The following is a 72089-nucleotide window of genomic DNA, read 5'->3' as shown; positions in this document are numbered from 1 at the left end:
TCAATCAGAGCCATCTTATTAACACATAAATTAACGATTCCCTGAACTATTTAAAATAAAGACTTCCCCAAATAGGAGCACTAAGGCAAAAGGAAAACCACAAGTGTTTCAATTTGAGGGGTCTCTACTTGAGATGTTCTGTAAGTGAACCATGTTAACTAAAGTTTGCTTCAAAGTGTCTAATTGCTGTAAACTCACATTCAAGGTAACTTTGTATGGGTGCACTTAGGAATACAACCACCATCAGTGTCTCCATTCAAAGTGATCTTGATATGAAACATAGAACTCAATTCGAAAGACCTAACATGGAGGGTCAGGTAGAATTTGTAGCAGTCAATGAGTGTGTCTATTTGAGATGTTCTTTAAGTGAAACATATAATGTAAAATTTGCTTCAAAGTGTCTAATTGTTGTAAACTTGTATGCAAGGTCACTTTGAGTGGGTGCACTTAGGAATACAACCACCATCAGTGTCTCCATTCAAAGTGATCTTTATATGAAACATAGAACTCCATTTGATAGACATAACTTGAAGGGTCAGGTAGAATTTGTAGCAGTTGTTGTGTACAACTGGTACAAGCAGATGCACTTACTGAATTCAAGAGACAAGTTCTTGCATGAGTTGGACCAATAATACAGACTTGTAATGAACACTCTTCCTTACCAGTGAGTCCGGAAGATCTTTTGGAATATCCTGTGTTGTCTGTGTTTCCAAATCCATGAGGGTTACCTAGACATGAGTCTCCTTTTATATGAACTCAATACTCCTCTTGCAGTCCCACCCACATTTAAATTATTGACATTCAGTCATGAAACTAATGGATGGCTAACGACTGTTGTAGCACCCCATTGTGTTTTGTTGTCATCTTTTGTCTCCAGTCGCTGTTGAAGGTTTCGTGCGGTTTTAATCAGAGGCATCTTATTAACACATAAATTAATGATTCCCTGAACTATTCAAAATAAAGACTTTCCCAAATAGGAGCACTAAGGCAAAAGGAAAACCACAAGTGTTTCCATTTGAGGGGTCTCTACTTGAGATGTTCTGTAAGTGAACCATGTTAACTAAAGTTTGCTTCAAAGTGTCTAATTGCTGTAAACTCACATTCAAGGTAACTTTGAATGGGTGCACTTAGGAATACAACCGCCATCAGTGTCTCCATTCAAACTGATCTTGATATGAAACATAGAACTCAATTCGAAAGACTTAACATGGAGGGTCAGGTAGAATTTGTAGCAGTCGATGAGTGTGTCTATTTGAGATGTTCTTTAAGTGAAACATATAATGTAAAATTTGCTTCAAAGTGTCTAATTGTTGTAAACTTGTATGCAAGGTCACTTTGAGTGGGTGCACTTAGGAATAAAACCACCATCAGTGTCTCCATTCAAAGTGATCTTGATATGAAACATAGAACTCAATTTGATAGACATAACTTGAAGGATCAGGTAGAATTTGTAGCAGTTGTTGTGTACAACTGGTCCAAGCAGATGCACTTACAGAATTCAAGAGACAAGTTCTTGCATGAGTTGGACCAATAATACAGACTTATAATGAATGCTCTTTCTTACCAGTGAGTCCCGAAGCTCTTTTGGAATATCCTGTGTTGTCTGTGTTTACAAATCCATGAGAGATGCTTGAACATGAGTCTCCTTTTATATGAACTCAAGACTCCTCTTGCAGTCCCACCCACATTTAAGTCAATGACATTCAGTCATGAAACCAATGGTTGGCTAACGACTGTAGTAGCAGCCCATTGTATTTTGGTTTCCTCTTTTGTCTCCAGTAGCTGTTGAAGGATTTGTGCGATTTCAATCAGAGGCATCTTATTAACACATAAATCAACGATTCCCTGAACTATTCAAAATAGAGAATTCCCAAAATAGGAGCACTAAGGCAAAAGGAAAACCACAAGTGTTTCAATTTTAGGGGTCTCTATTTTAGATGTTCTGTAAGTGAACCGTGTTATCTAACGTTTGCTTCAAAGTGTCTAATTGTTGTAAACTCATATGCAAGGTCACTTTGAGTGGGTGCACTTAGAAATAAAAACACATCAGTGTCTCCATTCAAAGTGATCTTGATATGAAACATAGAACTCAATTTGATAGACCTAGCATGGAGGGTCAGGTAGAATTTGTAGCAGTCGATGAGCGTGTCTATTTGAGATGTTCTTTAAGTGAAACATATAATCTAAAGTTTGCTCCAAAGTGTCTAATTGTTGAAAACTCATATGGAAGGTCACTTTGAGTGGGTGCACTTAGGAATACAACCACCATCAGTGTCTCCATTCAAAGTGATCTTGATATGAAACATAGAACTCAATTTTTTAAATGTAATCAGGTAGAATTTGTAGCAGTTGTTGTGTACAACTGGTCCAAGCAGATGCACTTACTGAATTCAAGAGAGAAGTTCTTGCATGAGTTGAACCAATAATACAGACTTGTAATGAATGCTCTTCCTTACCAGTGAGTCCGGAAGATCTTTTGGAATATCCTGTGTTGTCTGTGTTTCCAAATCCATGAGGGTTACCTAGACATGAGTCTCCTTTTATATGAGCTCAATACTCCTCTTGCAGTCCCACCCACATTTAAATTATTGACATTCAGTCATGAAACTAATGGATGGCTAACGACTGTTGTAGCACCCCATTGTATTTTGTTGTCGTCTTTTGTCTCCAGTCGCTGTTGAAGGTTTCGTGCGGTTTTAATCAGAGGCATCTTATTACATAAATTAATGATTCCCTGAACTATTCAAAATAAAGACTTCCCCAAATAGGAGCACTAAGGCAAAAGGAAAACCACAAGTGTTTCCATTTGAGGGGTCTCTACTTGAGATGTTCTGTAAGTGAACCATGTTAACTAAAGTTTGCTTCAAAGTGTCTAATTGCTGTAAACTCACATTCAAGGTAACTTTGAATGGGTGCACTTAGGAATACAACCACCATCAGTGTCTCCATTCAAACTGATCTTGATATGAAACATAGAACTCATTTCGAAAGACTTAACATGGAGGGTCAGGTAGAATTAGTAGCAGTCGATGAGTGTGTCTATTTGAGATGTTCTTTAAGTGAAACATATAATGTAAAATTTGCTTCAAAGTGTCTAATTGTTGTAAACTTGTATGCAAGGTCACTTTGAGTGGGTGCACTTAGGAATAAAACCACCATCAGTGTCTCCATTCAAAGTGATCTTGATATGAAACATAGAACTCAATTTGATAGACATAACTTGATGGATCAGGTAGAATTTGTAGCAATTGTTGTGTACAACTGGTCCAAGCAGATGCACTTACTGAATTCAAGAGACAAGTTCTTGCATGAGTTGGACCAATAATACAGACTTATAATGAATGCTCTTCCTTACCAGTGAGTCCCGAAGCTCTTTTGGAATATCCTCTGTTGTCTGTGTTTCCAAATCCATGAGAGATGCTTGAACATGAGTCTCCTTTTATATGAACTCAAGACTCCTCTTACAGTCCCACCCACATTTAAGTCAATGACATTCAGTCATGAAACCAATGGTTGGCTAACGACTGTAGTAGCGGCCCATTGTATTTTGGTTTCCTCTTTTGTCTCCAGTAGCTGTTGAAGGATTTGTGCGATTTCAATCAGAGGCATCTTATTAACACATAAATCAACGATTCCCCGAACTATTCAAAATAAAGAATTCCCAAAATTGGAGCACTAAGTAAAGAGGAAAACCACAAGTGTTTCCATTTAAAGGGTCTCTAATTGAAATGTTCTGTAAGTGAACCATGTTAACTAACGTTTGCTTCAAAGTGTCTAATTGTTGTAAACTCATATGCAAGGTCACTTTGAGTGGGTGCACTTAGGAATAAAACCACCATCAGTGTCTCCATTCAAAGTGATCTTGATATGAAACATAGAACTCAATTTGATAGACATAACTTGAAGGGTCAGGTAGAATTTGTAGCAGTTGTTGTGTACAACTGGTCCAAGCAGATGCACTTACTGAATTCAAGAGACAAGTTCTTGCATGAGTTGGACCAATAATACAGACTTGTAATGAATGCTCTTCCTTACCAGTGAGTCCCGAAGCTCTTTTGGAATATCCTGTGTTGTCTGTGTTTCCAAATCCATGAGAGATGCTTGAACATGAGTCTCCTTTTATATGAACTCAAGACTCCTCTTTCAGTCCCACCCACATTTAAGTCAATCACATTCAGTCATGAAACAAATGGTTGGCTAACGACTGTAGTAGCGGCCCATTGTATTTTGGTTTCCTCTTTTGTCTCCAGTAGCTGTTGAAGGTTTTGTGCGGCTTCAATCAGAGCCATCTTATTAACACATAAATTAACGATTCCCTGAACTATTTAAAATAAAGACTTCCCCAAATAGGAGCACTAAGGCAAAAGGAAAACCACAAGTGTTTCAATTTGAGGGGTCTCTACTTGAGATGTTTTGTAAGTGAACCATGTTAACTAAAGTTTGCTTCAAAGTGTCTAATTGCTGTAAACTCACATTCAAGGTAACTTTGTATGGGTGCACTTAGGAATACAACCACCATCAGTGTCTCCATTCAAAGTGATCTTGATATGAAACATAGAACTCAATTCGAAAGACCTAACATGGAGGGTCAGGTAGAATTTGTAGCAGTCAATGAGTGTGTCTATTTGAGATGTTCTTTAAGTGAAACATATAATGTAAAATTTGCTTCAAAGTGTCTAATTGTTGTAAACTTGTATGCAAGGTCACTTTGAGTGGGTGCACGTAGGAATACAACCACCATCAGTGTCTCCATTCAAAGTAATCTTGATATGAAACATAGAACTCAATTTGATAGACATAACTTGAAGGATCAGGTAGAATTTGTAGCAGTTGTTGTGTACAACTGGTCCAAGCAGATGCACTTACTGAATTCAAGAGACAAGTTCTTGCATGAGTTGGACCAAAAATACAGACTTATAATGAATGCTCTTCCTTACCAGTGAGTCCCGAAGCTCTTTTGGAATATCCTGTGTTGTCTGTGTTTCCAAATCCATGAGAGATGCTTGAACATGAGTCTCCTTTTATATGAACTCAAGACTCCTCTTGCAGTCCCACCCACATTTAAGTCAATGACATTCAGTCATGAAACCAATGGTTGGCTAACGACTGTAGTAGCGGCCCATTGTATTTTGGTTTCCTCTTTTGTCTCCAGTAGCTGTTGAAGGATTTGTGCGATTTCAATCAGAGGCATCTTATTAACACATAAATCAACGATTCCCCGAACTATTCAAAATAGAGAATTCCCAAAATTGGAGCACTAAGTAAAGAGGAAAACCACAAGTTTTTCCATTTGAAGGGTCTCTACTTGAAATGTTCTGTAAGTGAACCATGTTAACTAACGTTTGCTTCAAAGTGTCTAATTGCTGTAAACTCACATGCAAGGTCACTTTGAGTGGGTGCACTTTGGAATTCAACCACCATCAGTGTCTCCATTCAAAGTGATCTTGATATGAAACATAGAACTCAATTTGATAGACATAACTTGAAGGGTCAGGTAGAATTTGTAGCAGTTGTTGTGTACAACTGGTCCAAGCAGATGCACTTACTGAATTCAAGAGACAAGTTCTTGCATGAGTTGGACCAACAATACAGACTTGTAATGAATGCTCTTCCTTACCAGTGAGTCCGGAAGATGTTTTGGAATATCTTGTGTTGTCTGTGTTTCCAAATCCATGAGGGTTACCTAGACATGAGTCTCCTTTTATATGAACTGAATACTCCTTTTGCAGTCCCACCCACATTTAAATTAACAAGATTCAATCATGAAACTAATGGATCGCTAACGACTGTTGTAGCACCCCATTGTATTTTGTTGTCATGTTTTGTCTCCAGTCGCTGTTGACGGTTTCGTGCGGTTTTAATCAGAGGCATCTTATTAACACATAAATTAATGATTCCCTGAACTATTCAAAATAAAGACTTTCCCAAATAGGAGCACTAAGGCAAAATGAAAACCACAAGAATTTATACACCACCAAATCAAAACAACAGACCTTACAATAAAAAAAAAATTCAGAGAAAAACCCAACAATCATATGACCCCCTATGTTTTTAAAATATCCTTAATACAGAACATATATAAGTCATATTTGTCTGTGATAGCAAACTATGGTTTCCCATATGTCATTCATCAGTTAAATTCCTCACTTATAGCATTTAACTTGGGTTAAAAAATAATGACTTAACTCTATAATGATATTTTCATGACTACTGAGAAAAGGACCTTAACCTGAAAAATTAGCACTTACTTTAGTGTAAGTCAGTGAAAGTTAGATTAATTATGTTATGATTAAGTCATGAGTGTTAGTGGTAAATTTCAGACTTACGTAATAAATTATATAACATAAACTGTAATAGGATTTTATGATTTTTGTAGTTATCTTAACGTGAAAGCTGATATATTGTTTACTGATACTGTTGTATACCTGATAGGATTTATTATGAACCAAACTGTGTTTTAATGCAATCTTTGATTGTCTTTTTTTACTTGCTGAGTGGTTTCAAACTATAATGCCCTTCTTTCTCTTTTGACATGTTTCAGCGTTTTTTGATGCAGCTGAGACTCAGATTTATTTTAGAGTCTCCGAACAATTCACCTCAATTTCAATATACTAGTGCCTGCTGAGTTTCACACCTACAGTTTCACCTTCAAGTCTGTGTGTCTTCCACTTTCTTTCTCTTTGTCTCTTAAACTAATTTGCATACTCACGCACACACACACACACACACACACACACACACACAGATTCTTATCTGTGGGAATGTTACGTGGCAAAAAACGTGGTATTTTGGCCTTATATTCTTTGTGAAAACTCTTCTTTCAAAAAACCCCCAAAACTGTGCTATACACAATTTTCTCAACACCATGGACAAAACAAAAAACAAAAAAAACCAACTTAAGCAAATGCATAAATTAAAGCTATATTTTCTTGAATAGTCTTTTGAATGTAGGTTAGTCTTATGATTGTAAAGAGACCGTCAGCTTAGCTGCTTTGTAATTCTCTTGTTTGAATCCCTCAGCAGCACGCTTAAAAACTGTGAGGTTATGAATCTCTCCCTCTCTTTTGTTGTGTGTGTGTGTGTGTGTGTGTGTGTGACAGAGAGAAAGAGATAAATGGTGTTTAACAAATCAGATCACATCCAATACCACTTTGCAGGAATGGAGACCACAGAGGAAAGAAGGATCAAGAATGGTGAACGATGGAAAGCTCCATACTGTTCTCATGAAAATGTCTCAAAGAGAAAACTGACAGAGGTCATAAAACTGGTTTCACAAGGCGCAATGTTAGCCGGAGACAACAAACTGCTGGCAAATTTACCATAATGTGATATTAGCCACAATGTTTTTAATTAGATGACAGTTTAAAGCCAAGGATGGAACTTTCTTGACATCTCAACCAAAGGCCACCGGTGTGCTTGTCCCCTCTCTGCTCTCACTCATAAGCCCCTTTCAACAAACGTATGAAACCTGTGCAGTGCAAGGAAGGTAGCCTCAGAGTATGTCATTTCCTCGTTTTACTTTCAATCATGGTCATCGAGTCTCTGACAATAAGAAAATGTGTTTACATCATTTTTATAGATCCCATAAATAATTGTGACTATATTACAGAACAGCACTGTTCATAATAAGTGTAACGTAATGAAGGAGAAGGTTATGTTAACAAGAAGATTTGTAAAAGAAATCAGCAGTTACTTGTTTTAGACCAGGGGTCTCAAACTCGCTGCGTCCCACATCACCCCTACTTGTATATTGATGTGAAGAAATATAATGCAATTTGGCCCTTGAACTTTTTTTGTTAGAGAGGATTTGTTTGTTGTTGAGTGCAATGGTAAAATAAGTTCTTTAAAAAGCAAAAAATGATTTAATATGAAGACAATGTGAATAATATGTTGAGGGATTGGCTGTGTTAGTTGACATTAGACAATCTCAATAAACATGTAGGATGAACATCAAAATGTGGTCCAATCAAGTTTTTTTAGATAATATATGTTGTTGTTGTTTTGTGTGTGTTTGTTATCAATGTTAAAGTTAAGCTTAGTAAGCCATCAAGCACTGATTACTCGTAGAAGAGCACCAATAGGAGACAGAACTAATTAGAAGGTGTTATTATTCAGTCTGTACATCGAATAGAAGGCACTAACCACAAGGTGATCTTCAATGCATCTCTGTGTGAATGTGAACGGGGCGAGAAGACCCCCACTAACTGCATGTTTTTACACTGTGGGAGGAAGCTGGAGAGAACATGCAGACTCCACACAAAGACCCCGGCCTGATGGGGTTAGGGTCCTGAGCTTGATACCCCAAACTGAACGCAGGACAGAGGAAGGGATGGGTGATGTTCATGTGTGCCCAGGTGTATGATGTGGCTCTTTCAAAGCCTCCTTCACCCAGCTTATCCTGCTCTTCGTATTTTTCTTCAAAGTCCTCTACTAAGAGACAAAACAAATTGAATTTAACAGGTAAAGGACTTTACTCACCTAGATATTTACGCACACCCACAGCACGTGGTGTGGTAAAGGTCGGCCAAGATTTTGACCACATGTCAGAAACTGGATCAAAATTGGACTAAACTCACTTGAACTCTGACTTTGTCTGCACTTAGAACTATCACAAGACATTAAAACAAAACATCGGGCATTGATGACATCACAGGAATCTAACATTCTAATCTATGCAAACTGTCTCCATGGCTACATAAAATCAAATTAAATCATAGCAAAGGAGTAAAAAGCAGGATCAGTCTTAGGGTGTATGTTACATGTTTGCCAGTTTGGATGAGTGAGTGCAATACTTCATCGGCCTGTGTTGTAGCAACCTGTTGAACCTGCTGAGAAACTTTTCTTTGTCCACTCTGCCCCAAACTTCACATGCTCCATAAAAGTCGAGGCCTAGAGACCTCTGCATAGTTATTAGCATTAGGTTATCAGTATCATCTGATATATATGACATTTACAGTACAGTACTCACACATGACATAGGAGGAATAAATATGAACTTTTTGACATAAATTTGATCATATGAAATTGGATTTTTTTAAAAATATGAAACTTTTTCCTTCCGTCATACTTCAGAAATATAATATATTAAGTTTTGAACATTTTAAAACATTTAAGTTTGCTCGTTGTATTTATAAGATCCTACATGGACGTGCTCCACAATCATTGGTCAGTCATGTTAAAATCCATTATCAGTGGAAAACAAACCTGATCCTCTACTAGAGGCGATTGTGCAATACCTTTTAGATATAACACTCAGCAAACAGTTATTATCAGTTAAAGTCAGTGAGATTTGGAGTGATACATGACACATGACGGAATAAGACACGCAGACTTAGCATGACGAACCGACGAGGAACACGTACACTGTAAATACATACAGAGGGAAAAGAGGACTAGAGATGAGACATGGACATAACTAAGCACAAACAGAACATGATGGCTGGGGGAAAACACACGTGACAGAAGGAATGGGTCACAAGGGCAAAACATGTAAACGAGAGGAGGAGACGGGAGAAAAAGACATTACTGAAATACATGAAGGGCCAGGGCTGGGGCAGCCAACCAGTCACAGACAAACAGCCACATTTTTTACTGTGTCACCGCAAAGAGCCACATCATACACCTGGGCACACATGAACATCACCCATCCCTTCCTCTGTCCTGCGTTCAGTTTGGGGTATCGAACTCAGGACCCTAACCCCATCAGGCCGGGGTCTTTGTGTGGAGTCTGCATGTTCTCTCCAGCTTCCTCCCACAGTCTAAAGACATGCAGTCAGTGGGGGTCTTCTCGCCCCGTTCACATTCACACAGAGATGCATTGAAGATCACCTTGTGGTTAGTGCCTTCTATTCGATGTACAGACTGAATAATAACACCTTCTAATTAGTTCTGTCTCCTATTGGTGCTCTTCTACGAGTAATCAGTGCTTGATGGCTTACTAAGCTTAACTTTTTTCACAACATTGATAACAAACACACACAAAACAACAACAACATATATTATCTAAAAAAAATTGATTGGACCACATTTTGATGTTCATCCTACATGTTTATTGGGATTGTCTAGTGTCTGCGACGGTATCTTCTCCCACGTCTGCGGACACCCGAGGCCTTGTGGGCTCTCCTGCGTCTGCGAACGGGGCGAGAAGCACGTTTGCGTCTATACCTGTGTCGTGGCATCGTCCAAAACGGCGGTACCTGCTCCACGTCACGGGTTCTATTTATGGACTCAACTTTAGTGATGTCACTGCTGATGTTGTCACTGTTGGTGTGACCTCATGACTCATTCATCCCATCTGAACTGTGGTGTAATTATGAGGTCACAGGGGCACGTGAATTTATTCACAAAGTTGAAAGAGAGTTTGGGTCATAACTCAAAGACACAATGATGCAGTCAAATCATTGGAATTAAATATCTGTAAATTACACGATTTAGAGGGGTCTGACATCACATCCAGTCTCTCTGCTGTGATGTCAAATATCAACGCCCAAACCACACGACCGACAAATAACACAGAACACGCAGCCAGTGACGCACCAAACACACACCACGTTTAGTGACCAATAAATCAAGCGCCACAGGTGGTGTAAATGACAGCTCAGGGATGTGTAATGATGTTGATTTTTTCTGTTCTTGTTCCTTTTTACCAAGCCGGGTTTGTTGGTCCTTGTTTCCCTCTCCTGCTGAGTTCCTCCTGACGGAGTTCATAAGCCAGTCAAAGATCTGCACGTCACAATGGACTGAGATGTCAACTTCCTCCCACCAAAAAAAAAGAAAAAAGAAAAGTCATCATGCAGCAGGAGAACAAAAAGTCATACTACAGCTACTGCACCCCTCTAATTTATTAGATTCTTTCAATCATGTGTTTCATAGGGGCCTCGGAGCACTTCTGCACACTAAATGAGCTGTGCTGGAACTTACACCATCACGTAACCCATAAAGGAAATCTCTTATTCATAAAAAGAAACAAATGTTTGCTTTGATTCCTCCTTGAGAAACTGAATGTCACGGTCCTGGGTCGCTGGCTCAGTGTTTTCTGTTTTGTTTTATTAATCTTTGATTTCTTGATGTGTCTTTGTTAGTTCTTAGGTTTTGGTTCTGTGTCCCCGCTGTTCTGTGTTGGTACTGTGCCTCTACATAAATAGCATCATAATTTCATATTTTGTCAGCACTTCCTAGCAGTATGTAACTACACAATAAATGTCAGGGTTTGCGTGTTGAGTTATGAATGGAGGACCCAAGATGCAGGCACTGCTGATGTGAGTGAGCTTTATTTATGGAGAGTGACATACAAACAAAGGCGAGGGAGGCGAGAAACAAAACTAGGAAAACCTAAACTGGGAAAGCTGAGAACCAAATAAGAAACCTGGACACGAGGGAATGGAGTTAAAACACGAAGGATGACAAGCAGGAAAAACAGCATGGAGGAACACAGACGGACCAGTAACACACACAAGAGGACGAATGCTATAAATTAGTGATGGCCCGCTTGAAGCTGACGCTCCGGCGCGTGTGTCAAAAACACCAACACACCGCTTCAGAAGCACTCTGTCGATGCTCGATTCGTTTGGCCACAGTCACGTGATCAGTGACGTCCAATTGTGAATTGTGAATTGTGAATTCCACTCTGCAGAGTGGGCAATCATAATGAAGCAGTTCAGTTTTTCTGTAGATTCAAGCTGCTCTTCATATTTTTGACCAGCAGATGTCACCACAGAGGACTGTGTTAAAAAGCTTCCAGTAATGAATCGTTTTTCAACACAAGCTTCAGAAAGCTTTGTTTGGCCATCACTACTATAAATACACACAGAGGGAAACGAGGAAACACAGGAGGGGGACACAGCTGAGCCTAATGAATCTGACGAGACGGGTCATTCATGTACTGTACATGATGCGGGTAGATGCTGTACGTTTATGGGCTGCAGGAGAGACACAGATTTGTGCAGCTGAGGTTGTTTGGGGTGCCTGCGTGTTCGCCTGCTGGGCCTGAGCGAGCCTCTCCACATCTGTGGCCCGGCGGTCTCTTCTCTTGCTGAGGATCTTAACGTAGTTTGCTGGGACGAGCCGGTGGTCTCACCGTCCACGCTGGCCAGGAGCCAGCCACGCACACGGGGCTGTAGCTCTAAACACGAGGGAGATAGTTGTAAACATGGGGCACGCTCACATAAAAGAAGAGCCCTCATCTGTTATTTCTAAGATAAGGAAAACAAAAATAGAAGGTTTTGGGTCAAAGCACTCAGAATCAAATGTCCCGCAGCCAGTAAAAAGCTCATCACCTTTAGGAGCGAGGTTGAGCATCTCTCCAGCTTGCATAGAAAGCTCCTCCTGAGAAGCAGCTGTAAAGTCATATTCTCCTCTGGCCACCACGTGGTCGTCCTCCTCGCTCGCCCAGTTAGTGTCTAAACCAAGCAAGGAAACTGAATGAAAGACATTCATCATTTTAACTGGTCTTAACCAAAAACAAGTCCTTCTGCTTTTCCTTACACTTGTAAAGTAACTAATGGCATATGGAGCTATGGTACCCAATTTATTTGCCACTGAGTTACACAAAGGCACATATGATGTCATACAAGCAGACTCATCTTTACACGTGTACTGCAGCCCTGAACATTACCAGCTTCAGATTCTATTATCAAACTTTGCAACAGCAGCCTTAATTACTTTGAACTCAAAACAATTAGCACCTGCAGCCACTGTCCTGTGTTGAGTACACCTCTCAAAACAACTAAATGTACTTTAATGTGTTTGGATTTCTTTGGGGCGGTCCACTACTGTAAAGAGCGGTGAGGCAGCCCGCTCCTGATTTATCCTGCTTTCTTTCCCGCACCTGGAGGGCGTCGCCACCTCCTCATGAGGGCTGGCTAGTTTTTGGGAGTGTGTGTATGTGTCTGTACAACTGTGCTTATTGTTTTGTGTATTCCAAACTGATTCGTGTCCTCATCTCTGCAGTGCTGCCGTCTCCTGCATCCCGGCATGTTTCTAAGGTACGTTTTCTCCTTTTTTATGTTGTTCTTGTGGTTTTTGCACTCACATGAGGTCTGAAATTGGGGCTATTTAACAGGATTATGACATCACATATATTTAGAATTTTACCACCAATTTGATCCTTTGATCCTTGAATCCATAAATAGGGGTGAGAAGCGATGACTTTTAGTCCATTAATCACAGCATTTATGTTCACAGAATTGAAACGTTCGCCAGAGAAGTATTTTGAAACATCTGGATCCTTTTCGGAGTAACTGCTTACAGATTCCAACATGTCTCAGAGAAAACAACCCTACAGATTTTTAAGATAAGTTTTCTTTCTTTTTTCTGTTTTTCTGCGATTCAGAGTATTATAACTGCTTAATGCGTGTCAGAGTATGTCAACTGCTCAGTGCATAATGCATAATTTAATGTATCACTGAAATTTTACAGTGATTGTTGGCTGTAGAAGACATCAACAATACAGCAATAATGAGCACTTACTATATTCAGAATTCAAATAAGTGCTTGTGTTTCAATTTATTTATCAATTTCAATTTTATTTATATAGCGCCAAATCACAACAAAAGTTGCCTCAAGGCGCTTCATAGATACAGAGAAAAACCCAACAATCATATGACCCCCTATGAGCAAGCACTTTGGCGACAGTGGGAAGGAAAAACTCCCTTTTAACAGGAAGAAACCTCCGGCAGAACCAGGCTCAGGGAGGGGCGGGGCCATCTGCTGCGACCGGTTGGGGTGAGAGAAGGAAGACAGGATAAAAGACATGCTGTGGAAGAGAGACAGAGGTTAATAACAGATATGATTCAATGCAGAGAGATCTGTTAATACATAGTGAGTGAGAAAGGTGACTGGAAAGGAAAAAGGAAAAACTCAATGCATCATGGGAATCCCCCGGCAGCCTACGTCTATTGCAGCATAACTAAGGGAGGATTCAGGGTCACCTGGTCCAGCCCTAACTATATGCTTTAGCAAAAAGGAAAGTTTTAAGCCTAATCTTGAAAGTAGAGATAGTGTCTGTCTCCCGAATCCAAACTGGAAGCTGGTTCCACAGAAGAGGGGCCTGAAAACTGAAGGCTCTCCCTCCCATTCTACTTTTAAATACTCTAGGAACAACAAGTAGGCCTGCAGAGCGAGAGCGAAGTGCTCTAATAGGGTGATATGGTACTACAAGGTCATTAAGATAAGATGGGGCCTGATTATTTAAGACCTTGTATGTGAGGAGCAGGATTTTGAATTCAATTCTGGATTTAACAGGAAGCTAATGAAGGGAAGCCAAAACAGGAGAAATATGCTCTCTCTTTCTAGTCCCTGTCAGTACTCTTGCTGCAGCATTTTGGATTAGCTGAAGGCTTTTCAGTGAGTTTTTTGGACATCCTGATAATAATGAATTGCAGTAGTCCAGCCTGGAAGTAATAAATGCATGAACTAGTTTTTCAGCGTCACTCTGAGACAGGATATTTCTAATTTTAGAGATGTTGCGCAAATGGAAGAACGCAGTCTTACATATTTGTTATATATCTGCGTTGAAGGACATATCCTGGTCAAAAATGACTCCAAGGTTCCTCACAGTGTTACTGGAGGCCAAGGTAATGCCATCCAGAGTAAGAATCTGGTTAGATACCATATTTCTAAGCTTTTCAGCGCAGAGTACAATAACCTCAGTTTTATCTGAATTGATAAGCAGAAAGTTAGCGGCCATCCAGGTCTTTATGTCTTTAAGACATTCCTGCAGTTTAACTAATTGGTGTGTGTTATCTGGCTTCATGGACAGATAGAGCTGGGTGTCATCTGCATAGCAGTGAAAATGTATGCTATGTCTTCCAATGATGCTGCCTAAGGGAAGCATGTATAATGTAAACAGAATTGGTCCTAGCACTGAACCCTGTGGAACTCCATAATTAACCTCAGTGTGTGAAGAGGACTCTCCATTTACATGCACAAATTGGAGTCTATTAGATAGATATGATACAAACCACTGCAGTGCAGTACCTGTAATACCCACAGCATGTTCTAATCGCTCTAAAAGGATATTATGGTCAACAGTATCGAATGCTGCACTAAGGTCTACTAGGACAAGCACAGAGATGAGTCCACTGTCAGAGGCCATAAGAAGATCATTTGTAACCTTTACTAAAGCTGTTTCTGTGCTGTGATGAGCTCTGAAACCTGTCTGAAACTCTTCAAATAAGCCATTCCTCTGCAGATGGTCTGTTAGCTGTTTGACAACTACTCTTTCAAGGATTTTTGATATGAAAGGAAGGTTGGAGATTGGCCTATAATTAGCTAAGACTGCTGGGTCTAGAGATGGCTTTTTGAGTAAAGGTTTAACTGCAGCCACCTTGAAGGCCTGTGGTACATAGCCGATTATTAGAGATAGGTTGATCATATATAAGATCGAAGAATTAATCAATGGCAGGACTTCTTTGAGCAGTTTTGTAGGAATGGGGTCTAAAAGACACGTTGATGGTTTGGAGGAAGTAATTATTGAAGTTAACTCAGAAAGATCAATTGGAGAAAAAGAGTCTAACTTAACATCAATGGTACTAAGAGTAGCTGTAGATAATATTACATCTGTGGGATGATTATTGGTCATTTTTTCTCTAATGATAAAAATTTTATTTGTGAAGAAGTTCATGAAGTCATTACTAGTTAACGTTAAAGGGATGGTTGGCTCAAAAGAGCTCTGACTTTTTGTCAGCCTGGCTACAGTGCTGAAGAGAAACCTGGGGTTGTTCTTATTTTCTTCAATCAGTGACGAATAGTAAGATGTTCTGGCTTTGCGGAGGGCTTTCTTATAAAGCAACAAACTATTTCTCCAGGCTAAATGATGATCCTCTAAATTTGTGACACGCCATTTCCTCTCCAGATTACGAGTCATCTGCTTTAGGGTACGTGTTTGAGAATTATACCACGGAGTCAGGTACTTCTGATTAGAGACCTTAGTTTTCACTGGAGCTACAGTATCCAGAGTCGTACGTAGTGAGGAGGTGAAATTATTAACCAGATAATCGACCTCTGTTGGGGTAGCGTTCAGATAGCTACTCTGCTCTGTGTTGGTACAGGGCATTGACGATGATAACAGTGGGTGGATTATATTCTTAAACTTAGTTACAGCGCTTTCAGAAAGACATCTACTTTGATAAAGTCTACTCTCCACTGCTGTGTAATCAATTATTGTAAATGTAAATGTTATCAGGAAATGATCAGACAGGAGAGGGTTTTCAGGAAACACTGTTAAATGTTCAGTTTCTATGCCATATGTTAAAACAAGATCTAGAGTGTGATTAAAGTGGTGGGTGGATTTTTTTACAGTTTAAGAGAAACCAATTGAGTCTAATAACAGGTTAAATGCCATGTTGAGGCTGTCATTTTTAGCATCTACATGGATGTTAAAATCACCCACAATAATTATTTTATCTGAGCTCACAACTAAATTAGATATAAAGTCTGAGAAATCAGACAGAAACTCTGTGTAAGGCCCAGGTGGACGATAGATGATAACAAGTAAGACTAGTTTCTGAGTTAACAGCTCCCACCCCATACAGGCCACCCTGACAACACTAACACACTGTTTTCCCTCCAGTGATAGGCTGCTGCACCCACAGTGTGCAAAGGGGAGATTTTGGAGGCCTTTCCCTCCAGCTGCTGTCAGCCTGTACACTGCACAACAGCAGTGAATGTACACCACATATGCACAAACTGGGGTCTTTACATATATCAGTGTGCAATACCTGTTAATACCTATTAACACCCAACAACTGCACTATGAAATGTTTCATTCTTCTCCTAATAGTAATCTGTATTATTGCATCACATATATAGCGAACAGTTAGATTTGCTCACCCGGTGGCTGGGAGAAGAGTCGTCTAAGCATGCCAAACGTATACGCTCTGTCCATCTCAACAATCCAGCAGAGGGCCTACGTCGAGTTTGGACACGGCTACAAGAATGTTATGGAACTCTAGAGGCTATTGAGAAGTCGCTCCTTGACAGACTTGAACGCTTTCCTAGAGTGTCAAACAAAGACCCACAGAATCTCAGAGAACTTGGCAACCTACTTTCTGAAATTGATTCAGCCAAACCAGACGGCTCTTTACCTGGGCTAGTGTATTTGGACACATCACATGGCATTGCCCCAATAGTTGATAAGTTGCCAACAAATCTTCAACACAGGTGGATGTCAGAGGGGACTAAATACAAGCAGAGACATTATGTATATTTCCCTCCATTCTCATTCTTCTGTCGCTTCATACAAGATGAAGCGAAAATGAGAAATGACCCTGGTTTTAAGTCTACTGTATCAGGTCCCACATCCTATCCAATAACTCACGACAACCACTATACCAGATTTGTCAAGTCAAGACCGCCTGTTGCCATCCACAAAACAGAGGTAAACAAAACTCACAAACCAAGCTTAGGCAGCACAAGTGAGTTCACAAACAAACTGTGTCCCATCCACAAGAAATCGCACCCGTTAAGTAAGTGTAGAGGTTTCAGTGAAAAGACACTAGATGAGCGTAAGGCATACCTCAGAGAACACAGCATCTGTTTTAGGTGCTGCGATTCCTCAGCTCACCAAGCTAAAGACTGTAAGGAAGAGATTACTTGCCAAGAGTGCAACAGCAACAAACACGTTGCAGCGCTGCATGCAGGTCCAGCTCAATGGACACAAAACACAAAAGCTCAAAACATTGCCCCAGACCAGGACAGGGAGGAGCATGGTGGTGAGAGTAGCCTAGACTTGGAGACTAGCTCAGCATGCACTCAAGTTTGTGGGGACTTATGTGGGGGGCGTTCCTGCTCAAAAATATGTCAAGCCTACATTTATCCAAAGGGGCATCCAGACAAAAAAGTCAAGGTTTACGCTATCATAGATGACCAGAGCAATAGGTCATTAGCGAAGTCACAAATGGCCGCTTAGCTGAGAACCTCAGTCCGTTGATGGCCAGTTCAGCTCTCCTCCGCCTTCTTTGCTCGAGTGTGACTCACTCCCAGACAACAAGAATGAAATCCCAATGCAAGAGATTGCTCTAGCCCATCCGCACCTCAAACACCTAGCAGATCATATGCAGCCCCTAGACCCTGAGGCCAAGATTATGTTGCTGTTAGGCCGAGACATAATACAAGTGCACAAAGTGTATGAACGAGTGAATGGACCAGTCAAAGCTCCATTTGCCCAGAGACTTGCACTTGGGTGGGTTATTGTAGGTGATGTATTCTTAGGAGGAGCCCATAAGCCAGCCATCATAGGCACATACAGAACGAGTGTTCTAGAGAACGGGCGTCCAAGTCTCCTAACACCCTGTCAGAACAGCTTTCATGTCAAAGAGCAGTCACACAACAAATCCTGGGACACTCGCAGTTCATGTCAAATAGGGACACACATATTCCAGCAAAGGGAAAAGGACGAAGAGCTAGCCCCTTCCCTTGAGGACCAAGTCTTTCTGGAAATAATGGAAAGAGACTTTTACCAAGACGATGCAAATAGCTGGACAGCTCCACTTCCTTTCCGTATACCGACGACCCGCCTCCCAAACAACAGACACCAAGCACTAAGTCGCTTAGAGTCGCTGCGCCGTACATTAAACAAACGCCCTGAGATGGAGAGACACTTTATGGATTTTATGCAGGGGTTGTTTGACAGAGATCACGCAGAACCATTCTGGATTGGACTGAGTGAGTCGCAGACTGAGTAGAAGAGGACGGTGTGTGTGCCTGCCATGGACATTGCCTCACCTCCCTGGGATGTTTAAGAGTTTAGTGTTTAGTATTTCCAGTTCGGGAGCTGGAGGGCCCGGATCGATTCCCCAATGTAACAGCACTTTCAATTATTCTTAATTCATTTTCTAATCACATATTGTCAACACGTGATAATGTTGGCCTGTCCTGTATTAGGCATTCAGGATTTTCTTTGATGGCTATTTAGCTCTTATGGCATGAACTTGCTCAGTGCATTAAATAAGTGCATAAATAAGATGTTAAAATCATCATCATGTCATCATATCAAACATGATAGATTTGGGGGGAGTTTGTTTGGCACATGCTGACTGCATTCTAACTATAACCAGAACAGGAGGCGAGAGCAGAGAACAAGAGTGCAGCAGTTTGGTGAAAGGAACAGGAAAGGTGAAGAAGAGGTGAGCATCCAAAAGACGAGCAAGAGGACAGTTTCAAAGGAGACATTATGGCACAATAAAAACTGTAAGAGCAGAGATTCGTTCATATCTTTCGTATTTTTTCTTTAGCTTTTACTCCCGCTGCTTGCAATAAATCAAATATAAAGAACAAAGAAGAACAACTCAAATTCCATTGATTGTTTAGTTCAGTGTTACTCTGTGATTGTTTGACATTTCATGTAAATGTGACTATAAAATATAGTCAATAATATTAAAAAGGTGCTGTTACTGAGTGATGCGGATGCTGCAGGCGGTGATGCTGCAGGCGGTGATGCTGCAGGCGGTGATGCTGCAGGCGGTGATGCTGCAGGCGGTGGCTGAACGGACCTCCCTGGACCGTCAGCAGACAAGACTTGATGCTGGCTAGGTTCTCCCGAACCCCCAGCTGACGAGGCGTGGTGCTGGACGGGCTCCTCGGGCCCTCCAGCCGACATAGCAGGAAGCTGGCTGGGTTCTCCTGAACCCCCAGCCAATGTGACTTGAGGCTGGACAGGCTCCTCGGGCCCTCCAGCTGGAGCAGATGCAGGGCCAGAGGCAAGTGGGACCCCTGGCTGCATAGGTAGCTGAATTGGTGCTTGCACTAATTGCTGAGTTACCGGCTGGGCAGTTGACTGAAACAGAAGTTGTAGTGGTGGTTGTGATGATGGTTGTGCTGGTGGTAGTGATGGTTGGAGCTTGCAACAGAGCTGGTAACCGACTCTCAGCATCTCTTCTCCGGGGAACAGGGATGGGTACTGGGCCTGGCCGAAAACCAGCCATCCCCACCTGAACAACAGATACAGGTCCAGGGAAGAGCTGTGTTCTGGCTGCCTTTACCCTGGGGTAAAGGCAGCCAGGGTAAAGGCAGTAAAGGCAGGTGTGGGTGCAGGAGCTAACTGGACCGCCGCTGCTCCCACCCGAGGAACTGAAACGGGTGCAGGAGTGAGCAGGGTCTCAGTTGCCCTCACACGGGGAACCAGAACAGGCACAGGCAACGACCGGCGACCGGCGCCATCCCCACCCAAGGAACAGGTACGGGTGCAGGGATGAACAGAGCCATGGTTTGCCTGGGAAATGAAGGACAGATCAGCTGGACCTCAGCCACCCCCACCCAATGAGCTGGTATGGATGCAAGGGAAAGCTGGGCCCGAGCTGCCCTGGGAACTGGAACTGGAGGCGGAGAGCAGAGCAGAGGAGCTGTAACAGTCACGGGGAAAACCAGGTTTATGGTACCAGACATGGTTCTAGAAAACCGAGACTTAGTGCAGGCTGACCTTGGTAAAACTGCTACTCTTAAGTCATCCAGGTTGACATTAGCAGTCTTAGGAAAGGTGAGTTCAGGGGCAGTCACAGGTGCTGGAGAAATCATACAAGCCGTGTCTGAATAAACTGGGTGCGAAGCAACATTAAACACAGTCTTACAAAACGCAGCCTGGGAAGTTGCACACAAAGTTTCCAGGGCTACTGGCTGAAAAGCATGGCGCACAGAGTTATACAGACATGATCGTGGAACCGAAACTCTAACTTGAGCAACCAACTCTGCAGTGTTCAAGCCAAGTATTTTTGCCAGCTTGTTAACAGCAGGTGACACCTTGTTGCTCTTAACCTGGACAATCACAGAACGCACAGTCTTGAAGAGTTCTCAATGAGCAACACAAACAGTCTTTGAATGAGCATACTCTGGGCTTGTGAAATTTAAGTCAGGAGAGGTTATGGAAACATGAGGTTTATCACAGGCAGCCTCAGAATGAACTGGCTGGTGAGCCGCGTAACACATGGGTGAAGCAACAACAACAACAGTCTCATGAGGTGTTGCCTGAACAGCATAGATGGAATTTGGCTGGGAAATTGAACTGTCCCTGTTTAGTTTAGCAGTAGGAGACATTGTCTTTTGAGCAGAGCAGCAAATAGTCTTTTAAACAGCATTTTTAATGTCCTGAGTGAGATTATGATTGTCCAAGTCAGAAAATTCCATTACATATTCACACATGTAATCTACATCTGAAAGCTCACTATTAATTAGCACTACCGAAGCCTTCCTTGTACTATTAACTGATCCAAAAACACGTGGCTCAGGATCAACATAACTTGGCACAGAAGTGAAAACAGAAACTCCAGTTTTTTCAGAGTTACATCCAGAAACTACACTCTTATTTACAGAACACAAAACTTCATTCAACTCTGGTGAAATAAGGTCATTTGACTCCTGAATTTTCTCAAAATTGGAGGAAACAAAAAATGGATCATTAGAATGCTCAGAGTCCCAAAAAGCAACCTCAGAGTCAGCCATCTTGGGATCATCAGTTTCTATCCTTACAGACTCAGAGTTAACAGTCAAAAAGTTAACTGACTCTGGATTCACTGCCTCTGAGCTTAAAGTTCCCCGCGTGGAAGAAGCCGGGTGAAAATTGATCTGTTCACTCACCACGTCCAGCTGTTCAAAGCATGAACTGGACTCGGTGAGGGACGGTGACGACGAGAACGCTGCTTTCTTTTGGAAACGGGAGCAGCAGAGGAAACGGAAGGTGTTGGAGCAACGGTGACCAGGCCCTCATCCTCCGACCACATTCCTGCCAGGCATGAGGCAGGTGAGGGGTGGTCGGGACCAGACGTGAGGGAGGAAAGAGTCTGATGCTGCGACTGCAGCTGCTGCAGCGGAGCTGAAGAAATCTCCGTCCGCTGCGGCGGTGTGAGAGGGCTTGCTCGCTGTGACTGAGGCGGAGTGGACGAGGAGATGAGGGTGAATTGGGCCAGCTCCCGGGTTTTGGCTGCCTCCTTAGCCTGGGTCAGCGAACGGCTGAACTCCGAAGCTATAGAGAGCTGGCGCAGGTGAGGATTTCCGTCGAATATGGTTTGTATTGCATTCAGCCCGACTGAGAATGTCTGCAAATCTGAGGCGTGGCTAATGCGAGTCATCAGTCCGAGGATGCGAGCAAGGTCCACCTCTCTTTCTCGGTGAGGTGAGTCCGCTGGGTCCATGTTATGGTTGCGTCCTTCTGTCACGATGAGCTGTGTGGCTGTCAGTGGCTGGACCCAAGTGCAGGACTCGGAGACAAAACATTAACTTAAACGGCAGCTTAATTTGGTGGTGAGACTCACTTGGCAATACATAAACAACAACTTAAACTAACTAGACTGGAGATGCATATGACTTTGCCTTTGACCTGAAGGTAGACGACGAAGAATACGCACACAACAAACGTGGAGGACACAACAACTAGCAGGGAAAAACACAGGGCTTAAATACATACTGAGGTGATTAGGGAATGTGAAACAGGAGGAAAGCACAGCTGGGACTCATCAGACATGACAAGACAAGGGGAGGCAAAACTCAACACATTGACATTGACAGTGCCACATATTGGAGAAGCAAGATGGCGCCTGTGTTTGGCTGTGCCGCTGCCTCCGTCCATGTGTTTGTTTACTTTATATGTTATGCAAGTGTTCTTGCTAGTTTTGTCCGGTGTCATCTCCCTTCGGATTTATGATCGCCATGCGTTACTGGCGATCAAATCTGCTATGGATAACTTTCAGAGTCAACAATACGACGTTGTTTTCCCACCGCCGCTTGAGCGTGACGCAGCACCCGGTTCACCTGCACTCTTGCCGGTCAGCTCAATTTTGCTTCAGAGGCCTCGTCGGAGGAAGCGGGGGAAGAGAGCCGGCTTTCTTGTCCTGCTCCGTCGTCTTCGGGGGCTTTATTCCTGGGCTGCTAGTGGTAAGATCCGCCTGAGACTTGTCGGAGCTGGATTAATCCCCACAACCCACTGTGTTTACCACCCAAGCTCCCACCTAAAAGCATGGAAAGCAATGCCTCATCGCAGCAGGAACCCTGTTTTGCTGCGCAGCTTACCGCATATAGTACGAACTCTGTTCCTGGAAACTCTACCCCTGTCTACCCCTGGGTCGCAGCGTTAAATGGATGTTAATTAATGCAACGGGCGGCATCGTGGTGGGGGGCGGCATCACGGCAAGCCTGTGACATAGTGGGAATGTCACAGGCACCGATCGGTTTTCTATCGCCCATTTGCTGGGAGTAAGGGCGCCCTCCGCTTGCGAGGTGCGCCTGCTGCTTGCAGCACAGGGAGGAGAGGGCGGGGCGGCGGGGGATTCTCATGTGGCTGGAGCAGCATCTAATAACCAACTCGCAAAATAAAACAAAATAAAAACAAAACAAACAAACACGAAAACACCAGACATCATGATACAGACTTATAATTTGCACCGATGTTTTTTCGAAATTCTGTATGCGAAAAGTGAGCGCGAGAGCCCTCGGTGCGCCTGCTCGCTGCTGAAGTCAAAGTAAACTTTATTGTCATCCCCACTACATACAGTCCAGTATATAGAGAGACGAGACGACGAGGCTCCAGTTACAGCAGTGCAAGTAAACAGACAATAAATATAAGAAGAGTAAGAAAATAAATATACACTTTAGGACTCGGGGTATGTGACACAGGACCCACCAGTGTTGGTCAAGTTTGTGTGTGTGTGTGTGTGTGTGTACAACAGCTTTATGTTAATGTACAATCCTTAATATGTTTTGTGTGTGTGTGTGTGTGTGTGTGTGTGTGTGTGTGCGTGTGTGTGTGTGTGTGTGTGTGTGTGTGTGGAGGGCGCCAGAGGGAGTGTTCGCCCGGGGTGCCAAACAGGCTAGGACCGCCACTGGTGCTGACTCAGGGGGACCACTTTAGTTCATTGAAACTTTAATGCCAGTTTAGTTTAAGACATCAAACTGGTCGCGTTTTGAATCCAATTGATAATAACAGAGCTATACTGAACATAAACAACTGTGTTAGTGTGACGCCCTGCATAATTGAAGGATTACAATAAACTTCAGTTCTTACTGAAACTGTAACATTGCCTTGATCTGCCTACGTCATTTTAAAATGCATTTTTAAATAGTTTGTGTTGTTAAATGAGTTTTGTGTCACTGTGCACAGTGAAAAACTCACCTGATGTAGTGGTAAGGCCATGTTCACCACTAGATGGTGACAACCTGGCACAGGTATTTTCTATACACACTAAATTTCACACTGAAAAGCCTTGGTGGGAATTTTTGTTTGCATAGAAAGTCAAGGAAAAAATGTCTTGAGGTTTTCCAGTGTTTTCAAAATTGTGTTTTTCAGATACACATCAAAACTTCACACAGACAAACACACACACAAAACAACAAAATATGTCAAATTACATAAGATAAGAAAACCTTTATTAGTCCCACACGTGGGAAATTTGTTTTGTTACAGCGGTGGACAGTGCAAAGTTACATGGAGAATTAGAAAAACATCTCATTTGTAAAAAAATAAACCAAAACCATCCTTCAGCTGCTTTCAATCACATCTCCGAGTCTCTGTGAGCAGACGCAGCTCGTGCTCGTCTTCAGGGTGAAGCTTGACGTGCTAATAAAAGAAAACATGTTTGCAGCTCAATTTCAAAACACTGTGTGGGTTTCTCTGGTTCATTTGTGCAACTGTTTCTTGGTAAATTATACAAGAACAGGAAACATAAAAATGGCTGTTGTCATCCAACATGCCCATAAAAGGCTTCATGATATACTGCTGCTGTTCACCTGCTTGTCTTACTCTGCTGGACTTTTCAGAAGTCGACTGTTTCACATATAAAGTGCTGTTTCTTATTATTTTAATGTGCTGAATCCAAACCCGACAATTAAAATATCTGATTAGCTGCTGTCTCCAAGACATTTATTTTTACACTACATGTTGTTTAGATGAGTTTTTCATATGTGTTTGGTAATATCTGACCTTTCTTCATTATGAAACAATAATCAGAGAAAGGTCAACACAGATTAGTCTTAATATGAAACATTAGAAAGCACAGCAGGGTTATTGCAGCCCCGCCCTCACATTGTGAGCAATGCTGTGACGTTTCTCAGTTACAATAATGTGACAAAACTTCTGCCAAGCAGCTTCTGTGTTTGGTAGCGTTGGTGTCACTGTGTCTGTAAACACGATAACTGGAAACAGGCATGTAGAGTGGCCCAGTGTTAACAATCCATTCAGAAGTTGCCTGGCGTCCAGTGAGGTCATCAAAGTCCGTCCACCTTCTTCCACTTATCAGGGTCGTGGGGGGCTGGAGCCTATCACAGCTGTCATAGTGCGAGAGGCGGGGTCAACCCTGGACAGGTCGCCAGCCCGTGGCAGGGCTAACACACAGACAACCATTCACACCAATCCCCACTGACTGCATGTCTTTAGACTGTGGGAGGAAGCTGGAGAGAACATGCAGACTCCACACAAAGACCCCGGCCTGATGGGGTTAGGGTCCTGAGCTTGATACCCTAAACTGAACGCAGGACAGAGGAAGGGATGGGTGATGTTCATGTGTGCCCAGGTGTATGATGTGGCTCTTTGCGGTGACACAGTAAAAAATGTGGCTGTTTGTCTGTGACTGGTTGGCTGCCCCAGCCCTGGCCCTTCATGTATTTCAGTAATGTCTTTTTCTCCCGTCTCCTCCTCTCGTTTACATGTTTTGCCCTTGTGACCCATTCCTTCTGTCACGTGTGTTTTCCCCTCCAGCCATCATGTTCTGTTTGTGTTTAGTTACGTCCATGTCTCATCTCTAGTCCTCTTTTCCCTCTGTATGTATTCACAGTGTACGTGTTCCTCGTCGGTTCGTCATGCTAAGTCTGCGTGTCTTATTCCGTCATGTGTCATGTATCACTCCAAATCTCACTGACTTTAACTGATAATAACTGTTTGCTGAGTGTTATGTCTAAAAGGTATTGCACAATCGCCTCTAGTAGAGGATCAGGTTTGTTTTCCACTGATAACATGACTGACCAATGATTGTGGAGCACGTCCATGTAGGATCTTATAAATGCAACGAGCAAACCTAAATGTTTTAAAATGTTCAAAACTTAATATATTATATTTCTGAAGTATGACGGAAGGAAAAAGTTTCATATTTAAAAAAAATCCAATTTCATATGATCAAATTTATGTCAAAAAGTTCATATTTATTCCTCCTATGTCATGTGTGAGTACTGTACTGTAAATGTCATATATATCAGATGATACTGATAACCTAATGCTAATAACTATGCAGAGGTCTCTGGGCCTCGACTTTTATGGAGCATGTGAAGTTTGGGGCAGAGTGGACAAAGAAAAGTTTCTCAGCAGGTTCAACAGGTTGCTACAACACAGGCCGATGAAGTATTGCACTCACTCATCCAAACTGGCAAACATGTAACATACACCCTAAGACTGATCCTGCTTTTTACTCCTTTGCTATGATTTAATTTGATATTATGTAGCCATGGAGACAGTTTGCATAGATTAGAATGTTAGATTCCTGTGATGTCATCAATGCCCGATGTTTTGTTTTAATGTCTTGTGATAGTTCTAAGTGCAGACAAAGTCAGAGTTCAAGTGAGTTTAGTCCAATTTTGATCCAGTTTCTGACATGTGGTCAAAATCTTGGCCGACCTTTACCACACCACGTGCTGTGGGTGTGCGTAAATATCTAGGTGAGTAAAGTCTCCTTTACCTGTTAAATTCAATTTGTTTTGTCTCTCTGTAGAGGACTTTGAAGAAAAATACGAAGAGAAGGATAAGCTGGGTGAAGGAGGCTTTGGGACTGTCTTCTTTGGAAAATGCAGAGAAGACAATTTCCCAGTATGGCTTCTTATGTGTGCACTTTACAATTCTTCTAGTTCCTCCTGTTCTCTTTTTCTAAAACACATTTTCTCTGTAATGCAGGTGGTGATTAAGCATGTTGCTCAGTTTTTAGTCAGCTACCTACCAGTGGTAAGAAATGTTTGTCTTTTTCTGTTGTTTTCCCCCAACGTGTTCCTCAAACAGCCTAATGTTTGAACACTGACCTCGATGTTCTGTTTCTCAAGCTTCTTAATGGTAAAATGACCGAGATTCCCAAGGAGGTGGCATTGCTAATAATAGTGGGGGCAGGACCAGAGGCTACGAGCAGCAATGTGACGCCCGCTTAAAACGACTGGTATGACTTGGAAGACGAACTCATCATGGTCTTTGAAAGGCCAAAAAAACATAGACTTGGAAGTCTACCTGGCAAACAGAAGAACCTTTGTGCACGAGAGGGAGGTTAAGGTCAGCGAGTGGCAAGATAACATATATGGCAAACTTTAATGGACAATGTAAATCTGATTATTTGAACGTATTTTTCATTTGTCTGTCTGGTCATAATGAGACAGCTGGTACATGCAGCCACTGAAATGCAATCCAAGGGTGTCTACCATCGAGACATTAAGCCAGAAAACATTGTGTTTGACACATCGCCTGATCATCCAGCATTTCTATGTGTCAAATTCATCGATTTTGGTATTGGAGTCCCTTTTAAACCAGAAGCAGTCACACGAAGAAATGGTAGGTCATCAGCCTCACTGTTTAAATGTCATTGCCTGCCCACAGGCTTAGTGTCCACGCGCTCAGTGTCCACAGGAATTCCTTACCATGAATAATTACTCTCTGGACTTTAGGGACCAAATCAGCCGCTGTAAACTGGCAGGACTTTAATGCCACCACAGCAGATTGCGTCACAGTTTTGCAGCTACCTGGCAAGTAATCACTTGCCTTAAAAGTGTCGCCAGTCCCCTAGGCAACATGTGAAAGTGTTCCAGTGTGTACATCTGATCTGGGACCGCTGCAATCTTCGACTGCGCCTCCAGCTGACCCGATGTCCACATCATGGGGGAGGTAAGCGTTGGAGGTGGCATTGGAAAGTGAGGGTGATGCGTCAGTGAGTGCTTATCAGTATCAGTATATGTATGTGTGTGCGTGTCCAGAGTTCAGCTGAGACAGTGTCCTTCGACCCGCCAGGCTAAGTAAACAGTCTTCCAGCCAACCCAGGTGGCCTTGTAGGGAATGGGAAGGAACAGACTCAACACAGTCGTTATCAGGGAGTTTTTGTTCGGCTCCAGCCTTGAGCCCACAGCTGGCGCCAAAGGGGTAGCCGCATTATGATGGTTTTCTTTTGCAAACAACTCATGAAAATTTCAAGCTGTTTTTAACACTCCGACACTGGTCTCTCAATCTCCCGTTAATAGCTGCGAGTTTCTCCATGATGTTATTAGCCGTCGATTCCGTGGTCTTGTCACTCTTTTGCTCACATAGCAGATTCTGAGACCTCACGACCGCAGCCAACTGATCCGAGATGTAATCCAGCTTCCGCCCAGAGATGTTGTTCCTAGTTGATTCTTTCCTGATGTAATCCAACATACATACGCTCAGAGGTGTTATTCTGAGCATTCACTGCAGTCGTAAGCGCCTCCAAGCTCTTAACCATGCCACCTTCAGTGAGCCCTTTCTGAGAAGTCCAGAAGAGACCAGTTGATCAAATCCATAATTCTCTTTTAGGTTTTAGACACAGGCTGTGAGAGAGTGTTCCAGGGAAAGTAATCCAAAAAAGACACGAGACTAGACAAGGACATAAGAACTAGCAGGGAAGACAAGGGAGAGGAGAAAAAGTGCGTCCGCCTCCTCCGAGAGCCAAAGAAATGAAAATGTTTGATGCTGAGCTTGTGGTGATACTCCAAGTCAGTACTGTACTCTGGCTGTTTCAGAGTTTTCACAGTCACTGCTTTCAGGTGTCTCCATCCAGTCACGTCTCCCAACACGATCACTTCTTTTCTTTTGGTTCCCTCGACGTGGAAGTGGTCCCCCAGTGGTCAACAGGTAGGTCTTTTACGAGGTGTAGTACGGTGGCCCCTAGAGACAAAGCATTTACAAACTCCAAAACACTTACAAACTCCAAAACACTTACAAAATTCAAAACACATGCAAACTCCAAAACACAACAGAAGTGCTCCAGGACGCTAGGGGCAGTGTTGAGCTCGAATTGCAAAATAAACGGCAAGTTTGTTGCAAACACATGGGCTGTATGGGACGGTCTAGTCTCCGTCGCGCTGCCCAGGTTGCCTAGCAACCATGATACTAACCGCTGGAAACATGTCATACAATTTTGTTTGACAGAAATGAAGGAGAGGTCGTCAGCCTCACTGTTTAAATGTCCTTGCCTGCCCACACGCTTAGTGTCCACATGAATTCCTTACCATGAATAATTACTCTCTGGATTTTAGGGACCAAATCAGCCGCTGTAAACTGGCAGGACTTTAATGCCACCACAGCAGATTGAGTCACAGTTTTGCAGCTGGGTGCGGTGATGGATTGGCTGGTACGTCACATCATCCTTGATGACAACAACACATCTGAGATGCACACTGACATTTCAGAGGGTAAGCTGAATGTTAATTCTTTAACCTGTCGCATTACAAAAACTTGAAAAAATCCCCTTTAAAGAACCTTTAAAGGTTTTTCAAAAAACCTTTTTTTTTAATGGTTCTTTGAAGAACTATTTTCTGAGTGGTTCTTTAAAGAACCATTTTAAATCTTTAAAAAAAAAATGCATCTTAAATTGAATTAACTAGAGTAGGGTAAAATAAATACAAGCACATAGACATATATTAATGGTTTATTGGCACTTTGTATTACAGAAAAAGACAAAAAGGCATTTTAACGCTAAGCACAACACCACTACTAATAATAGCATATAAGTCATTTAAACAGTAATAATTGAATATCTTTACTATACTATAAATAAATACATATAAATATTATACTATAGATAAAACAACAATCATTACATTAGAAATAGCAATACTTTCATAACAGACAATTAAACAACACATTTTCATCAGCATGTTTGCATTTTCAGTAAAACTATTTCAAGAACAATCTTTTTATTTAAATTATCAATGAACTGCAGCCTTAAGTTATGTAAGTTAAGTTTAATGTGGGACTCATGGTCCTTTGTTAGTCCACATTGGGACAATTTCAGTCTCTCATCTGCACTATGCTGGCAATCTAGGAGATATTTAATGCATTTGCCACTCTTTGCACAGCTACTGGTACAGGTGTAGTCAGAGTTCCCAAGTTGAGAACAAATGCCTCCAAAAAGCAAAATGTCTTTTTTAGTTCACTTGGATAGGCAACATTGTAGTTATGGTACACGGAGAAGACAATACCCATCGCCAATGAAATGTCAATTTCCCCACTGTCCAGAATCATTTTTTGTCCATCCATCTGGACATTGCCCTCAGTTGAATCACTCAAGGGCTTGCCGTCACTGCTGCTGAGTACGATTGTAGGTATTGGGCTGTGTGGATCCTGAAACAGAAATTAAATTCTTGAAATGAGGAGTATAGTTTAAATAAGCATAAACAACAGGTGTCCCAATGAAAGTATGAAACTCCTGTAAAATACTGGATTAGTTTTAGACCCCCCCTCACCATACCAAAAAAAATCTAAATTTACCTTATTTATGACGGAGAGATGAGCGGCATTTTCTTTGAAAATAGATGGCAGGAGAAGAACAGCTGTGTTTACTATCTGACCTGGAAAATAAAGAGAAATATGTAAATATTTTCTGGCCAATTTTGTTAATACAAAGCAGTAAAGGCCATATGAGTACCTTCATCAGGAGTTGAATGTCTTGCAGAACATAAGCATTAGTGCAGTAAATGTATACCTAATTAACTTTTCAGTGTAATTCAGTGTAAATGTTAAGCATTTATACAAAACCCCCAAAATGTTGTTCAGTTCTGTAAGTTGCTAGCTTTAAATAATTTGAGTCCTAAAGAACTTGCAGAGCAAGTCTAGCTGCCACTGAACATTTTTTGGGATAAACATTGTGTGAATGACTGAAAATCCTCATAGAGATATATATAGCATCGAGGGTGTATCAGTTAAATCTTAAAGTACATCAGTGCAGAGACGAGAAAGGAGAAATGTCTGTCAGGGTTCCTGGGTCATCGACCCAGTGCTTTCAGTTTTGTTCATGTTCAGTTTATTTTGCCACTGCCTGTTTCACTTCCTGTTTGTTCCCCGTGTCAGCTTGTGTCATTAGTCAGATTATGTTCAGCCCTGTACTCACCTGTTTCCAATCATTGTCATCATTCAACCTGTGTATTTAAGTTCCTCGGTTTCACCAGTTCTTTGTCGTGTCATTGATGTTATGTTGTCGTTTCCGCCAGCCAGCCAGCCAGCCACTCAGTCCGTCCGTCCGTCCGTCCGTCCTTCCTTCATTCATTCATTCATTCAGTCAGTCGTCCAGCCAGCCAGCCAGCCAGCCACTCAGTCCGTCCGTCCTTCCTTCCTTCATTCATTCATTCAGTCAGTCGTCCAGCCAGCCAGCCATTTCCTACCTCTGTTCTGTTTGCTCACGCCATCACAATAAACACCAGTCTTCACCTACCTGTGAGTCCTGCGTTTGGGTTCCTTCTTCCTCGCCTCCACACCACGCCTGACAGAATGACATGACCCGTGCCACGAAGACACGACTGGAACCCAGCGGACTCGGACCTTTTTGAGCAGCAGGAGGCAGCGCTCTCCTTGTGGGCGGAAAAGCTCAAGGAGAGACAGCGGCTCTTCGCGGAGCGAGAGCACGTCTTCGAGGGCACTCGCTTGGCTCTGGGCGGGCCTCGGAGACGCCGCGTTCACCCACCTGCTACCTCCCATGCACCGGAGCATCTGCCGCGGAGAGTGGGCGTTTCGCGCCGCGCTTCGGCGGCTCCCCCTCTCGCGGATCCGCTCCTCGCTCACACGTCACCTGCCTCATTTGCCGGATCCTCCACTTCGCCACGGCACAGCGGCTATGCCTCCCACCTCGGCTCAACAGAGGCTCCCGCGCCAGAGGCTCGGCTGTGTACCCCGCCCGCTTCCTCTTCCCGGAGAAAGCGGGGCACACGCCGCCATAACACGGACTATTTTCAGCAACTCCCGGTGGTGAGTTCCGGTAACTGTTTTCCACCCTCCTCATTTGACTCTTCACCCAGATTAACTAATAGACTCATCTCTGATTCATGGGATGTTTCCCTCCTGGAGGATTCTGTAGACTGGGAAGAGTTTTTCTGCTCTGCTCCTCCAAAGACTATAAATGGTGGTGGCAGAAGGACCAGAACAATCCCAGATAAACCTGCCTGTATCACACACCCAGTCACTATTTTCACACCCATTACTCAGCCATTTCCCACCAGCACGGCGGCCCAGATTCGGCCTTCCCCTTCAGCCGTTTCACCACCTCAGATGGCTAGGGCCCAGCCTACACCCACACCTGTGCCAGCTCCTAGGAAGAAGGCAGCTGCGACGCAGTCTACCTCCACATCCGCTCTTGTTTCCCGGGTGGGGGGTAACTGGTGTCCAGCCACCTCCCGTGCCTGTCCCAGCGCCCAGGCTGAGGGCAGCCTCAACCCAGCCTGACCTCCCTAGAGGCTTGAAAGAGCTAACCAGTCCACCTGCTACTTCACCACTTCCTCCACCTCCTCACTCAGCTTTCCACGCCCTGGCACTATCACTGGTTAGGCTAGCTGAGGTGTCCCCTGCTCAGGCACCAGCCTTATTAGCCCAGGCTGCAGTTTTATCCCCCTCGGTAACTCTGTCGTTAGCTCAGCCATTAGCATCGCCAACCTCTGTTCATCCCTTAGCTTCCCCACTCCAGTCAGTTCCCTCACCTGCTGTTCAGCTTTCACTCCAGTCAGTTCCCTCACCTGCTGTTCAGCCTTCCCTCCTGTCCCCTGTCGTCCAGTCTCCTCCTGTCCTCCTGTCCCCTGTAGTCCAGTCTCCTCCTGTCCTCCAGTTCCCTGTCCTCCAGTCTCCTCCCGTCCTCCAGTCTGTCCAGTCTGTAGTCCAGTCAGTCCAGTCGTCCCCTGTAGCTCAGTGTCCTGTTCTCCAGTCGCCTCCCGTCCAGTCAGTCCAGTCGCCTCCCGTCCAGTCAGTCCAATCAGTTCAGTCACTCATCCACCACCCTGTTCAGTTCCCGGACCTGCAGCCACAGCACCCAGAGCCAGCTGTGAGCCCTCCTGCTCTCCAGCCAGGGGCCTCCGCGCCCGCTGGCCCGGCCGCTCTCCAGCCAGGGGCTTCCGCGCCCGCTGGCCCTGCCTGTCTCCAGCCAGGGGCTTCCGCGCCCGCTGGCCCTAAAGCTGTGGCTCTGTCACCCCCGGCTCCCGTGCCGTCGCCTGGTCCAGACTCAGACTCAGCCTCAGCTTCTGCTTCGCCTGGGCCAGCCTCAGACTCAGCCTCAGCTTCTGCTTCGCCTGGGCCAGCCTCAGCTTTAGCTTCTGCTTCGCCTGGTCCAGACTCAGCCTCAGCTTCAGCGTCTGCTTCCCCTGGTCCAGCCTCAGCTTCCACTTCGCCTGGGCCAGCCTCAGCCTTGGCGTCAGCCTCTGCTTTGCCTGGTCCTGCGGCTGCCGCGCCGTCGCCCCAGCCACGTTCTGGACGTCATCGCCGGCGCGGCCGCCCACCGGACCTGCTCAGCGGCCGCCGCCGCCTTCCTCGCGGCCGCCCACCGGACCTGCTCAGCGGCCGCCGCCGCCTTCCTCGCGGCCGCCGCCGCCTTCCTCGCGGCCGCCCACCGGACCAGCTCAGCGGCCGCCGCCGTCTTCCTGAACCGTCTCGTCTCGGCCGCCGGCCACGTGGCCGCCCACCTGAACTGTTTCTGTTTTGGACTCCGTCCCTCCGTCCTGGGCCCCCTCCACCCGCCCTGTTCTGGTTTTTCTTTCTTTTGGCCGTCGGGTGCCGGCCTTTGGGGGGGGGGGGGTACTGTCAGGGTTCCTGGGTCATCGACCCAGTGCTTTCAGTTTTGTTCATGTTCAGTTTATTTTGCCACTGCCTGTTTCACTTCCTGTTTGTTCACCGTGTCAGCTTGTGTCATTAGTCAGATTATGTTCAGCCCTGTACTCACCTGTTTCCAATCATTGTCATCATTCAACCTGTGTATTTAAGTTCCTCGGTTTCACCAGTTCTTTGTCGTGTCATTGATGTTATGTTGTCGTTTCCGCCAGCCAGCCAGCCAGCCAGCCACTCAGTCCGTCCGTCCTTCCGTCCGTCCGTGGATATTGTAAGGGACACTGTGTTTACTAATGTGCTGTATGTGAAACCTTAAAAAGTGGTATCTGAGATAGGAGTTAAAAATGTTTTTGCTCATTATTGCCAAGTGCCCTCACCTTTTCTTTCAGTGTCTGTCTGGCTCTCATCAACAGATTTTAAGCAGAGGCTTTTAAGGTTGCTGTCTGGGGCTATTGACACAAGCTTCGCTGCCAACTTACTGAATCCTCGGATTACTTTTTTGTCCACATCAGTTTTAAGTAACATGGAAGCCTCTTCAAGAAGCTAAAATAAAGGATAAACATATACATATTAGCTTTGTACCATAATATATACCATTATATAGCAAACCAGAACAATCATTATTTCACACATCAATTATCATTAGAGAACAAATTATAATTTTGCATTTGTTTACTTTAATTCTCAAGTACACATTGCTGTGCAAAAGGGATGTTTAGACTATTCTTCCCAAAAAACTATCATTGGCATCAGATTGGTCCAAAATTATCCTGTAGCATGAAAATAAAACCAAAGAGAAAGACATAGTCAATGTTGCAATTTCTGTTAGTGTTCTGTTAGTGTACTTTTATTACTCATGAAATAAATCTGCTGATTCAGTCACTTTGCCTGTCCTGTAGGTACGTGATTATTAGAAGTCTATATAAATGTGCAGCACATCAGTACATATTCGTGTTTTTGCCGTGCACTATTGTTATTGTTGTTTTTTGCTGCAGTTTTTGATAAAACACTCACCACAACAGGGATAGTGAGACATGGGAATTCTCGTAGAACCTCTTCAGTAGTATGCTGAAGAACGTAGTGTGTTCTGTACTTCTGTATTTTCCTGAGGTGCGTTCGAATGACATCCACATTTGGCCTAGTTTTTTGGCACTCTTGCTTAATCACTGATACATGTTGGTCGGTGCTACTTTCATCCTCCCCATCGTCAAGAGGATTGATATCCTGGTTATTAAAAAGTTTAGCAAATATTGAGAGAAAAAAACCCAAAACAATACTTTTAACTTTTATGTACAATTTAAAATGGCAAACAAACATTGAGCATATTTAACTTGCCTTGGTTTTTTCAAAAGGATACAGGGCTGGATATCTGATGATCTTTTTCTTCCTGAATTTGGAACTGAGTATTTCTGTCTCATTTTTTCAATTTCCTCTACGTCTACTAGTGGTCTTCTTTCCTTTTTAAACTTGTTCCTGAGAGACTCATGCAGAACATCCTACAAACGATAAAAATGTAACTAATTATTCATAAATAGGTGCAACTAGGTCCTCCCTTTATACAAGACATTTACCAGAAAACTTTGAGTGACATAAAGCTGGTAGGTTTGCTGTAATCATGTCATAACCTAATTAGTTCCTATTTACAGATCTCTTCTTTAACTCTTAGGAGTTGATCGAACACATGATATAAAGGTTTGGAGCACCTTAGATTGGCTACATACACTATAAAAGGTAGATAAAGATTAGATAAAGTATCAATGGCATTATGTCCTACAAGCATACTCATCATGATCTTTCAGTCTATATGTTAATACCTCTACCTTTTAATAATAAAAATAATAATGTATACTTTATTGATCCCCACAGGGAAATTTCTCTCTTTGCATTTAACCCATTCACTCAGTGAAGCAGTGGGCAGCCACTAATCAGGCGCCCGGGGAGCAGTGTGTAGGGACAGTACCTTGCTCAAGGGTACCTCAGGGTAGCCGTTCAGTTGATTCAAACCCCTGACCTTCCGATCATGGGGCAACCACACTACCTACTGAGCTATCCCTGCCCTATTTTCAAATTTAATTTTTTAAATACAAAAACTACACTATCCTGATACAAAGGCAAACAGAGCTAATATAATGCTGAATTTCACACCATTCACTTGAGAATTCACAGAGAAATGAAACATTAATTAATTTAAAAGAGCAATTGATATTTTATTTATTGTTTGACCATACTGGACGAGATCTGCCTCAAAAATCACAATACTAATACTTGTATTGTAGTGGCCACAAGGGAACAGATAACCTCTGAATATGTAACAATGAAAATGTTAGCATGTTACACTCGTTAGCCAATAATTAGGCAATTCAAAGACAATTTGTTGGACAATTTTATCAATGTTTGCTTTTCAGGAATACTTACATATCCAGAGCCATAACTCTCCTTCAAGAAAGGAAAACTCAGAAGGACAGTCCTCAGAAGCTCTACATACTGCACATGAGAGGGATACCTGCAAATTTTGAATGATGAACTTAAATTCTGATGTACATACTGTATTTTAAATGAATCAAATCTTAATTATATATAGACTTACATTGTCTCATTACTCAAGTGGTCAAACAGAGCTTGAACAAGCATGTTTTTGAGTCTGTTCTTGGTGGGTGACTTTAGTGCTGCATCTTTATTGGTCAACGCAGTGAGCACAGCTGGAGGAAACTGCACTTTGCAGTTAAACATAGGTTGGAGTGCTGACACAGTATGCTTTTCTTTGTGTTGCCTTCCACTGCAAGAAGAAGTAAGAAGTATGTTTAGAGTTTGTTACAAGACATGAATATGCGTGTCCTTGTGTCCTGCATCAGGAATATCCGCATATTTAAAACGTACAATAACAGCTGCTGAACTACAGAAACAGAATCATAACAGAGAGTAAGAGTGGCTGTGACATTTCAATTTTGAAAGTAAATGGGTGTGTGATGCACATCAACGCTGGAGAAACAGTACAGGGCTTGCGTCAACCCCTTGCCCCCCACCCTCCAACACCGTAAACCTAGGGGAGGGGAAACACTGAATTGTATGAATGTACAATTCAGTGAATCATGTCCAGTCAACTTAAGACTCACTCTTTCAGCTTCTCTACAGCAGACAAAAATTTCACTTGGTCTTTCACTTTTGGAAAAAGACGCTCACTCATTCTTTCAGTCATCTGCAGAAGAGTCGATCCATCGATTTCATTGTCTGTGTCACAGAAAAACAATAAGACACGATCAAAACAGAAATGAGCATGTTCGAAGATAAAGAATAAAAATATCATAAAACATTACTAAAAAGACAGCTATGCGTTCATTAGTGACTGTAGATGATGACAGACATGTGGAATAGCCAAAAAGTGGTTAAAATCATTTTAACAGTGGTTGACAATTCCTAACTAAAAAGTCATGGTTTAGGATGTATCTTACCTAACTTTGGTATGAACTGCCTTAAAAGGTCGGTGGATCAGTGTAATGAAGTCTTGACCATCACATCTGTATGCGTCCAAAGCATGAAAGTCTACCTCATCCCCAGGCTTGAATATCAACAGATCATCAGTCTCTCTGATGTGGTATGATTGAAGGTGTCTTATAAACTCCAGTGTTGTAAAAAGTCTTCCAACAAGAAACCATTTTGCCCTGATATACACAATCAGGACTATTTTTTTTACAAACAGTGGAATTTGCTCTGCATGCACAAGTTCCAAAATGAAGAAATCTCCAACTGCATATTTTACAGAGTTTAAAATGATGCATTTACTCGTCCAGAGTTTCTCATCCACAGTAACGGCTGTCTCCAAGTTCTGCAAACAAATCTGCAAGTTCACTGGAAGTTCTTGAAGTGATAAGTTATTAACTGCTGCTTGTGTATGATCGCTCCTGATGATCCATTCAGGCTGCCACTCCCAGCATTGACGAAGCTGATTCCTCTTTGCCAAAGTCTGACAAATATTAATATAGTTATTGGTGATTCTTGCTACTGTCTTGAAAAATTGATGTCTGGCTTCAAACCTCATGCACCAATGAGAGCGGAGTGACCCATAATCAAGGATGAGCCGAGGATAATGTAGCAGAAAATGCAGCTTGGGTATAAACACACCAGTGTATGGTGTAACTGGCCCATGTAAAGTTCTCTATAAGTTCACTCAGAGCTCGTTCAGATGATTGGGGAAATTCAACAGTTTCTTGGATGACAGGGTCACAGTCTGGGGCAGACTCTAATCCTTGTTTCTGATATTTATGTTTCTTCCTTATGTGATTTTTCAAAGATTTCACAGACAAAAACTTTCTGGGACAGTCTTCTAGTCTGCAGACAATGAAGAATCCTCATTTACTTTCATGGTATATCTGTTGATGTTTCAGCAGTTTTTCATATGTTGGTTTTCTTGTGGAGCACCGTGGACACTGATATGGCACATCCATAGAAATGCTCACCTACAAAGACCTGGGGTGGCTGTAGCTCAGGTGGCAGAGCGGATCAGCCACTAACCAGAAGGTCGGTGGCTCAATCCCAGGCTGCTCAAGTCTGCATGCCAAATATCCTTGGGCAAGATACTAACCCCATGTTGCTCTCCGATGCATCCATCGGAGTGTGAATGTGTATGAATGTTAGATACTTAGCACTAAAGCTTAGAAGTGCTTGTGTGATTGGGTGAATGAATTAGCTGTATAAAGCGCTTTGAGTGCTCGGACAGAGTAGAAAAGCGCTATATAAGAACCAGTCCATTTACCTGTTGATAATCTGCCAATTCATTTTCCCCAAGCCAAAGAGATACTTCTCCAACAGTCCACTGCTGAGCCATGATCTGTTAAAACAAAACAAAATGCCATTACATTGTTATTCTGTGACATCAAAAACTTATTTATTTATTTTTTGTTCAATCATTTTCCAAGCCACTTTATCATCATAAGGATCGGAGGGGTGCAGGAGCCTATCCCAGCTGTTTTTTTAGGCGGGGTAGACCCTGGACAGGCTGCCAGTCCATGGCCTTTTGACTGTTCCCAAAGTCAGGACACATACTCACGGAGAGGCAGCGTTTCAGTGGTGTGGTCCTCATCTGTGGAACAGCCTGCCGGAGGAGCTCAGGGCCGCAGAGAACGTACATGTTTTTAAGAACAGGCTCAAGATCCAACTTTTTAATTTAGCTTTTACTTGACGTTTATTTATTTTATGCTTATTTATTCTATCCTGTTATTCTATTTATTAATTTAGGTTTTACCTAATATTTATCGATTTTATTCTTATTCATTTTTTATCTTCTTACTCTATTTACATTTATATTGTATCCCTTCTTATTTATTTTATCTTTTTACCCTGTATATATCCTGTTGTGTCATATCTCCAGTGTTTCCTCGGCGGGCGCTCTCTGCACCGGCGCTGTAATCGACCGTGGCTGCTGGGGCTCTGGGGGTCCTCTCAGCCTGGCTGGGGGGCTTCTTTGCCTCTCACACGCACTAAGCAGTTGTCAAACTCTCAAACGCAGTAAGCAGTTGTCATACTCTGACACGCACTAAGCAGTTGTCATACTCTCACACACACTAAGCGTAAGTGACGGAGTTACACCGTCCCGGGCCACAGACAGCTGATCTGGGCGCATACACACACCACCACCATTAGTTTCTACAATTACGGTGGCTGCGTGTCTTTTCGTCGACCGGGCAGATAAACAAAAAGGGGTGAGAGGTATATTTTGAGCGGCGCAGAGGGTGGCCAACATATTTTTCCCACTTACCTTTAATAAAGTCGGTCGCGTAGACTCGCTGTGATCACCGATTGTACGAGTGGTTATGCAAGCCGATGGTATGGTGTTCCGGGGTTCAAATAGTGGGTTCGGGCACGCTTGAAAGGTCACGAGAACTGCATTATTTTTGTTTGTTTTTTTTGTTATTGTGAAACACTGTAGGCTGCCTGGAATTGGCCATAAATGTCTGTATTTACATATATATGTATTGTAGGAATACAGCTGGAAATAAGCTGAGGAGAAAAGAGTGTTTGGTAAAAGAAATAATAAAGAGATGACGATTATGCCTAGTGGGAGGGGCCATGGGGTAAAAAAGAAGGCTGTTTTTCGGTGAGATGTTACAGAGAGGGTAACATGCAGACTGTGTTTTGTATATAGATGTTTGTTTTGTGTTGACTTAAGTTAGTTTTCTATTTTCTTTGTAAATAATCTTTTGTGCACCTGGGAGGCCGGCAGAATAAACTATCCACACTGAATGCTTCCTGACTACGCCTGCATTTGTTCGGGAGAAGTTTCAGAGAGGACCCCGCGACATATGGTGTCAGGAGTGGGATGGCTAGTCGGAAGAGGAAAACGCGCCTCCCAGTTAAGCGCACAGGGCTGCGGTCCCAGCAGCATGAGCTTCCAGTGGAGAAGACAGCAGAGGACCTGGCATGGGACACAGTACCGGCGTCGTCTTCTTCAGCAGAGGAGGAGGAGGAGGTTTCTGGCAGGATTGGTCCAGCATTGCCTACAGCTTCAACCTCAGCACGTGACCCAAACGGAGAGCTGAAATGCGATGATGAGGGACTTCCTGGCGGGACAGCAAAGGAGAGAGGAGGTTTTGTTGGCAGAACTCAGGGGGCTGAGGACTGTTTCCCCTCCCAACGCTCAGCTGCATTCAGATTTTGCTGGTCAGGAAAGCCCAGCCCAAGCACCAGCCGGAGCAAGCACCACAGCAGCAACGGCCACGCCAAGCACCGCAACAGCAAGCAGCCCCAGAATGGTACTGCCTACACCTGCACACCAAAGAGGATACCGGGATCCCCCAGAGGAGGTTCCCTCTCTTCAGTCAAAAGCAGTGACCAACAGCCTCATCCAGTCAGTCTCAAAGTGGATGCGATCTGCTGGGCCGAAAATTCCACCCTTTCAGATGGGGGAAGACATTGAGAACTATTTGTGGAGTTTTGAGCGAGTTGCCAAAACCTGGAAATGGCCAGAGAGTGAATGAGCCGGTCGTCTGGTTCCACTGCTATCGGGGAAGGCGTTGGAGGCCTACACTGCAATGGATGAAGAAAGAGCCAATCGTTATGAAGATTTAAAAGCTGCGTTGCTAACCAAATTTGACATTTCCTCTGAGACGTATCGGCAGAAGTTAAGGTCCAATACAGTTCCACCTGGTGAGAGCCCCACTGAGACCTATTATCGCCTGAAGGGCCTCTATCGGCGCTGGATCCGACCAGAGCAGCATATTAAAGAAGAGATGGGAGAAGCTATCATCTTGGAGCAGTTAATCCGGGTACTTCCAGGGGAGGTGAGGACCAGGGTGAGGGAGCATGAGCCAGCAGATGGACTGACTGCTGCTAAGCTGGTGTCACAGTACTTCAATGCGCGTAAAGGAGCACCACCTGCATGCTCATCTGGGACGCCACAGCGACCACCACTCCCATCATCGGGTCTTCTGAAGAGGGAGAGCAACCCAAAGCCACCAGAAAACCCCAAGGCATCAAACTTACGAGCAGCGGGTAAGGACTGTCTTTGTTATTATTGCCAGCAGCCAGGTCATAAAGCCTCGGTATGCCCTATCCGGAAGGCTAAAGTCACTGGTGCCTGCTATGCACCCCGGCTGGAGATGGAGCCCACAAGGGTCCAGCCAGTGGATGTGCAACGCTATAAAAAAGTAAAGGTCAATGGTCAGCAGGCTACTGCTTTGCTGGACACTGGTAGTTTTATGTCTTTAATTAAGCATAGTTTGGTACCAGTGAACAGTGTGGACTATAGCAGACAGGAAGAAGTTTTATGTGCGCATGGTGATAAACATCCATACCCAAAAGTGGAGGTAACAGTGACTATTAATGAACAGCCCTACCTGTTGTCAGTTGGGGTGGTAAAGAACTTGCCTGTAGAGGTTATTCTGGGGATGGACTTGCCTGTACTCATAGACTTGCTGCAAGAAAAAGAAGAACAGTGGACAGAGACTGATGTGGGGGATAAGGGGAATGCTAAATTAAATGTGTCTGGCCCAGTGGTCACTAGAGCCCAGGCGAAGGCTGGATGCCAACCCTTGCCAGACTTTGACAGTAGTCTGTGTGAGGGTGGCACTAATGGGCCAAGAAAATCCCGCTGCCAACGCCGCTTTGAGAAGCAGCTATGGTCAAAGGGGCCGGACACAAAGAGCATGAAATGCGATGTACCAGAAAATATCCCTTTGTTGCAAAGGGAGGATGAAACGTTGAAAGTTTTGTTTGCTAATGTGACTGAAGGGGAAACTGGAAAATGGGGAGGGAAAGAGAAGTTCATTGTTGACAAAAATGTGTTGTATGCTGTTGACGGTGACCACCAACAGCTTGTGATACCTTCTAGTTGTAGACCCCTCATTATGCACCTAGCACATACCCTCCCCTGGGCAGGTCATCTGGGTTGCCAAAAAACCTATATGCGAGTTAGCTCACGTTTCTTTTGGCCGTCAATGTACACAGACATACAAAAATATTGCCGTACATGCCCTACCTGCCAGAAAACCTGTCCAGCTCGCAAGTCTGACAGGGCCCTGCTACAGCCACTTCCGGTCATCTCCACCCCCTTACGTAAGATAGCTATGGACATTGTGGGTCGTCTGGTAAAAAGTAGTCGGGGTCATCAGTACATTTTGGTGGTGTGTGATTATGCGACTCGTTTCCCAGAAGCTTTCCCTCTGCGTGCGCTCACGGCACCCAATGTTCTGCGTGCACTGGTACAGCTGTTCTCCCGGGTGGGGATACCAGATGAGATTTTGACCGACCAAGGGACTAACTTTACCTCTAGGTTGATGCAGCTCTTCCACAACCAGCTAGGCATCTCTGCCATCAGGACGTCACCCTACCATCCACAGACAGATGGGTTGGTGGAGAGGTTCAACCAAACTCTGAAGAGGATGCTGCAGAAGTTTGTGTCAGACACTGGGAAAGACTGGGACCAGTGGCTACCCTTCCTGCTGTTTGCGTACAGAGAAGTTCCCCAGGCTTCCACTGGTTTCTCACCATTCGAGCTACTCTATGGTTGGGATGTGCAGGGGCCGTTGGATCTCCTCCGGAAGGGTCGGGAGTCTCCTGCTTCTGCTCCAAATGATAAAGGAGTGGTGCAATTTGTGCTGGAAATGAGAGATCGGTTGGGGAGATACCATGAAGAGGCCGAGGTCAACCTGCGAGACGCTCAACGAAGCCAGAAGACCTGGTATGACCAATAGGCCCGGCAACGTGAATTTCAATCTGGTCAAAAGGTGTTGTTACTTCTCCCCTCAGCCAACAGTAAACTTCTGGCGAAATGGCAAGGGCCATACAAGGTTCTTCGCAGAATGGGGCCAGTGACCTATGAGATTCATCTTCCTGAAAAGAGGAAACCGAAGCAGACTTACCATGTGAATCTCCTGAAAGAATGGGAAGAGCGTGCCCACCAGGCCCCTGCGAAAGCTCTGATGGCAAGAGAAGTGCCAAGAGAAGGGAAGACAGAACCCGAGCAGGGAGCCGATCCAATGTCTCCGGTGCTGACTCATCTTACCCCACAGCAGGCTGCTGAGCTACTCCAAATCCTTCGGTAGACTCCATCTCTGTGTTCAGTTAACCCCGGCAGGACCACCCTTGTCGAACATGTGATATGCCTAAAGGATGGACATCCCAACGTCCATACCGGGTTCCACAACACTTAGTGGATAAATTGCGACAGGAGAAGATGCTGGTCTTGGGGTGATAGAGCCGTCCTGCTCAGAGTGGTGTAGCCCGGTGGTCATCATCTTCAAGAAAGATGGCTCCCTACGCATCTGCATTGATTTCCGGAAGCTTAATTCCATTTCAGAGTTTGATGCCTACCCCATGCCTCGAATCGAGGGTTTGCTGGAGAAGATTGGAGCGGCCAGGTACATCACCACCCTGGATCTGTGCAAAGGTTACTGGCAAGTGCCACTGGAGGAGTCTTCTCGACCGTACAACGCCTTCAGGACACCTGCCGGCCTGTTCCAGTTCACGGTGATGCCATTTGGGCTACATGGGGCTCCGGCCACCTTCCAAAGGCTGATGGACAAATTACTACAGGGGTGTGACCCCTATAGTGCCGCCTACCTGGATGATGTAGTGATCTTCAGCAACACCTGGGAAGAGCATCAGCAGCACCTGTCCGAAGTCCTGGGAAGAATCCATAAGGCAGGGTTGACCCTCAACCCCTCTAAATGTGAGTGGGCACGGCAGGAGACCCGCTACCTTGGCTACCAAGTGGGCAGAGGTGTGGTGCGCCCGCAGATGGATAAAGTGGATTTTATCCAGAACTGCCCTCGGCCTCGCACCAGCCCCTTCCTGGGGCTGGTTGGCTGGTACCAAAGATTTGTGCCCCAGTTTGCAACTATTGCGGCCCCTCTTACTGCTATGACCAGCAAGGACCAACGGAATCCTGTCACATGGACAGCGGAATGTGAACAAGCTTTCAAAAGGCTGAAAACCTGCCTGTGTACGACCCCAGTTCTCAGGAGCCCAGACTTCAGGAAGAAATTTCTGGTCCAGGTGGATGCCTCCAAAAGCGGCCTGGGAGCAGTGCTGGCCCAAGGGGACCCTGGAGAAGAGCTTCCGGTCCTATACCTAAGCCAAAAGCTGCTGCCACGAGAGACCAACTACTCAACTGTGGAGAAGGAGGCCTTGGCCATTAAGTGGGCACTGGAGAAACTCAGGAATTATTTACTTGGAAGGGAGTTTGAGTTGGAAACTGATCACCGAGCGCTCACCTGGATCCATTCCATGAAGGACCATAACAGCCGACTGACACGCTGGTACCTTTCACTGCAGCCGTTCAGATTCACCATCCGTCAAAGACCAGGCAAGCTCACTGTAGTGGCAGATTATCTCTCCAGGTTGCCGCACAACGCCAACCTTCAGGTGGAAGGGGATGATGTAACGGAGTTACACCGTCCCGGGCCACAGACAGCTGATCTGGGCGCATACACGCACCACCACCATTAGTTTCTACAATTACGGTGGCTGCGTGTCTTTTCGTCGACCGGGCAGATAAACAAAAAGGGGTGAGAGGTATATTTTGAGCGGCGCAGAGGGTGGCCAACATATTTTTCCCACTTACCTTTAATAAAGTCGGTCGCGTAGACTCGCTGTGATCGCCGATTGTACGAGTGGTTATGCAAGCCGATGGTATGGTGTTCCGGGGTTCAAATAGTGGGTTCGGGCGCGCTTGAAAGGTCACGTGAACTGCATTATTTTTGTTTGTTTTTTTGGTTATTGTGAAACACTGTAGGCTGCCTGGAATTGGCCATAAATGTCTGTATTTACTTATATATGTATTGTAGGAATACAGCTGGAAATAAGCTGAGGAGAAGAAATAATAAAGAGATGACGATTATGCCTAGTGGGAGGGGCCATGGGGTATAAAAGAAGGCTGTCAGGGCCTACCTGGGTTTTTTCGGTGAGATGTTACAGAGAGGGTAACATGCAGACTGTGTTTTTTATATAGATGTTTGTTTTGTGTTGACTTCAGTCAGTTTTCTATTTTTTTTGTAAAAAATCTTTTGTGCACCTGGGAGGCCGGCAGAATAAACTATCCACACTGAATGCTTCCTGACTACGCCTGCATTTGTTCGGGAGAAGTTTCGGAGAGGACCCCGCGACAAGTTTACATACTCTCACACGCACTAAGCAGTTGACATACTCGGACACGCACTGAACAGTTGTCATACTCTCACATGCACTGAGCAGTTGACATACTCTCACATGTACTGAGCAGTTGACATACTCTCACACGCACTGAGCAGTTGACATACTCTCACATGCACTGAGCAGTTGACATACTCTCACATGCACTGAGCAGTTGACATACTCGGACACGCACTGAACAGTTGTCATACTCTGACACGCATTAAGCAGTTGTCATACTCTCACATGCACTGAACAGTTGACATACTCTCACACGCACTGAACAGTTGACATACTCTGACACGCATTGAGCAGTTGTCATACTCTCACATGCACTGAGCAGTTGACATACTCTCACATGCACTGAGCAGTTGACATACTCTGACACGCATTAAGCAATTGTCATACTCTCACACGCACTGAGCAGTTGACATACTCTGACACGCATTAAGCAGTTGTCATACTCTCACATGCACTGAGCAGTTGACATACTCTCACATGCACTGAGCAGTTGACATACTCTGACACGCATTAAGCAATTGTCATACTCTCACATGCACTGAGCAGTTGACATACTCTGACACGCATTAAGCAATTGTCATACTCTCACACGCACTGAGCAGTTGTCATACTCTCACACGCACTGAGCAGTTGTCATACTCTCACACGCACTGAGCAGTTGTCATACTCTCGCACGCACTGAGCAGTTGACATACTCTGACACGCATTGAGCAGTTTTCATACTCTGACACGCGCTGAGCAGTTGACATACTCTCACACGCACTGAGCAGTTGACATACTCTGACACGCACTGAGCAGTTGTCATACTCTCAAACGCACTGAGCAGTTGTCATACTCTCAAACGCACTGAGCAGTTGTCATACTCTGACACGCACTGAGCAGTTGTCATACTCTCACACGCACTGAGCAGTTGACAAACTCTGATACGCATTAAGCAGTTGTCATACTCTCACATGCACTGAGAAGTTGTCATACTCTCACACGCACTGAGCAGTTGACAAACTCTGATACGCATTAAGCAGTTGTCATACTCTCACACGCGCTGAGCAGTTGACATACTCTGACACGCATTGAGCAGTTGACATACTCTGACACGCATTAAGCAGTTGTCATACTCTCACATGCATTGAGCAGTTGACATAGTCTCAAACGCACTGAGCAGTTGACATACTCTCACACGCGCTGAGCAGTTGACATACTCTGACACGCACTAAGCAGTTGTCCCCCAAAGAAACCAAATTCCTAGAAATCCAATAACGGAAATGTTTGCACACAGTTGTCATTATGTGCAGAGGTCCACCCTACCAGCCAACCTCAGATCTCCACGCATACACAAACTAAGGCACATAAGTCTGCACACATCCAGACATTAACAGATACACACACATGGCCACCCTTTATATCGGTGGACCTCCACCAGGCCTCACTGCACTCCTCTTCTCAGAGAAACACTCAACAGAAGAGTTGAGAAACACAAAACTTGTGAGATCTGAATGTCCTGGTGAGTCTCCACCTGTTACAGGTGGGTGCTGCCTGGACTGTCTCAAGACAGACCAGACAAGGTGCACCACAAACACTTCAAACCTCATTTCAGGACAAAAACTAAAAGAACAACATAAACAAGGAGAAAACTTGCATTAGAAACATGCAGGGTTAGAGGAGACGGCAGCCATGTAGAGGTGAGCCTGTGTGAGTCCGTTTTCTTTTAGTGAACAACAGAAAAAAAGAAAAAAGAAAGAAAACTTACCTTAAAAATCTGTAGGGTTGTTTTCTCTGAGACATGTTGGAATCTGTAAACAGTTACTCCGAAAAGGATCCAGATGTTTCAAAATACTTCTCTGGCGAACGTTTCAATTCTGCGAACATAAATGCTGTGATTAATGGACTAAAAGTCATCGCTTCTCACCCCTATTTATGGATTCAAGGATCAAAGGATCAAATTGGTGGTAAGATTCTAAATATATGTGATGTCATAATCCTGTTAGTTTGGAATACACAAAACAATAAGCACAGTTGTACAGACACATACACAAACTCCCAAAAACTAGCCAGCCCTCATGAGGAGGTTGAGACGCCATCCAGGTGCGGGAAAGAAAGCAGGAAAAACCGGGAGCGGGCCGCCTCACCGCTCTTTACATTAATGGACCGCCCCAAAGAAATCCAAACACGGAAATGCTTGCACACACATGTGATTATGCGCAGAGGTCCATCCTACCAGCCAACCTCAGATCTCCATGCAGGCACATATGAATGCACATACATTTACACACATCCAGAGATAAACTCCCCCAAAGAAATCCGAACATGGAAACTTTTGCGCACGCTGCACACACATTCAGAGTTCATAACGCACTGGTGAGTCTCCACCTGTTACAGGTGGATGCAACCTGGACTGTCTCAAGACAGACGAGACCAGATCCACCAAAGAAACTGCAGATGTGAGGACATGCGTCTTTTTGAAATATATAAAACAATAAACACGGTCGTGCAGACACATACACTCACACAGGCTGAGAAAGTCTAGCCAGCCCTCGTGATGGGGTGGACCTCCTCCAGGCCTCACTGCCTTCCCCTCCTGAGAGAAACCCTTTATAGAAGAGTTGAGAAAGACACAATTTGTGAGGTCTGAATGTTCTGGTGAGTCTCCACCTGTTGCAGGTGAGTGCAGCCTGGACTGTCTCGAGACAGACCAGATCAGCTGCACCACAGACACTTCATACCTCATCTCAGGAGAAAAACTGAAAGAACAACATAAAAAAGGAGAAAACCGACCTCAGAAACATGGCCAACATCTGTTTGATTAGACTAACAAATAATGGTTGACCATTTTCAGGTGCTCGCCTAACCTTCAGTAGTTGTTCGAGGTCATTGAAACGCTTAGGTTTTATATATCCATGTTCCTTGGATTGATAATCTGTCTCGTATTGAAATTGTTCTTTGGTCAGTTTTGCCTGTTGCAGAATTTCAGGGTCGCTCTTGTTGACTTTAATAGCCACGATCTGTCTGTTTGCTCTGTGAATTGGTTAGAAACAAAACTGAACTTGTTTTGGTTTCTTTTGTAAAATGCTCTGAAAACATCTGGAAAGGGTTTGGGTTGGTGTCAGGTCAACGTCCGTTATGCCATAAAGTATAATGGGTGAGTGCTCGTATTATGGGTTTTGGGATCAAAGCAAAGCTACCACGTCATGAAGGATCGAAGCAAAGCTACCGCGTCACAAGGGATCAAAGTGATTCTAATGTATGCGCAGGCGCACACACACATGTTTGTTTGTGTAATATTGTTCACACTAAATTTGACCGTAGGCAATTTAATATGAGTCAATCAAAGAAAATGTTAGTTTTGGAGAATTTTGAAATTACGAAAATGACAATTACGAGAATTTTTGTTCGTGTATTTTTTTTCTTTTGCATAACATGTCGAGCTTTTCTGTATATAGCCATGTCGTAGATTCCGAAGCAAACAAGAAATTGATGAAAATGTTCTATTTTATTTTAACAATCATCAACTGCATATGCAGGTTTCGTACGGGTGCTTGAAATCCTTGAAAAATCTTGGATATATTGTAGTGCTTCTATTTCGGATTTGGTGCTTAAAACGTCTTGAAACTGTATTTCATTCACCACAAATAACTATCTGACTGAATAGTTTTCTTATCAGATAGAGAAATAAAATGGCAAAGTCTAAAAGCAACATTTCTCTGCCTGGGCTGCCTTGTACCTCTGCACGTCAGTCTGTTTCAATGTGTGACCCCCCCTCCCCGAAAAGTCGGGGGTGAGCGCACTAACGTGCCTGGAGGCCGTTTTAATGAGTGTTTGCTGGAAAACGAAAAATACAAGAAGGAGTCTGCAAGAAGGATTTGTACGTTTTCACTGTGGAGGAGTTTGCGTAAGTCCTAGTAAATCATTTTCTTCAGTGTGGACGTTACACATGCTAATTTTTAAAATCGTTTTTATTATTTTGCTAGCTAGCAAACTCGCGGGATAAATGATTGAAATGCACTCAGTGTGATGCAATACGGTGCCGCTATTCTAACAGTTAGTTATTGCAGGGTAATTTCTGGAATATGCTGTGAATTTAACCAAGATTACACAGCAGTAGCAGTAATGCGAGTTACTTCCCCAAAGTGAAAGCTTTAAACGTTAGCCCGATGCTTAACTAGCCAACTCAAGCTTTCTGATTGAAGGCTAAAAGCAGCGTTGTCACCAAGTAAACAGAATATTGATTCTATTTTGGTGTATTGCTGCAGTTTTTTCAAGTATTAACTTGGTGCTTTTGGCAACCTTAGGGGGAAATAATGGTAATATGACTGATCCATATGGACACAAAGAATATAGACTTTTTTGTGCTACCGAAGTTCCGTGGCTTTCATTCAAAATCTGTTTATCGTTAAACAACTTGAAGATTATAATGGCTTCAAACTCACATTGAGGCCTGTGGGGCACTATCAGCCACTGAAACAGTAGACAAATGAATATTTCATACCTTAAGGCTGCCTGTTTATTTAAGGAAGATGAACAATACATTATAATTGTATATAATAATATCACAGATGATAGATTAAATAGGTTTTTGATAGATGCTTGTGCATTGTTAAAGTCTTATATGTTGAATTGATCTGAGTATGTCATCTGTTCAAAGCCTCTCCCAGTCAGTGCTGTTCTCTATGCCTGTCTTACTCTACATGATCTTTTTTAACATCAGCATGCTAAAAGACTTGTTTGGAAGAGACTGCTATTTTATACGCTAAAATATGTTTTTCTTCTGGTTGGTGAAAACACTTTATTATCCTCTAATAGATTTTTTAAATGCTTGGTGATGGTAGTACCCAAAACTAGCTGCATCAGGTACTTCCCTGTGTATTTGGAGAGGATCAGAAGTCCCAGGAATACAAAAGCAACTAATTATTTATCTGCACAGCCGTACAAGTGGCTGACTGCTAGTTTGGTCCTCTGAGGCCGTGTCCTAGTCAGTGTGTCTCGCTAGATTTCTCTCTCTTCTGTTAATTGAGCATTTTTGTTTGTTTTGTGCAGTTCTGGTTAATAAGTGAAATTAATAAAAGCCGCAGAAATATTTTCATTGCATTTCTGTTTGTTCTGTACTTGCTAACTGTCAGTTCAGAAGAAAATGTAGCTGCTGTTTGCCAACAAACTCAGTTCCTTTGCCCGATAATTTCCTTCCAAAAAATGCCTACATATATATTTATAAGCTGAGTTATTATATAGCTGAATAATTATATCTTTCAATTAATAACTAATAATGTTTTATTTTAAATTTGTGTCTTTTAGCTTCTTCTGCTTATTATTGTTATCCATCCATTTTCTTCTGCTTATCAAGGACTGGTTTACCCGGGCAGCAGCCTAAGCAGAGAAGCCCACATCTCCCTCTCCCCAGCCACCTCCTCCACTTCTTCTGGGATAACACCAAGACATCCTCAGGCCAGCTGAGAGATATAGCCTCTCCAGAGTGTCCTAGGTCTGCCCTGGGCCTCTTTCTCCTTTTCTCATCAGCCTCTCTTCAACGTGTAGGAATAGCAGCTCTACTCTGAGCCCCTTTTGAGTAACTGAACTCCTCAGCCTGTCTTTAAGGGAGAGGCAACACCCTTAGAGAAAGCTCGTGTTTTTCATCTGTCAGTCCTCTGCTCACCTGTCCCCAAACTCGTAAACAAGAGAAGATTAAAGTCCTCCGCTTGATGCTGCAAGTCATTGTTTTTTATTGTCTTTTTCTTAATATATTCAGATCATTCTAAAAATATCTGTACAACAGTTTGTTTATGCAGTCAGCATTTGTATATATACAGCAGTATTCTCAAACAAGCAACAGTGAACGCACCTGTGTGAGGCAAATTCCACAATCACAGTTCAATCAGTCCCCCCACCCTGACACTTTTTTCCACTTTAAGTGAGGAAATGGAATTAAATCTGACACATCTTTATCTTTTTTGGACATATCAACATATCTTTTTAAGGTTAAGAGAATATGGTCATCAGATTGGAGAAGCTGAACAATCAGAGCTGTGATAATGATATTTAAGGATATTTAAGGTGTGTTGACTGGTTCATAACGTCAGCTCATGTGAGAAAACATCCCATGCTAAAAGTTGCCGCTAGCTGCTGGTTGATGGTGAATTTATTGTGTGTTTCCACCGTCTGTACAGATGAAGAGTAGCAGAGCTGGAGATGAGGCAGGAGGAAAAGTTGACTCAATTCAATTTCAGTTTATTTATATAGCGTTAATCACAACAACAGTCACCTCAAGACACTTTATACTGCAAGGTGGAGGCCCTATTGTAATACAGAGGAAACTAAATGATCAAAACAAGCCCTTTGAGCGAGCACTTGGTGACTGTGGGAAGGAAAAACACCATTTTAACTGGAAGAAACTTCCAGTAGAAGCAGGTATAGGGAGGGGCAGCCTCTGAGGACTGGTTGGGGTTGAGGGGAGGGAGAAAGGACAAAGGACACGCTGTGGAAGAGAGCCACTCTATGAGCTGTTCATTCAGTTTGTGGTTTAGCTCGACTCCATGACGTTTCTGAACTAATGCTTTGCTCAGTTAATGTTGCAATGAATTATGGGTGGATTTTACTGATATTCTATCTTTATGTTGTCACCAAACACATCTACAGATTTAGGATTAGCTACAGGCTCCTCTACCCCTGCTAGCCCTTCTGTCCTGCCCAGGATGGCGCCCCTGGTGCCCCCTCATAAGGTCCAGCAGTCCTACTGTCCATCCAGCAGCTCCTTCTCCCCTCTTACAGCCCCTATGGGAGCTCCATCTGTGGTGGCTACAGGCCTTACAGCTACAGCTACGGTGGCGGCTACAGCCTGGGAGGATACAGACACACACCTCACCTTGAGGACGTCCCCCCAGCAGGTTTGTGCAGCAGGCTGAAGAGATGGAACAGCAAGCACTCACATATTCATATGAGTACATTTAGTTGTTTTGAGAGGTGTACTCAACACAGGACAGTGGCTGCAGGTGCTAATTGTTTTGAGTTCAAAGTAATTAAGGCTGCTGTTGCAAAGTTTGATAATAGAATCTGAAGCTGGTAATGTTCAGGGCTGCAGTACACGTGTAAAGATGAGTCTGCTTGTATGACATCATATGTGCCTTTGTGTAACTCAGTGGCAAATAAATTGGGTACCATAGCTCCATATGCCATTAGTTACTTTACAAGTGTAAGGAAAAGCAGAAGGACTTGTTTTTGGTTAAGACCAGTTAAAATGATGAATGTCTTTCATTCAGTTTCCTTGCTTGGTTTAGACACTAACTGGGCGAGCGAGGAGGACGACCACGTGGTGGCCAGAGGAGAATATGACTTTACAGCTGCTTCTCAGGAGGAGCTTTCTATGCAAGCTGGAGAGATGCTCAACCTCGCTCCTAAAGGTGATGAGCTTTTTACTGGCTGCGGGACATTTGATTCTGAGTGCTTTGACCCAAAACCTTCTATTTTTGTTTTCCTTATCTTAGAAATAACAGATGAGGGCTCTTCTTTTGTGTGAGCGTGCCCCATGTTTACAACTATCTCCCTCGTGTTTAGAGCTACAGCCCCGTGTGCGTGGCTGGCTCCTGGCCAGCGTGGACGGTGAGACCACCGGCTCGTCCCAGCAAACTACGTTAAGATCCTCAGCAAGAGAAGAGACCGCCGGGCCACAGATGTGGAGAGGCTCGCTCAGGCCCAGCAGGCGAACACGCAGGCACCCCAAACAACCTCAGCTGCACAAATCTGTGTCTCTCCTGCAGCCCATAAACGTACAGCATCTACCCGCATCATGTACAGTACATGAATGACCCGTCTCGTCAGATTCATTAGGCTCAGCTGTGTCCCCCTCCTGTGTTTCCTCGTTTCCCTCTGTGTGTATTTATAGTAGTGATGGCCAAACAAAGCTTTCTGAAGCTTGTGTTGAAAAACGATTCATTACTGGAAGCTTTTTAACACAGTCCTCTGTGGTGACATCTGCTGGTCAAAAATATGAAGAGCAGCTTGAATCTACAAAAAAACTGAACTGCTTCATTATGATTGCCCACTCTGCAGAGTGGAATTCACAATTCACAATTGGACGTCACTGATCACGTGACTGTGGCCAAACGAATCGAGCATCGACAGAGTGCTTCTGAAGCGGTGTGTTGGTTTTTTTGACACACGCGCCGGAGCGTCAGCTTCAAGCGGGCCATCACTAATTTATAGCATTCGTCCTCTTGTGTGCGTTACTGGTCCGTCTGTGTTCCTCCATGCTGTTTTTCCTGCTTGTCATCGTGTTTTAACTCCATTCCCTTGTGTCCAGGTTTCTTATCTGGTTCTCAGCTTTCCCAGTTTAGGTTTTCCTAGTTTTGTTTCTCGCCTCCCTCGCCTTTGTTTGTATGTCACTCTCCATAAATAAAGCTCACTCACATCAGCAGTGCCTGCATCTTGGGTCCTCCATTCATATCTCAACACGCAAACCCTGACATTTATTGTGTAGTTACATACTGCTAGGAAGTGCTGACAAAATATGAAATTATGATGCTATTTATGTAGAGGCACAGTACCAACACAGAACAGCGGGGACACAGAACCAAAACCTAAGAACTAACAAAGACACATCAAGAAATCAAAGATTAATAAAACAAAACAGAAAACACTGAGCCAGCGACCCAGGACCGTGACATTCAGTTTCTCAAGGAGGAATCAAAGCAAACATTTGTTTCTTTTTATGAATAAGAGATTTCCTTTATGTGTTACGTGATGGTGTAAGTTCCAGCACAGCTCATTTAGTGTGCAGAAGTGCTCCGAGGCCCCTATGAAACACATGATTGAAAGAATCTAATAAATTAGAGGGGTGCAGTAGCTGTAGTATGACTTTTTGTTCTCCTGCTGCATGACGACTTTACTTTTTTCTTTTTTTGGTGGGAGGAAGTTGACATCTCAGTCCATTGTGACGTGCAGAAGATACCGTCGCAGACATTAGACAATCCCAATAAACATGTAGGATGAACATCAAAATGTGGTCCAATCAATTTTTTTTTAGATAATATATGTTGTTGTTGTTTTGTGTGTGTTTGTTATCAATGTTGTAAAAAAAGTTAAGCTTTGTAAGCCATCAAGCACTGATTACTCGTAGAAGAGCACCAATAGGAGACAGAACTAATTAGAAGGTGTTATTATTCAGTCTGTACATCGAATAGAAGGCACTAACCACAAGGTGATCTTCAATGCATCTCTGTGTGAATGTGAACGGGGCGAGAAGACCCCCACTGACTGCATGTCTTTAGACTGTGGGAGGAAGCTGGAGAGAACATGCAGACTCCACACAAAGACCCCGGCCTGATGGGGTTAGGGTCCTGAGTTTGATACCCCAAACTGAACGCAGGACAGAGGAAGGGATGGGTGATGTTCATGTGTGCCCAGGTGTATGATGTGGCTCTTTGCGGTGACACAGTAAAAAATGTGGCTGTTTGTCTGTGACTGGTTGGCTGCCCCAGCCCTGGCCCTTCATGTATTTCAGTAATGTCTTTTTCTCCCGTCTCCTCCTCTCGTTTACATGTTTTGCCCTTGTGACCCATTCCTTCTGTCACGTGTGTTTTCCCCCCAGCCATCATGTTCTGTTTGTGCTTAGTTATGTCCATGTCTCATCTCTAGTCCTCTTTTCCCTCTGTATGTATTTACAGTGTACGTGTTCCTCGTCGGTTCGTCATGCTAAGTCTGAGTGTCTTATTCCGTCATGTGTCATGTATCACTCCAAATCTCACTGACTTTAACTGATAATAACTGTTTGCTGAGTGTTATGTCTAAAAGGTATTGCACAATCGCCTCTAGTAGAGGATCAGGTTTGTTTTCCACTGATAATGGATTTTAACATGACTGACCAATGATTGTGGAGCACGTCCATGTAGGATCTTATAAATACAACGAGCAAACTTAAATGTTTTAAAATGTTCAAAACTTAATATATTATATTTCTGACGTATGACGGAAGGAAAAAGTTTCATATTTTAAAAAAATCCAATTTCATATGATCAAATTTATGTCAAAAAGTTCATATTTATTCCTCCTATGTCATGTGTGAGTACTGTACTGTAAATGTCATATATATCAGATGATACTGATAACCTAATGCTAATAACTATGCAGAGGTCTCTAGGCCTCGACTTTTATGGAGCATGTGAAGTTTGGGGCAGAGTGGACAAAGAAAAGTTTCTCAGCAGGTTCAACAGGTTGCTACAACACAGGCCGATGAAGTATTGCACTCACTCATCCAAACTGGCAAACATGTAACATACACCCTAAGACTGATCCTGCTTTTTACTCCTTTGCTATGATTTAATTTGATATTATGTAGCCTTGGAGACAGTTTGCATAGATTAGAATGTTAGATTCCTGTGATGTCATCAATGCCCGATGTTTTGTTTTAATGTCTTGTGATAGTTCTAAGTGCAGACAAAGTCAGAGTTCAAGTGAGTTTAGTCCAATTTCTTTCCCTTTTTTTTATTCAAATCAGGCAACAAAGTATCTCTTTTACAGTGACATAGTTTTTTCTTTCCCTTTTTTCCCCTTCCCTTCCTTCCTCTCCCCCTCCTTTTTACATAAAATATAATTACCATTATATAAACGATCATATATCTATGTCTATACATACACATTTATATACCTAGATAAGTATATACAAAGGAGGGGGAAAGGAGAAAAAAAACCCCAGAACAAACAACCCCCCCCCCCCCCCCCCCCAAGAAAAAAAAAAAAAAAACAATACACCTGCCAATGTGTATAATCTTGGAGCAGATATGGGAGGAGGCCATCCATCCCATCTATAAAGGGTTGCCAAATTAGGTAAAACTGTTTGACATTATCTCTCAGTGAAAATTTAATTTTTTCCAACTGTAAATGATACATTGTGTGTCTTAACAAAGCAGAATGAGTTGGGGGTATGAGGCGTCTTGCAAGCAATGTTATAAAACTCAGAGCACGAATTTGTTTATTATTTAAGCGTTTAACTGTAGCTACACCAAATAGTGCCATTACTGGGTCTGGGGGGTGGGGGGGGGGGCTGTTCTTTAAAAATATCAGACCAAGTTTTAAATATTTTAGACCAGTAAGTAGTGATATTAGGACATGTCCAAAACATATGTGACAATGAGGCAGAATTCTGGCCACATTGATCACATCTTGAGTCCGCACCTGGAAGCATCCTTGAAACCTTCAATTTAGACAGATGGAGCTTATGCAGGACCTTAAATTGTAGTAGTTGGAAAACGCAGAGAAGACAATTTCCCAGTATGGCTTCTTATGTGTGCACTTTACAATTCTTCTAGTTCCTCCTGTTCTCTTTTTCTAAAACACATTTTCTCTGTAATGCAGGTGGTGATTAAGCATGTTGCTCAGTTTTTAGTCAGCTACCTACCAGTGGTAAGAAATGTTTGTCTTTTTCTGTTGTTTTCCCCCAACGTGTTCCTCAAACAGCCTAATGTTTGAACACTGACCTTGATGTTCTGCTTCTTAATGGTAAAATGACCGAGATTCCCAAGGAGGTGGCAATGCTAATAAAAGTGGGGGCAGGACCAGAGGCTACGAGCAGCAATGTGACGCCCGCATAAAACGACTGGTATGACTTGGAAGACGAAGTCATTATGGTCTTTGAAAGGCCAAAAAAACATAGACTTGGAAGCCTACCTGGCAAACAGAAGAACCTTTGTGCACGAGAGGGAGGTTAAGGTCAGCGAGTGGCAAGATAACATGCAGCTCTTTAGACTTATAGTGCGGCTCCACGTGGTTTGGGAAAAGTATTTAGCTGAAGTGTATTTTATTTATATTAGTTCTTTTTTAACTTGTAGTTCTAAATTAGAAGATTATTGTGATATTGAAATATAAAAATAAAAGTATGGTAAGTATGACTGCACAGGGGCTTTGTGGCCTGGCTGCAGAAGTCACTGGATAGAAAGCTGCTGACGTTTCACTGCATCCTGCACCAAGAGGCATTGTGTGCGCAAACCTTTCCTGTAGAATGCACAGAGGTCATAAATGTTGTCATTCAGATCATCAATAAAATAATGGCAAAAGGTTTAAATGCTCTCCACCTCATTACTGGATGAGGTGGAGAGCATTTAGCCTGATCTCCTGCTGTATGACAGAGTCCTGCTGTCCAGAGGAGAGGTGCTGAAACGCTTTGCTCCATGTAAGATAAGATAACTCTTTATTGTCATTGCACAGTCATACATAGTACAGTAGTACAATGAAATTGGAAAATGTCTGGGAGAGGTGAAAGTTTTCATGAGCAGCAAAGGGCTCGCCTTTTCTGCGCTGGAACAGCCAGAGTGGCTGAAAAAGCTGCACTTTGTGGACATTACAGCGAACCAGAAGAAGCTGAATACAAGTCTTCAGGGGAGAGGAGGCACAGCGTTACACATGCTGGAGGAGGTGTTAGCGTTTGAGTGCAAACTGACAGTTAATAAATTCAGAGCATTTGCAGTCTGCAATCACCACAGTTATTTGGGAAATAATTCCACGAGTTCAGAGAGGAAAAACCCACATTATCCTTCCCCATCACTGCCCTGACCATCGATCCATCCCTGTTAAATGTGACTGGATTTTCAGGTGATACTGAGAACCTTGTTTGAAACATGGAATGCCATCCCGACACATAAACATGAAGAAATATGCATTTGGAGTCCTGACGATCTTCAGATCCACATACGTATGTGAGCAGCTGTTCTCCACCATGAACTGTGTTACAAACAAACACAGCTGACGCCTCACAGACGACAGCTTACAGTCCTGCGTAGATGAAAGTGACTTTGTAACTTGTAACTGTAAATTAAATGTGTAAGTGATATTTATATAGGTGTAAACTTATACACAGCTTTATGCCTTGTTGCTGTTTTAGAAAGAGTTAAAAAATGAATGTCCACTATTTAAACCTTTTGAATGCAGGATATTTTATTAAAGCAATTTAGCAGGAGGGGGAAAAGCCAGCTCACATACTATGATCACATAATGAAATCACTTAATACTCATCTAATTAACCCACTCTTAGCTAATGTTGATCTTTTGAGGAGAGAGATTGAGGAGAGAACGGGCACATCCATGCCTGAAGAGGCCCTTATCTCTGTTTTGCATCCCTGCAACTTCAACACTCCAGGGATTCAGTTGAAATCCAAATCCTCTCAAAGTTATATTTCAAAAAAGAGCAGAGAAAAAGCCAAAAAATACAAAACCCAAGTGTAAGTGTGCAGTTCAGACAGCAGCTGATCTCTGGGCTCTAGAGTCTGACCAATTTGGTCACATTTGCGGCCAAATTTCTCACTGGTGCGACTAATAAAATCCTAGATCGCACCAGCGACCAGCCGTTCAGTACATTAAAAACAAAGTCTCTGCGATCTGAAAGTCTCCGTATCACTCCCGTATCATCACTCCCCGCCTGGCGCTGACTACAGCAGAGTACCTGGCCTACCAGTGTGAGAAACATGTGCTGGTCATCCTCACTGACATGAGTTCCTACGCTGAAGCTCTGAGAGAGGCACGACTGCCTTTACTTTCTTTGGCTCATGTTTAGGTGTTGTTTGTCAAAATAACATCAGTGTAAAAGCCAAATCCCAATGAGTCACAACGTTGTAATATAATGGTATTCAGGGCTCTAGAGTGCGACCATATTTTTCAATGATGCGACTAAAAAAGATCTTTGGTCGCACCGGTGTGACCAGCTGTTCAAAAACGTAAACGCAGAGCGGACGCATCACAATCAGCTTTCTCGACTTTCTCACACGGACACGCCGTCGCGGCTGAAAGCCGACAGCTCGCTGACTCTGATACGTCGGCGCGTCGGCGCTTTGTGTTTCCGTCTTTTTTGCGCTCGATTCTGAGCTGCAGGTTTTATCTCTCTCTAACCAAAATTCACTGAAGCAGCAGCAGAAGATCCAAACTACGCTCCACATTTGATCAATGTCGTCATTAATGCCCTCTGACTTTTGCTTCAGCACGATAAAATCACACTTCCTGCACAGCTCTCTCTCTCTGTACTTCAAGAACAGTTTCCCGTCTCAAATCTCTGTTTCCTGCATCATTCATTCGCTTATCACCCACCAGTCTACCGTTGTTTACAGCGCTGTCGGCCGCTCGGACAAGAAAGCCTAATTTCTGCTGTTCAATACTGAAGAAATGTAAACTTTTTAAAACGATGCAATAAAGTGTATCTGCTACAGAAAACAGGGCAGGAAAATCTCCTTCATGTTTTTCTGTTTTATCCTCAGTTACTTTGACACAAAGGCCTCTGCTGTGATGCTCACACCTCTGATGAAGTCTCACATGTGTCAGTGCTGTTAAATCATCAGAATTATAATATTTCTGACTGTCTGAGGCAAAATCAAATTGAATGGAATCAGGACCTCGTGAATCGAGTGGATTACAGAAATCAGTGATGATACCCAGCCGTAGTGAGCAGCCTAGGCCCGACAGAAGTGGATGTAGCTGTGGGTAAAAAGGTGGAAAGAACTACTGATAACTTTTAAAGTTAAGGCCTGATCCTTCTGAAATTCATAGCCAGCTCTGACACACAGCCATCAATCTCTGGGCGCTGAAAAAGCAGCAGTGTATCCAGAAAACACATTATATGCTGCGATAAATGCCCAAGTGTGTGACAAAGTGGCTAGGAGAGAAGTCATTTGCCATTTGTCACTTGTGTATGTTGTTATTCTGTGTTCTGTTATCTTATAGTTTATCATAATGCTTTAATGTAAACACAGCACATGTAGCCTTGGCTCTACATACTATCCCGGGTCTGTTTGTGGTAGCATTGGTTATATTCATTTCATCTGTGCAAATGTACTTAAAGCTAAATGTCACTTCGTCATTAATTGATTTGAATCTTTCATTTGTTTATGTAGTTTGGTTATAGTTACCATTGTGTGTTCCTCTGGACAGGTCCTATGTGTAAAACGGGTATGTGGGAATGGCCGCCCCAGTACTTCCTGGTTTTATAGGATATGATGTCACTGATCATGTCAATTGGGTGTAACCAAATGAAGGGGTGTTTCTTTTGTGTAAAATTGTTTATTTCATTTAAAATAACCTCATGAGTCTGTAAGTGAAGAGATTGACTTTTCAAACTGTTTAGTTGGGTGAATGAGTTTGTTAAGTGGAAAAATGATTTTATTCCTGTTTCTTTGGACTAGACTGTGTTATTTAGTCTACCCTGTTTTCCCAATGGTGGAGGTTAATGAGATCCAGGTGTGAGTAGAATTTTATATAAAGAAGGTGAGATTTTGACTGAGAGGTTCTTATGTTTTGTGAAATAATTGTTGAAAGGCGACGCCAGAAAATAAAGAATACTTAAAAGAAACTTGAACAGTCTGCAGATGCTGTCTTCCTATCACCTTCCATGCTGCTTATGTCACGCTACTTCACAAAGTGTCCCTCTAACACTGCCTTTCAGTGGCAAACAGGTCAGAGGACACAGGATGACATCATACTGTATGCCTATATGACATCATACTGTATGCCTATATGACATCATACTGTATGCCCATATGACATCATACTGTATGCTTATATGACATCTGTCACAGCCCAGCGGCACGAGGTAAATGGGATGGACACAAGTGCAAGATCCAAACCGGAAGCAAGACAGTGAGTGATCAAAAAGGTTCATTTCTTCCCCCACAAATTAAACACACAAGCCAAATTTAAACGAAGCCACTACACTAGTGGGTGCGCTGTCAAAACTAAGGCAGCTAAATGAAAACTAGACAGCTCTAGAATACAGCGGGACAGCTGTGGCAGTGGGGAGGTGGAAGCTGGGCTGGGAAAAATACTGTGAAGAGACCAGGGCATTGGTTTCAGGTGAAGGGGACAGGTGGGGCCCAAAGGAGGAGGACCGCTGTTGGAAACCTACAGGTACGCACCCAGACCATGACAACATCAAGCTGGATACCATACATGACATGAAGCTGTATGCAGACATGACATCATACTTTAAGACTTATGACATCAAGCTGTCTCGATCCAGGACTTCAAGCTGAGGGCATACATGAGATCAGGCTGTATGACACAAATGACATTAATCTGTAAGACTTATAAGACATGAAGCTTGTCAGGGTTATATTGTTGATTGTCATATATGCTTAGAGTTTTATGTCAATGTCATGTTGGTAGAGGGTTGATCCTTAGGAGTCTGCAAAGACTTTTTGTGCATTCCAGAGTGTTCTGGCATTCACACCCACATCCTGGGAGCATGGGAGAGGTCGTACCTGCTCTTATTGTTTTGTGGTAGGATGAACGTATCTATATCTGTTTTAGTCTAAGTGCCTTTTGTTTAGATGAACTGCTGGACTTCCAGACCAGCAGGTTTAGGGAAGTCTTCACACACATAAATAAATAAAATAAAAGAGCAGTGTTACGAGGGAGCGGATGAGAGAGTGACTGGGGTCAAGCGAAGGAACGGCGTTTGTCCAGTTCTCTCCCGTGCACAAGAAACATGAAGAACTTTGCCTACTCGTGTCTTGCTTTGCTGTGTAGTTAAATTGTCTTGAAAGTTCTAGTGAATAGGTTTGAGATACAAACGTATCAAGGTTGCATGTCATACATGACATCATACTTTATGCCTTTATATGACATCATACTGTATGCCTATATGACATCATACTGTAGCCTGGGAAATGGTTAGCCACACAGGACACAATTACTGGGTTCTTAATGTGCAGTTTTATTGTCAATGCCGACTGAATAAACAAAAAAAATGTCCTTTGACCTTTACTTTTGTCAAACAGCAGCCATATGGACTTGTACTGAACATCGACAGCACGAGAGGTAACGTGGCAAAGTAACAGAATAACCGACTAAAAAAAGTTGCGCCAATACAATACGAGGAATAAAGGAAATGAAATACAAAACACAAAAATACGGCAGTGACCTCTGTCTGTGCAGAACAAAATACAAAGAGCTAAATCACACAAGGCTCCTTTAAAAACTGTGGAAGTGTTACACACATTTTTATAAACACTTACATTCCACAGAAATCTCAGCTCACTCGGATACTGGAGCACACAGACGATCTCGCAACTCATCCCTTGCATGGAGAAAATGGCCACTCCACGCTGCACATACAGGTCCTTTGCATCATACATTTCAGAAATACATCATCTTGTTAAAATACTGACGTTTTGCCACTGCACTACAATTATACCAATATGTTTCAATGAATTATGTGCGTATTTAACAATTCCTTACCAACAATTTAACTCCTTCACAACATTCCCGTTCCACATCCACAACAAAGAGAAAAGTCCCGAGATGCAGTTCTTGTTAAGTCTTTTCTTGGAAATCTGCAGTTAACCCTTAAGAACTGCACCCCCCCCCCCCCCCCCCCCAAGTGACCACAATATGCAACTACACAAACCTATAAAATTAACAGCTTCAAGTGCACGCAACATGCAGATAGCCAAAGAAATAGCACAAGCAATAACATGAAATTACCCAATAACATTCTTGTCTTACCTTACATGGAAACAAAGACACAACATTTTAAGACCCATCTTTGAACCTTAAATGGACATTTGGTTAACTGAAATGGAAAATATTATTATTAATTTACCACTCGGCTAAAATACTGTATGCCTAAATGACATCATACTGGATGCCTATATGACATCATACTGTATGCCTTATATGACATCATACTGTATGCCTATATGACATCCTACTGAATGCCTACATGACATCATACTCTTCTTTTAAGATTCAAGTTCTTGCATGAATCGGACCAATAATACAGACTTGTAATGAATGCTCTTCCTTACCAGTGAGTCCTGAAGTTCTTCAGTTCTTGCTTCAATCAGAGGCATCTTATTAACACATAAATCAACGATTCCCTGAACTATTTAAAATAAAGACTTCCCCAAATAGGAGCACTAAGGCAAAAGGAAAACCACAAGTTTTTCCATTTGAGGGGTTTCTATTTGAGATGTTCTGTAAGTGAACCGTGTTATCTAAAGTTTGCTTCAAAGTGTATAATTGTTGTAAACTCATATGCAAGGTCACTTTGAGTGGGTGCACTTAAGAATAAAACCACATCAGTGTCTCCATTCAAAGTGATCTTGATATGAAACATAGAACTCAATTTGATAGACATAACTTGAAGTGTCAGGTAGAATTTGTACCAGTTGTTGTGTACAACTGGTCCAAGCAGATGCACTTACTGAATTCAAGAGACAAGTTCTTGCATGAGTTGGACCAATAATACAGACTTGTAATGAATGCTCTTCCTTACCAGTGAGTCCCGAAGCTCTTTTGGAATATCCTGTGTTGTCTGTGTTTCCAAATCCATGAGAGATGCTTGAACACGAGTCTCCTTTTATATGAACTCAAGACTCCTCTTGTGGTCCCACCCACATTTAAGTCAATGACATTCAGTCATGAGACTAATGGTTGGCTAACGACTGTAGTAATGGCCCATTGTATTTTGGTTTCCTCTTTTGTCTCCAGTAGCTGTTGAAGGTTTCGTGCGATTTCAATCAGAGGCATCTTATTAACACATAAATTAATGATTCCCTGAACTATTCAAAATAAAGAATTCCCAAAATTGGAGCACTAAGTAAAGAGGAAAACCACAAGTGTTTCCATTTAAGGGGTCTCTACTTGAAATGTTCTGTAAGTGAACCATGTTATCTAAAGTTTGCTTCAAAGTGTCTAATTGTTGTAAACTCATATGCAAGGTCACTTTGAGTGGGTGCACTTAGGAATAAAACCACCATCAGTGTCTCCATTCAAAGTGATCTTGATATGAAACATAGAACTCAATTTGATAGGCCAAAGGAGCTTGCAAAGAAAAAGCGTCTGGACTTCTATAAGTTGCTTGAAGACGTTTCACCTCTCATCCGAGAAGCTTCTTCAGTTCTAAGGTCAAATGGTGGAGAGTCCCAGATATAAACCTAGTGGGAGTATCCCCCCACGGAGGGACAAAAGGACCCCCTGATGATCCTCTAATCGCCTGAGCCAAGGTGTGAAACTGGGTGTGGGTCCCAATCAGCCAGAGTTTCAGGTGAGCTCATTGTGAAACCTGGCCCCACCTTATCATGCAAATTCCTGAGGTCAGATGGCCCAGGACTTGAGTGGGCGTTAAGGCGTCTGGGAAGGGATGTCAAAACTGGATTATAGATGACAGAGAGTTAGTGTCATAAACCACCGCCTCTGTTCAAACATGGTCGCTCACAGTGGACATAGATGGCTTCTTTCACTTCTCTTTCAAACCATCTGTCCTCTCTGTCCAAAATGTGAACATTGGCATCCTCGAAAGAGTGTCCTTTATCCTTAAGATGCAGATGGACAGCTGAGTCTTGTCCTGTGGAGTGGCTCTTCTGTGTTGTGCCATGCGCTTGTGAAGTGGCTGTTTGTCTCTCCAATGTAGAGGTCTTGGCATTCCTCGCTGCACTGTACAGCGTACACCACATTGTTAAGTCTGTGTTTTGAGTTTTGTCTTTCGGGTGAACCAGTTTGTGTCTGAGCGTGTTGCTGGGTCTGAAGTACACCGGGATGTCATGCTTGGAGAAAACTCTCCTGAGTTTTTCTGATACACCGGCTACATAGGGGATGACAATGTTGTTGCGTCTGTCCTTCTTATCCTCCCTCGCTGGTGTCTGATCTTCTTTTCTGTGCCTCTTTGCTGACTTTAAGAACGCCCATTTAGGATAGCCGCACGTTTTGAGTGCTTCCTTTACACGTGTGTGTTCCTTCTTTTTCCCTTCAGGCTTAGAGGGAACATGTTCTGCCCGGTGGTGTAGGGTCCTAATTACTCCAAGTTTGTGTTCCAGAGGGTGATGGGAGTCAAACAGGAGGTACTGGTCCGTGTGTGGGCTTCCGGTAAACTTCGATGTTGAAGTTGCCATTCTCTTCAATGTGCACAGTGCAGTCCAGGAAAGGCAAACAGTTCTCCTTTGTGTCTTCCCTGGTGAACTTGATGCTTTTATCCACAGCATTAATGTGCGTAGTGAAGGATTCCACTTCTTGTGTCTTGATTTTGACCCAGGTGTCGTCTACATATCTGTACCAGTGGCTGGGTACTCTTCCTTTGAAAGAGCCAAGAGCCTTCCTTTCCACTTCCTCCATGTAAAGGTTGGCTACAATAGGTGACATGGGGGAGCCCATGGCACAGCCATGTTTTTTCTGTAAAAGCCTTCGTTGTTTTTGAAATATGTAGTGGTGAGGCAGAGGTCTAACAGTGTGCAAATCTGATCGGGTGTGAAGTTGGTCCTGTCTTCCAAGGAGCTGTCTTCTTGTAGTCGTTTTCTGACAGTCTCCACTACCTCCGTGGTGGGTATGCAAGTGAAGAGAGAGACTACATCAAAGGACACCATGGTTTCATCTGGATCCAGGGTAAGTTTCTGGACCTTGTCAGTGAAGTCGGTGGAGTTCTTGATGTGGTGTGGGGTGTTCCCCACGAGAGGAGCAAGGATGGTAGCAAGGTGTTTTGCAATGTTATAAGTGGCTGAGTTTATGCTACTGACTATGGGTCTGAGTGGGACAGCTTCCTTGTGGATTCAATTTGATAGACCTAACATGGAGGGTCAGGTAGAAATTGTAGCAGTTGTTGTGTACAACTGGTCCAAGCAGATGCACTTACTGAATTCAAGAGACAAGTTCTTGCATGAGTTGGACCAATAATACAGACTTGTAATGAATGCTCTTCCTTACCAGTGAGTCCCGAAGCTCTTTTGGAATATCCTGTGTTGTCTGTGTTTCCAAATCCATGAGAGATGCTTGAACATGAGTCTCCTTTTATATGAACTCAAGACTCCTCTTGCAGTCCCACCCACATTTAAATCAATGACATTCAGCCATGAAACCAATGGTTGGCTAACGACTGTTGTAGCGGCCCATTGTATTTTGGTTTCCTCTTTTGTCTCCAGTAGCTGTTGAAGGATTTGTGCGATTTCAATCAGAGGCATCTTATTAACACATAAATCAACGATTTCCCGAACTATTCAAAATAAAAAATTCCCAAAATTGGACCACTAAGTAAAGCGGAAAACCACAAGTTTTTCCATTTGAGGGGTCTCTAATTGAAATGTTCTGTAAGTGAACCGTGTTATCTAAAGTTTGCTTCAAAGTGTCTAATTGTTGTAAACTCATATGCAAGGTCACTTTGAGTGGGTGCACTTAGGAATAAAACCACCATCAGTGTCTCCATTCAAAGTGATCTTGATATGAAACATAGAACTAAATTTGATAGACCTAGCATGGAGGGTCAGGTAGAATTTGTAGCAGTCGATGAGCGTGTCTATTTGAGATGTTCTTTAAGTGAAACATATAATCTAAAGTTTGCTTCAAAGTGTCTAATTGTTGAAAACTCATATGGAAGGTCACTTTGAGTGGGTGCACTTAGGAATACAACCACCATCAGTGTCTCCATTCAAAGTCATCTTGATATGAAACATAGAACTCAATTCGAAAGACCTAACATGGAGGGTCAGGTAGAATTTGTAGCAGTCAATGAGTGTGTCTATTTGAGATGTTCTTTAAGTGAAACATATAATGTAAAATTTCCTTCAAAGTGTCTAATTGTTGTAAACTTGTATGCAAGGTCACTTTGAGTGGGTGCACTTAGGAATACAACCACCATCAGTGTCTCTATTCAAAGTGATCTTGATATGAAACATAGAACTCAATTTTTTAGATGTAATCAGGTAGAATTTGTAGCAGTTGTTGTGTACAACTGGTCCAAGCAGATGCACTTACTTAATTCAAGAGACAAGTTCTTGCATGAGTTGAACCAATAATACAGACTTGTAATGAACGCTCTTCCTTACCAGTGAGTCCAGAAGATCTTTTGGAATATCCTGTGTTGTCTGTGTTTCCAAATCCATGAGGGTTACCTAGACATGAGTCTCCTTTTATATGAACTCAATATTCCTCTTGCAGTCCCACCCACATTTAAATTAGCGAGATTCAATCATGAAACTAATGGATGGCTAACGACTGTTGTAGCACCCCATTGTATTTTGTTGTCATCTTTTGTCTCCAGTCGCTGTTGAAGGTTTCGTGCGATTTTAATCAGAGGCATTTTATTAACACATAAATTAATGATTCCCTGAACTATTCAAAATAAAGACTTCCCCAAATAGGAGCACTAAGGCAAAATGAAAACCACAAGTGTTTCCATTTGAGGGGTCTCTACTTGAAATTTTCTGTAAGTGAACCATGTTAACTAAAATTTGCTTCAAAGTGTCTAATTGTTGTAAACTCATATGCAAGGTCACTTTGAGTGGGTGCACTTAGGAATAAAACCACCATCAGTGTCTCCATTCAAAGTGATCTTGATATGAAACATAGAACTCAATTTGATAGACATAACTTGAAGGATCAGGTAGAATTTGTAGCAGTTGTTGTGTACAACTGGTCCAAGCAGATGCACTTACTGAATTGAAGAGACAAGTTCTTGCATGAGTTGGACCAAAAATACAGACTTATAATGAATGCTCTTCCTTACCAGTGAGTCCCGAAGCTCTTTTGGAATATCCTGTGTTGTCTGTGTTTCCAAATCCATGAGAGATGCTTGAACATGAGTCTCCTTTTATATGAACTCAAGACTCCTCTTGCAGTCCCACCCACATTTAAGTCAATGACATTCAGTCATGAAACCAATGGTTGGCTAACGACTGTAGTAGCGGCCCATTGTATTTTGGTTTCCTCTTTTGTCTCCAGTAGCTGTTGAAGGTTTCGTGCGATTTCAATCAGAGGCATCTTATTAACACATAAATCAACGATTCCCCGAACTATTCAAAATAGAGAATTCCCAAAATTGGAGCACTAAGTAAAGAGGAAAACCACAAGTTTTTCCATTTGAAGGATCTCTACTTGAAATGTTCTGTAAGTGAACCATGTTAACTAACGTTTGCTTCAAAGTGTCTAATTGTTGTAAACTCATATGCAAGGTCACTTTGAGTGGGTGCACTTAGGAATAAAACCACCATCAGTGTCTCCATTCAAAGTGATCTTGATATGAAACATAGAACTCAATTTGATAGACATAACTTGAAGGGTCAGGTAGAATTTGTAGCAGTTGTTGTGTACAACTGGTCCAAGCAGATGCACTTACTGAATTCAAGAGACAAGTTCTTGCATGAGTTGGACCAATAATACAGACTTGTAATGAATGCTCTTCCTTACCAGTGAGTCCCGAAGCTCTTTTGGAATATCCTGTGTTGTCTGTGTTTCCAAATCCATGAGAGATGCTTGAACATGAGTCTCCTTTTATATGAACTCAAGACTCCTCTTTCAGTCCCACCCACATTTAAGTCAATGACATTCAGTCATGAAACCAATGGTTGGCTAACGACTGTAGTAGCGGCCCATTGTATTTTGGTTTCCTCTTTTGTCTCCAGTAGCTGTTGAAGGATTTGTGCGATTTCAATCAGAGGCATCTTATTAACACATAAATCAACGATTCCCCGAACTATTCAAAATAAAGAATTCCCAAAATTGGAGCACTAAGTAAAGAGGAAAACCACAAGTTTTTTCATTTGAAGGGTCTCTACTTGAAATGTTCTGTAAGTGAACCATGTTAACTAACGTTTGCTTCAAAGTGTCTAATTGATGTAAACTCATATGCAAGGTCACTTTGAGTGGGTGCACTTAGGAATAAAACCACCATCAGTGTCTCCATTCAAAGTGATCTTGATATGAAACATAGAACTCAATTTGATAGACCTAACATGGAGGGTCAGGTAGAATTTGTAGCAGTTGATGAGCGTGTCTATTTGAGATGTTCTTTAAGTGAAACATATAATCTAAAGTTTGCTTCAAAGTGTCTAATTGTTGAAAACTCATATGGAAGGTCACTTTGAGTGGGTGCACTTAGGAATACAACCACCATCAGTGTCTCCATTCAAAGTGATCTTGATATGAAACATAGAACTCAATTTTTTAGATGTAATCAGGTAGAATTTGTAGCAGTTGTTGTGTACAACTGGTCCAAGCAGATGCACTTACTGAATTCAAGAGACAAGTTCTTGCATGAGTTGAACCAATAATACAGACTTGTAATGAACGCTCTTCCTTACCAGTGAGTCCAGAAGATCTTTTGGAATATCCTATGTTGTCTGTGTTTCCAAATCCATGAGGGTTACCTAGACATGAGTCTCCTTTTATATGAACTCAATACTCCTCTTGCAGTCCCACCCACATTTAAATTAACGAGATTCAATCATGAAACTAATCGATGGCTAACAATAGTTGTAGCACCCCATTGTATTTTGTTGTCATCTTTTGTCTCCAGTAGCTGTTGAAGGTTTCGTGCGGTTTTAATCAGAGGCATCTTATTAACACATAAATTAATGATTCCCTGAACTACTCCAAATAAAGACTTCCCCAAATAGGAGCACTAAGGCAAAAGGAAAACCACAAGTGTTTCCATTTGAGGGGTCTCTACTTGAGATGTTCTGTAAGTGAACCATGTTAACTAAAGTTTGCTTCAAAGTGTCTAATTGCTGTAAACTCACATTCAAGGTCACTTTGAGTGGGTGCACTTAGGAATACAACCACCATCAGTGTCTCCATTCAAAGTTATCTTGATATGAAACATAGAACTCAATTCGAAAGACCTAACATGGAGGGTCAGGTAGAATTTGTAGCAGTCGATGAGTGTGTCTATTTGAGATGTTCTTTAAGTGAAACATATAATGTAAAATTTGCTTCAAAGTGTCTAATTGTTGTAAACTTGTATGCAAGGTCACTTTGAGTGGGTGCACTTAGGAATAAAACCACCATCAGTGTCTCCATTCAAAGTGATCTTGATATGAAACATAGAACTCAATTTGATAGACCTAGCATGGAGGGTCAGGTAGAATTTGTAGCAGTCGATGAGCGTGTCTATTTGAGATGTTCTTTAAGTGAAACATATAATCTAAAGTTTGCTCCAAAGTGTCTAATTGTTGAAAACTCATATGGAAGGTCACTTTGAGTGGGTGCACTTAGGAATAAAACCACATCAGTGTCTCCATTCAAAGTGATCTTGATATGAAACATAGAACTCAATTTGATAGACATAACTTGAAGGATCAGGTAGAATTTGTAGCAGTTGTTGTGTACAACTGGTCCAAGCAGATTCACTTACTGAATTCAAGAGACAAGTTCTTGCATGAGTTGGACCAAAAATACAGACTTATAATGAATGCTCTTCCTTACCAGTGAGTCCCGAAGCTCTTTTGGAATATCCTGTGTTGTCTGTGTTTCCAAATCCATGAGAGATGCTTGAACATGAGTCTCCTTTTATATGAACTCAAGACTCCTCTTGCAGTCCCACCCACATTTAAGTCAATGACATTCAGTCATGAAACCAATGGTTGGCTAACGACTGTAGTAGCGGCCCATTGTATTTTGGTTTCCTCTTTTGTCTCCAGTAGCTGTTGAAGGTTTCGTGCGATTTCAATCAGAGGCATCTTATTAACACATAAATCAACGATTCCCCGAACTATTCAAAATAGAGAATTCCCAAAATTGGAGCACTAAGTAAAGAGGAAAACCACAAGTTTTTCCATTTGAAGGGTCTCTACTTGAAATGTTCTGTAAGTGAACCATGTTAACTAACGTTTGCTTCAAAGTGTCTAATTGTTGTAAACTCATATGCAAGGTCACTTTGAGTGGGTGCACTTAGGAATAAAACCACCATCAGTGTCTCCATTCAAAGTGATCTTGATATGAAACATAGAACTCAATTTGATAGACATAACTTGAAGGGTCAGGTAGAATTTTTAGCAGTTGTTGTGTACAACTGGTCCAAGCAGATGCACTTACTGAATTCAAGAGACAAGTTCTTGCATGAGTTGGACCAATAATACAGACTTGTAATGAACGCTCTTCCTTACCAGTGAGTCCGGAAGATCTTTTGGAATATCCTGTGTTGTCTGTGTTTCCAAATCCATGAGGGTTACCTAGACATGAGTCTCCTTTTATATGAACTCAATACTCCCCTTGCAGTCCCACCCACATTTAAATTATTGACATTCAGTCATGAAACTAATGGATGGCTAACGACTGTTGTAGCACCCCATTGTATTTTGTTGTCATCTTTTGTCTCCAGTCGCTGTTGAAGGTTTCGTGCGGTTTTAATCAGAGGCATCTTATTAACACATAAATTAATGATTCCCTGAACTATTCAAAATAAAGACTTCCCCAAATAGGAGCACTAAGGCAAAAGGAAAACCACAAGTGTTTCCATTTGAGGGGTCTCTACTTGAGATGTTCTGTAAGTGAACCATGTTAACTAAAGTTTGCTTCAAAGTGTCTAATTGCTGTAAACTCACATTCAAGGTCACTTTGAATGGGTGCACTTAGGAATACAACCACCATCAGTGTCTCCATTCAAACTGATCTTGATATGAAACATAGAACTCAATTCGAAAGACTTAACATGGAGGGTCAGGTAGAATTTGTAGCAGTCGATGAGTGTGTCTATTTGAGATGTTCTTTAAGTGAAACATATAATGTAAAATTTGCTTCAAAGTGTCTAATTGTTGTAAACTTGTATGCAAGGTCACTTTGAGTGGGTGCACTTAGGAATAAAACCACCATCAGTGTCTCTATTCAAAGTGATCTTGATATGAAACATAGAACTCAATTTGATAGACATAACTTGAAGGATCAGGTAGAATTTGTAGCAGTTGTTGTGTACAACTGGTCCAAGCAGATGCACTTACTGAATTCAAGAGACAAGTTCTTGCATGAGTTGGACCAATAA

At 42.9% G+C, this 72089-nt stretch overlaps 2 protein-coding genes across 2 annotated transcripts; one reads left to right on the top strand and one right to left on the bottom strand.

Moving 5' to 3' along the window:
- Positions 1–29992: 29992 nt before the first annotated feature.
- LOC148095917 (sterile alpha motif domain-containing protein 3-like) lies at positions 29993–38573 on the bottom strand. Its single transcript, XM_087837038.1, has 10 exons — positions 38502–38573; positions 38206–38215; positions 36865–36979; positions 36339–36527; positions 36167–36254; positions 35083–35247; positions 34766–34975; positions 34129–34294; positions 30443–30522; positions 29993–30295 (listed from the first exon to the last, which is right to left on the bottom strand). Exons 1-10 carry the CDS (start codon positions 38571–38573, stop codon positions 29993–29995), a joined length of 1398 nt encoding a protein of 465 aa, XP_087693164.1.
- A 2203-nt stretch (positions 38574–40776) lies between these two features.
- On the top strand, positions 40777–42936 carry LOC148095916 (SCAN domain-containing protein 3-like). The gene is made up of 2 exons (XM_087837034.1): positions 40777–41901; positions 42229–42936. Exons 1-2 carry the CDS (start codon positions 40777–40779, stop codon positions 42934–42936), a joined length of 1833 nt encoding a protein of 610 aa, XP_087693160.1.
- Positions 42937–72089: the final 29153 nt, after the last annotated feature.

Source organism: Neolamprologus brichardi, unplaced genomic scaffold (assembly GCF_056152115.1).
Source record: "Neolamprologus brichardi isolate AB-2024 unplaced genomic scaffold, ASM5615211v1 NODE_ptg000048l+_length_227364_cov_1, whole genome shotgun sequence".
In the NCBI taxonomy this organism is placed as follows: Eukaryota; Metazoa; Chordata; class Actinopteri; order Cichliformes; family Cichlidae; genus Neolamprologus; species Neolamprologus brichardi.
This window is presented reverse-complemented; position numbering and strand designations above follow the sequence as displayed.

Bases quoted from the DNA above. Each gene is read 5' to 3' on its own strand.
- LOC148095917 (XM_087837038.1), bottom strand. From the start codon at position 38,573: ATGGCTCAGCAGTGGACTGTTGGAGAAGTATCTCTTTGGCTTGGGGAA. The intron at 36,528-36,864 runs GTGAGTCTTAAG...TTCTTCTTGCAG, and splicing joins GCTGTAGAGAAGCTGAAAGA to TGGAAGGCAACACAAAGAAA. The intron at 35,248-36,166 runs GTAAGTATTCCT...TATCGTTTGTAG, and splicing joins AGAGTTATGGCTCTGGATAT to GATGTTCTGCATGAGTCTCT.
- LOC148095916 (XM_087837034.1), top strand. From the start codon at position 40,777: ATGGATGAAGAAAGAGCCAATCGTTATGAAGATTTAAAAGCTGCGTTG. The intron at 41,902-42,228 runs GTACCAGAAAAT...CCTACCTGCCAG, and splicing joins CAAAGAGCATGAAATGCGAT to AAAACCTGTCCAGCTCGCAA.